This window comes from Diadema antillarum, unplaced genomic scaffold (genome assembly GCF_040938485.1).
Source record: "Diadema antillarum isolate AM-2024a unplaced genomic scaffold, OU_Dant_1.0 scf00000177, whole genome shotgun sequence".
Lineage (NCBI taxonomy): Eukaryota > Metazoa > Echinodermata > Echinoidea > Diadematoida > Diadematidae > Diadema > Diadema antillarum.
The window spans coordinates 218237-290325 of NW_027271066.1; the positions used below are offsets into that span (position 1 = coordinate 218237).

At 39.0% G+C, this 72089-nt stretch overlaps 1 protein-coding gene across 1 annotated transcript; it reads right to left on the bottom strand.

Moving 5' to 3' along the window:
• Positions 1-6737: 6737 nt before the first annotated feature.
• On the bottom strand, positions 6738-45020 carry LOC139722914 (serine protease inhibitor dipetalogastin-like). Its single transcript, XM_071634195.1, has 9 exons — positions 44745-45020; positions 27155-27394; positions 17243-17461; positions 16538-16792; positions 16277-16399; positions 10663-10842; positions 9588-9755; positions 8215-8370; positions 6738-6892 (listed from the first exon to the last, which is right to left on the bottom strand). Exons 1-9 carry the CDS (start codon positions 44818-44820, stop codon positions 6738-6740), a joined length of 1572 nt encoding a protein of 523 aa, XP_071490296.1. The 5' UTR covers positions 44821-45020.
• Positions 45021-72089: the final 27069 nt, after the last annotated feature.

Here is a 72089-nt window from a genome sequence, read left to right on the forward strand (position 1 = left end):
TAGAGGAATTCATACTCAATACCTACAGCTATTCAGTTTTTTGCCAAAGTACATCATTGATTTTTAATTATTTTTTTTCTTCATTTATTTTGGTATCTTTGGTACGAATTTGTGAAGGGGTCTGGGACAGTCCATTTTATTTACAGGTGTGAGCCCAATAACTTCTGACGTGAACAGCAGACGTGGGATGTAGGCTATCATACTTATGATACATGTAATTATTGCACCATTATTATATATTATATTCTATAGAATATCAAGCATGCTACAATGTCATGACAGAAAAAATGACATTAACTCTGCTTTCTGAAAGTAAGAACATTTAGTGTTATGTATAACCACCCTGTCTGTATAAGTCCTGGTACTTTGTGTTGTTACATCTACTACTAAATATAATTATTTGTGCATATTATCAATGTTAATATATACTTTTTTCTTTCTTTACATGAATCGTGTATCATTTGTTTAATAACTTAGCACCTGTAAACCCCTTGCAGTTCGAATGTCAGTGTTAGCTTATAATACACCAGGACAATCATATAACGTCATAGATACAATTTGCCTCATGGATTTCATTCGAAGAAATGAAAATAATCTCGTTTGACTCGGTGTGCCGATGACAAAATCATGATACAATCATTCATACTGCTTTTTTTTTTCTCTCTTATTCCATTTCCACTTTGTTACTCCCAAATTTACGATAAAGTTCAATGCAGTCTATGCATCCAAACTTTTTTCGTTGTCCTCCTATATATACTATTCATATTCCTCGTCTGTCTTTTTTGGTTTTTTGCCTTTCATTTTTTTAAAGATTTTTCTTCCATTTTTTTCTTATTTTTGTCCTTCCTGCCTTTTCTTCTTTGTCTAGTAAGTTTCTGTAGTTGATTTTTTTTTTTTTTTGGTGTTGCACATACCTTACTACCTCATACTGTACTCATAATACGTATGCAATATTCCCTCTTATTTCACACACACACAAACACACACACACATCCCCATTCACGCTCTCTCACACTCACAAACACACAGGCACACATACACATACACATACACATACACATACACATACACATACACATACACATACACATACACAGATATGCTGATACGTGATGTTTGCCATTATGAACAATGCTTTTATTAAAACGTCATATCAATATGTACACAAAAGACGACAAATTCAATATCTTCAAAAGGAATCAAAGAAACACGACAATCACGATACAAACAGAATTTAGAATTATTTCACCATCATATAAAAAGATTATGTACATCCAGCAGCTATACAAAACACAGCTATTAAACTTGGCGTTTTAAGTAGTTAATCATAAATACGTTTGGTATGTAAATATTCTACAGTAACCGTTATGAACGTTGAGAAATTGAGATACCCTTTCATTACATAAAAACTAAAGATATGGAATCTATCTACTCATCAAGCGTCCCATAAATAACTGCCTTCCATGCAACTGCTCCTCTAATCTACATTCTTATTGCGATACGGCGAGTTTGTGTTTAATTTCGAACGTTTGTAACGTGTATTGTGATCAATTACACGAAACATACGCTCTTTTGAAACTGCATTGAACGAATAGGCAGAAAGTCACATGAATACACACACTTCAAAGGTTTTCGTACAGCTCAATAAATATCATTAAAAGCTCCAATGTACATCGACGTCGTCGAACAACTTGTACATCCTGATTTCAGGGTTGTTAGTTGTGAATCACCACCACTACACGCACATACTATTAACTTTATAAATGAAACAAAACAAAAACAAAACAGAGTACCGGTACGCCGATTCACCCGCTCTTAAGTTCTCAATCGGTTACCCTGGGCTGTCAGCTAACCTGGACAATCACTGTTAAACGCAAAATAATTGTAACCATGACAACATGCCACACTACAGACAGTCTCTGGCAGTGATATTTAACACAGTTCCAGATTCGCCTGAATGTCTCCGAGCTAATCTTGAGCAAGTTGACACTGAAATATTGGATGATGCATCTCATGCAACTGTTCAACAAATTTAAGTTGATGATTCCAATTTGCAAGAATGCCCTTAATTATAGTGTGAAAACAAAGACATTAAAAATAACTTTGATTGGCAACATAACTCCTTTGCTTCAAACCAGGGAAGAATTGAAGAACTGCTATTGCTTCACCACAAAAACAAAAGAAGCAATTCTTAATATTCTCTTCGTGTTTAGTTGAAAGATGCTCATTTAATAATGAAATTGCGGTCAAAATTGTACACATTACACAATTAACATTTCACAAATGCGGCAGAAAGCATCATCATTTCGCACATGACGTATACCTTTTTTTTCATTCACGTAGTTCTCCCTGGATCAGCATTGATATGTTTCTCCTCGAAATGGACGCTTTACACAATGGAGCTACTCATATAACATTTATATAAAATATGTACCTGTATGTACGTTTACATACACATATATTATATCAGGACTCGACATCAGTCAACATTAGTCGACGTTAGTCGGATAGCCTGGGACCATCAAAATTTGATGTCGGACCACCATATTTCCAAAACCGTTATCGTTTGGCGGCCCGATCGGTCAACTAAGATTCAAAGCCTATCATTATGTTTCTCTTTATTTCGGGCCACCACAATTTGAAATTCAAAGATATTCGTCTCTCAAACTGATCACCACGGAAAAAAATAACATGTATATATAATATATAATATATATATATATATATATATATATATATATATATATATAAATTATTCTTTCGTGCTTCTCTTCTCCTTCTCTCTTTTCCATGCCAAAATCCAGATAAAACAAATTGGTCCCATACTGGCGTCATAATTATGCCACCAATAACGAGAGGAAGGGAGAATATAAACATGAAAATCTTCAATGAATTGACATCGTAAGAGAAATAAATATGATATAGGTAAGTTTTGTTAACTCGTTTTCACCATGATGTTGGTTTGATTTAAACAGTATGTAACTATGGAATGTTGTTGACAGAAAAGTAGAGTATCATAGGTGTTTTGTTTTTCTCGAGAAATTGATACTTGAATTTTAATATCAGTTACTCTTAGAATCAAATTTTCAATGGAGATGAACATAAGAAAGATACATTTTAAGAAAATAGTTCTAAGGTGACATCTATTGGGCATCGCCCAATTTCTAATTTCCTTAGAACATGGCTTTTATGTTACGTTTATCGATTACTCGAGGTTGCCCTATATAGTCTCGCAAAATACAATGTAAGGTCACAAGTGTACGGTGTCTCGTAAAGTCTGCCGCGATGGTCGTAAACAGAATTTCAACGTGGCCTTTTCACATATTCCTTATTTTGAAGAGTTACTGTTTGGGTAAAATCTTTTGCAAATATTTGTCCCCATACAGTTAAGATATTCCCCTTTCCAGACTACTGATAGCCGCACAATAAAATGATCCCGAAACGGATGCAGATTCCATCGTTTCCATGACAACAAGACTCGTGATGGTGATGTCTGGCCAGCGCGACGTAAGGTCTACGAACGTTGCTGTGCTCATGCGCGTATATAGGGCACTCACGAGGATGCGTATGATATGAATATTTTTAGCTTGGTTGGTCAACCACGCCGAACAGTGAGACGTAAACGTCAATGAAACTTACACAGGCCCACAGGGATCCTGATGTAGAACATGATGTGAATAACCATCAGGGTACGCCATGCCAAACATCAAGAGGTCTGTGCTTGTATGTGATCACATTATTATGAAAGATGGGGTATACTGCTGGCAGGAGAATGAAGGCTATTGCTGTTAATAGGTATTGTCTGCAGATATCTGGTGTAATCAAAGAAACGGAATACGTCTTTTTGCGTGTATAGATATATCAAATTAATGAATTCCAGTTATGATAGTTTATGTACATTATTTGATTAATGTACATTATCATGTCAGTTGCTCTTGTTTTTTTTTTGGGGGGGGGGGTGGTGGTAACTGATTTTCAGCTTTTTGCCGTGATAAAATGTGTTTTTTTAGGTCATTTTTTATCCAAGATTAACCTTAAATCATGGTTTTAGACAAGAGTTTACCGTTTTGTTATCTAAAACAGATGTAACATACTTAGCTTCTCGTCCCTCGGATGTGCTTCCATATAATTATGGCACAAAAGAAACTCAATTACCCTTTTTCGTATGTGTGTGGGTTTTTTTGTGTGGTTGTTTTTCCGTTTTCCATTTGATTTTTTTTGTTTTGTATGTCCTGATTGCTTATTTATGATAATTTAGTATTATCGATATTCTTATTGATTGTCGATTATAGACATTTTGTTTTGGACTATTAGCTTATTATCTGTTCATATTTTCAGCACATTTTATATATAATATATGTAATGTATTACATATATATATATATATATATATATATATGTATATGTAATGTTTTGTTTCAAAGTGACAATAATAATCATTTCATATCTTATCAAAAATGCAGCTGTATGTTACTCCGCAATTCAGCCTTTTGGCTGCCATGGTAGTTTTGTGCATGAATAAAGCAGATTGAACTGAATTGGATGAACTAGATCAAACAACATGCTCATCTCTGAGACGGAAAGTTCAGCTGGCAGTGCGAATACAAATTCGTCCCGAGTTTCAGAATGATTTCGATGACGTCATCATATCCACCTCGACACGGACTGGACTCATCTTCATCGGCAGATTTGGTTTACGTAGTACAAGAACTGCTGGATGAAAGAATTCTGTGTAGATCTGAAAGACAATATGGAAACAAGAGGAAAGTGTAAGAGCAGGGGGCTTAGTCATTTATTTAGAAGTATCGCTGCTGTATAAACGTATTGACTCTCATCGGGTAATCACTGCCGTGTCTTGCATACCTTGACAATTTTGATTTTAAAATTTAAATTGACAATATTACAATTTGTGCGTTTGTTGAATCACAGCATGCTATACGCGGCTTTAAATTCTCACACGGTTTAAAAATTACCTTGATCTTAAATTGGATTGACTTTTATTTGACAAAACTAGTGAGAAAATCGTATATTTATGTCATTCTCTTTTTTTCCTCGCTGTCTCATCGAGTGTACGCTGATAAAAAAAAAAATGAGACGGATAACGAGGGTTCACATTTCGTTCATCACATGCCAATGCGAGGTTAATAGGGTTAATAATTTTGAACAACGATGATTATGAAACTGTGTGCACCAACAATATGGGCGTGCTCTCAAATAGCCATGTGATCTACATAAAAAGTAAAACAAGCACAAGCGATGGCTGTTTCAAGTGCAGCTTAAAGACAAAACAAAATACCTCCTGCCTAAAACAAAAAACAAAAAAATAACAATAATAACAATAATAAAATGATAAAAAAATAAACACGCGCCACTGCTGGTAAACCTCTTTTGAAACGTAACCCACAAGGCATCTTTGAATTGACTACTTCCGCGCGCAAGTACACTCCTGACGTTCGCGTCTGGGCGACTCAGGCAGGGAACTTTGGGCAGTCAGTAGCCAATGGTAGCCTTTGTAATCAGAGGAGGTCAGAGAGTATGATGAGACTCAATCCCAGAAGGTCAGATATGTTGATTGGCTTCCTGTTGTTCTTTATTGTTGTGTGCAAGTGAGTATGCGATTATGTCTGTGTGCGTGTGTTTGTGTAAATGTAGATACGTGTTTATGGGTGTGTGCATACTTTGGCGATAAGGATGTAACTTTTTTTTTCTTCTTTTGCCTCATAAATTTGATAATTAATTCCTAGTGATATGCGGGGCCATCAAAATCGACAGGATCCGAGCCCGCGCACACACACACGCTCGCTCCATCGTGCCTGGGACAGGAAGTGGGATGTTAACAACGACCACGAGTGACGCACTTCCGCCTCCCAGTTAATGAAGTCGCGGATGGGGGGGGGGGGGGGATAAACGCATCAACGCAGAGAAATGTGCCCCACAGATATGACTTTATCATGAATTTAGAGCTGCTAGTATTTGTTTTATGTTGCTCCGTTAAGTGTTCACTCTTTCTTGGAGTAAACACGGCGTTATCATTCCGATTCTACCTGTTACGTAGACTCAGCGTACACTCGTGCCTCACCAGTCGAAACCACTCGATTCAATATCTCAGAACAATGTAAAATGATAATAAAATTTCACCTACGGATAATGGTTTCTGGTTGGTCAGCAAATCCGATATTGTTGCTGATCAACACGTTTATCTGCATAAATGAAATTGATGCTTGCTCGAAGCCATTTTTTTTCACTTTTTACTTGAAGATTTGCCTTCTTGTTGCTATATCCAAATAATGTGTTTGTTTAATTAACTCTACTGTGCAGAGAGTAGACTTTTTGTTATCGTAATTGGTGTAATTCGTTACTTCGAGATTGGTCTTTCTGGATTTACGACTTTGCTTAACCAAGATTGCATTTATTGCGTGTTTGTGCATGTGTGACGTGATGCGTTCAGGGGGATTTGGATGGAAGCAAAATATAGATGAAATAAATGAATAAATAAATAAATAAATAAATAAATAAACAAATAAATAAATGAATGAATGAATGAATGAATAAATGAATAAATGAATAAATAAATATGATAAACAAACAAATGAATAAAATGATAAGTACAGAGATAAATATATATATAAACATATAAAATTTAATAAACGTAAATATGCAGACATTTATAAAAACATATAACGGACACTTACCTTTGGGACGAGTGCTAGTCTTGTTCAAGGTAGAGCTTCAGGTTCTCATTGTATTCTGAGTCCACACGTGCCGGTGTCGCCTCGAAGCTCCGGGTTCTTGCACTGCGCCACCTCGAAGAAGCATGTATTGAAATACGTCGTACCATCCGAGCCGCATACAGGCGAATACACGAAGATTGGACAATCTCTCTTGCACGGATCTACGATTAAATCAGAACAATGCAGAAATGATAAACTCTACAGATATGGGTCTGCAGCGATTGATGGAAAAGGAAGCTAAACTTTTTTTTTTGTTTTGGTGACAATTGCAGATTACGTAGTAAATGACAATCGCAACACAATGAGACACATTGGAACATGACCATAAAATTGATGATTAGTGCATGCCGATATTCTGTTTGGAGAAAATAGAAGGCTTTGTTTTGACTATCTTTTCGTTTGGATTTATTCCTGTTAAGAAAACTGAATTTTCATTTTTAAATTCAAAGTAAACTCAGCATCAGGAAGAGGGGGAACGCGTGTCAGTGAAATTCATTTGTTTGCGTCATAAAAGGAATGGGGAAAGTAGGGAGGGAGGTAGGTGGAGGAAAGGGTCACGTGATCATCAGTAAAGAATGAGGCAGTTCATAAACTCCTTCGCACACCCAGACTTCCCGTTCTGATTTCAACGTCGTCAAACGTTACCATGGCTTTTATCCGCTCGTCGGAAATCGTCCATATGGGAATTATTCTCCAAGTTGGGTACATTTAACTCGAGTTTTCTTCTTTTTATGGAGACGTTTGACGCATGGCAGTGAATGGTTGTGATAACGCGTTTACCCGATTCCAGGTGTGAACTCAAATGTTGAGAGCTTTCTGCCCAATTAGATGATGTCCCGTATTCCAATGGTTTCAATTTGAGCTGCAGGATGACTCTTCCTCTTCAATAATCACATTATGAGGTTTAAGACTCAATTACTCGATAAAACAATATCATAGTGACTTCATATTCATAATTCATTTCTGTTCATTTGTTGGCAAGGCTTAACAAAATGTCACATGACCTGAACAATTGGGAGGGGGATATTCAGATCGAAGAGACGTCATACTTTCTGCCATTTAGCCTGTCTTGCATGCAAAAGGAAGGAACTATTAGTAATTCTGCTCAGGAAAATCTCGCAAACATACGCCCCTCAGGTTGACGTGACCTGTAATCGATCCTATTGAAGTTTAGTATCACGTGACAGCGCGTTGCAAGAAAGTAACACTGCAACGCAAGGCCTCATGGGTATAATGTTTCTTTCCCCCTCAGTTGTAGCGCGTCTCCAAAACAAGTGACTTGTGCTGTTAAAGAGTGCATCCCTACCGTTTGGTAAACTTTTCAACATTCCTTCGGACTACAACCTTTTTACCCCTTTTCATTTCTTTCTTTTCGTTTTCTCGTGTAATCTTATCTCTCTCCTTCTCTAGACCAACGAGCAACCATTGAAATTAATCCTATTTGCTAATCCATGAACAATCTATGCGCTCTGTATGATCATACCTATAGTCACAACCCTACAGGGACCCGGATGATCAATAGTTAGATTACTGCCGTCTGCACAGCGCTGCTGGTTGAGGTGGCACAGGGATGGGTAAGTGTTACCGTCTGAGCCGCACACTTCGTGATCGTCAGGAGCCGGGCACGCGGACGGGCAACCTGAGGGAGAGAAGAATGACTCGGTGTGATTGGCGGGAAATTCAAGTCAGACGACATTAATTAGATTACAACTCTTAAAGAGTGTTCTAAGGGGGCCGCTCGGCCTTTTCTGTCACGTAGGTACCTGACAAGGTCACGTGGGTTCTACCTCAGCAGATACTCATAACTTAACCCCATCGCGAGCGTCCCTTTGCGTATTTTCTCTTCTTCACAACGTCATAGAACACCAGTACCAGGGGGGATCCAGGAATTCTGTAAAGGGGGCGTAACTATTATTTTTGGTGCCACTTCCGGGTTTCATTTCATTTTTTCTTTTTATTTCTTTTGTTTTTAACGATAAATAAAGGGGGGCGTGCGCCTCTTGCGCCCCCCTCTGGATCCGCCACTGAGTACCTTTTCATTATTTTCATACTTCACTTTGGAATGTACGAAGGTGTATGAATATATACTATAGGGAACATTTTCTTCAATTTCCATTGAAATTAACGTTTCATTGTAATTTCCTGAAGAAAAAAATGCCTACGGGCAATTTGAGTGCCTCGTTCTTTGATATTTACAAAACACAGCAATACGAATACGGAAAAAAGAGAGCGAGACAAACACGTGATCACAGATCAAGAATATTGGGATATGATGGGGAATATATCATGAAACAACAAGAAAATGGCGGATTGTTCCCATTACCTGTTGAGACGTGTTATCGGGACCAAGATCTCTTGACATTTGATTACTACGACCAAAGGACGAACATCATGCCAACCCCTCAACCTAGCGCATGATACGTATTCATTTTGTATTCTGTTTCGATTCACTATCACGAGGAAAGAGTGCGATCAGAGCTTAAATCTTATCACAAACACTGATGGCGCCAGCTCACCACAATGTCATTTTGTTGTTGGTTGTGACGAGGAATGATTCAAAGGAAATTCTACAGAAGTTGAATCACTTTAGAAGCTGTTTTATCTCAACTTTGATTCAAGGAGAAAGCTGATGTCATTGATGTCGATGATTCTACCGAATGGTGATACGACATAATAGTATCTTGACAGTAGCCCTGCTAGACCGAAAGAACAATGGCATGAGGTTTGACAGAGTCAACGAAATGAAACCAGAAAACGAAATCTGTTTTGGTTTGTTTGATTGTGTGTGTGTGTGTGTGTGTGTTGTGTTTTTTTTTTTATATTTTGATTTGTTGCAAATTCATGGCGAAGGTCTACCTGGTGAGGGCGCGATGCAGGCTCCTTGATGCACAACGTAAAGCTTCCCCTTGGGCACGTTGGTGAAGCAGGCATATCGCTCCAGTTCGCACTTGTTGTAGTACGTGATGCCGTCGGATCCGCAGCAGGGACTGTAGGTGAAGTCCTGACAGGATATTGTAGAGCAGTCTGCTGAAAAGGAGAGGACGGAACAGGACAAAATACAGAGTTATGTCAGTATGATACGATACACATGTGACAGACTTTCAGGCATTACATACTTACATGCATGTCACAAACAATCACTCGCTAAAAAACGTCATTGAAATGAGATCAAGTTATTGGACATGAAGGTATTACAAGGATTGTACTTTAGTCTTCTCAAAACACCTGCATTAACAATCTTCCATGACAAATCCGTCGTGTTAAGGATGACAAGAAACGCATTTGCTGTTGTTCCCGTGCGATGCAAGTGGCCCTGAACACTTCCCTTCCGCGAAAGCCAATTTACTGCTACCCTCCGCTGCCAAGAAAATAGAATAAACTCAGAAATGTTTACAAAAGTTTGACCACCGCGGATCAGATGTTGCCACACCGATGACCCTTCAGTAGCAGATCATTGTCCGAAAAATTTTCCCTCGATAGCCAAGGTGTACTGTATATTGCGTCTGTCACAATTGACGTCACAGACACATTAAGTCATAAGTGGTTTACATAATGAACAGTGTCTGGGAACCTCGGCTGGGAACCAATACAACTGGTTAAACATTGAACGTCTTTATGCCTTATTATTTCTCATTGCAAAATTGGGAGGCAACGCAAACACTGGATGTAGAAGTGTCTGCCATTCCTCATACACTCCGGTGTAACCAACGAGTTTGCTCCGTCCTTCTGAATATTCATTCCATTTCATGACAATAGGATTTTCTAATGGTCACTGAAGCCCTTGCTTCTCATTTGCAAAGTTACCCATGCTACCCCTGTAATACCGGAAGCCAAGACTATTGCGTGCGACAACAGTGGAATTTGGAGACAGTAGTCTTGTGAAGGTGAATGGAAAGTAGACGAAGGTTGAATGCAGTCAGCGTCGTCTTACCATCTCCACTGCACGCTCCGATGTGGGCAAGCGAGACGTCAGGTGTCCCCGGCATACAGGCCTCATAGCGCAGGTGGCACAGGGTCTCGTAGGTTTTCCCGTCAGTCCCGCACACCGGCTTCCACTTGTTGTTGGCACAGGTACTCGGGCACGGGCCGCCATCTGAGTAAGGATCATCGGCTTGGATTAGAAAACCGGGAAAATAAAACATTCGAGATTTTCAGATTTCAGAGCGGTCACAGTCTGTGTGTCCATGTATGTGATTCGAAAGGCAGAATACACAGTTACTACAGTGTACCAATATCCCACATGACTGGGGCATCGAGGTTTTCCCAAACTTTCGTGAAGGGTCATCTGGGTAGATGTGTCAATGTGTATGGGGTGAACACTGGAAGAAAATCATTTTATGGACTCGGAAGAAAAGTTACTACATGGACTCATTCCACGTCCCATTTCATAGCTGTATGCCTAACATCTAATAATCATTCTGAGTTGAAATGTAAACACGGACCCAGACTTCTATCAATCATTTGCAAATACAACGATACAAAAAATACCACGATATTTGAAATAGTATCGTCATTTGTTGTATCCCTTGAGAAGGTATAAACATAATTCAGAATCAGTTCAGATTCCCGGGTGCGGCAAAACTTGTGCCTCATCCCATCAAAGGGCCGCGTCGGTCCGTAACCACAGATGACCTCTAGATTAATTTCAATTAAAAGCAAGCACCCACAAGGGAGCAGAAACGGGAAACGAGTTCATCGTCATAATTGACAGCTAAAATAAAGATTGGACAAAGGGAAGATTCGACGCAACTGCACTCAAACAAACTTTTAACGTGAAACTTAATTCTACTCAACTCTTCTACACACGTTCAGAGAGTCAAAGTGACGGATCACACGCATCCGCGCGTGCTGCCCTATTAAAATCAGTAACGCGGTGACATTCTTGGCAAAACGGCAACAGAGGCGAGCGGAAGATATTGACCGCGAAGTTGTCATTGATTCATCAATCTGACATGCCTATAATCAAACTTTTCCTGGCTGCTCCGTGCTAAGGAGAGCTTTGTGCCCAGGTTCTGGGTGAGATGTTTTGAGTGTAAAATTCTGAGAGGAGTAAAAAAAAAAAAGTTCTTCGACCAGTTAGCGTTGCATGTACAAGTTTCCCAAACTGTCAATGGCATTTAAGCTAGATGTTGAGAACGCGCCTGGATTATAAAATCCACCATCTTTCTTCTTCTTTTGTTTCACCTCTCTATATCCATATCTCTTTCATCTAAATAACCTCGTCACTAATTGTTGTCATTTTCATTTAAGAGCTGCCGTTTCTGCGACAAGCTTTCAGTCCACGTAAAGTGGCTCTGACAGCTGTGAGTCAGTACTTACGCAAGTTTGTTCTGGTGTAACGAGATTAAGCATCTGCCACAGTGTGCAGCACATGCACATTTAATCTTTAATGTGAGGCTACCAGAGAACAGGAGACCGTCTGACAATAATATCACCGCAGCATTCTATTACCCTCCGCTCCAGCTAGTGTTCTAACGAGTAGTAATGACTGCGACAACGTAATCAAAACATTTAACCATCGGTCATCACGTATTGGATATTGTGAATGATAAAGGGTATCGACAAAATCGTCTTTCGATTTGCAGTACGGTGGTGATATAGGCAGATCTTGTTATTATTTAGATTTTTTCTTACATAAGTTAACTTGAGAAGTCCCGAAAGATGATAAAATGAAACGAAATGCCAGATTAAAGTTACTTTGGAATGTCCAAGGATGCTAACTAGAACCTCCTTGAAATGACTTGGTCCAGCAAGCAATGACCCAGGCACATAAAGTTTTATCCTATATTTACCCATCTGATGCTTCATAAGCTTCGAGTCAAAAGGTTTGTTTGTAAACATTGTCCAGAAGACATTAGCAATTCGCATGCCAATTAAGCCCAGAAGTGGAATCTTAAAGACAATAAACAAACGGACAAACGAACAAACAGATACATAAATAGATACTAGTAGCCTCCATAAGACGGTTCTTCCAGCAGGGCAGACAAATTAATGCTCAACACACACCAAATACTGGAGACGATGTTCTGCTGTATCGTACGTGTTGACCTAAATTATTCATATTTTATGATCGCCGTCGTTTTTTGAAAAAGAGACCTTGAAACACCCTCCCAGCGTCAACATCAATCTATCGAGAGATAACAATCAGGAAGGAAACGAGAGCAATTGCTAGCTTGTGTGTTGTAACCGCAGCAGCATTGAGTTGGTGCGGTCCTACTGACGAGAGACTGACGAAAGCGTATTTTAGAATTGCCGGCGACTTTCAAGTCAAGAATTTGCTGTTGGAGACATACATCCAAAACTAAAGATTCTGAGTTTGCGTCTCCCAATACTACCATGGGGATTTGTGCATGTATCTACTGGTGGCTGATAAAGGTGAACATAGTGCGCAGGTTGTTCATTTTCAAGAATCAATCAATAAAATTTATGTTAATCCTGCCTGAAGACGGTCACATGGTCCAACATGGTCGCACTCTTAAACTAGTAAGTGGTCTAACATCGCCAGTTTCTTTCACGTGGGACTTTAATGCTTTGAAACAAAAGGGCAATCTATGCCATTTTCACCCTTACGATCATTTCATATACCATAGCATATTACTGGTACGGCTGACATTCTCTAAAATCTCGCACAATTTGTAATACTAATCATGTTCTAACTGCGGAACGGTATTATTACCAACTACCATTGAAAATTAATTGTAATCTAATTTTCGACATAAGAAATGTTGTAACTTTCCAACTGTCCCTTCGTCTTTTCTCAGATTCCGTTACATTTTCCGTCTTTTTTCTCTCTTTCCTTTTTCTCAGTGTACATGTATAATGACAACACTTTTACACTGAGATCTAAAGAGTTTCTGGCTTTTCTAGGACCAATGATGGCAGCTTTCTCTTTAATATTGAAGTGTATAAATGCCACATTAAGTGCAGGTGCTCGGTGAGGGTATAATACAATGAAAGCAATTGTGAAATCATCTTATACAGAAAATCATTGGACACAGCTATACAGATCACTTCTATTGCCTCTTCTAAAAGAAAAGCATTTGTGATATCAGCCTGGAAGAATTTTGTGATGCTAGCACAGCAACCCTTCGAGCTAATGTCGATGACTCAGATTTTATTGCAGGAGCACTTCGAAGCCTTCGGAGCTTACATTGCACCGGGTTAAACGTTTCCCTTTTCTGTTACTATAGGACAAACGACATCATTGTGACGTCAAGGATTCGAGAGATGACACGGAGAACACATTGTTGGATGCATCGCCGCTGTCATCCACCCCTCATCTTTTGGTGGAGACGGGGTGGGACTTATTACTTAATGCCTCGCGTGTCGCCTTTGCCTGACCCGCACTTGAACTTCTTGCTACAAGGTTTAAAATGAATTACCGTCTGGCAGAGAGTCAATAACAAATCGATGATGCATCTTCTTCCAAAGTTTGGATGACAGATTCGTAAGATCACAGGCCAAGGGGAGGGAGATAGAGAAAGAGGGAGAGAGACAGGCAGAGAGAGAGAGAGAGAGAGAAAGAAAGAGAGAGAGAGTCAAAAGGGGAGGGAGGCATCATCGAGTCATCACCCATACAGAATGCTGCATGCATCAGGGTGCAGAGTGAATCAACCGAAAGCAATGATCGGCTCTACAACAATACCAAATGACATCACTACTGGAGTCAATGAAATTATCTTGTTCAAAAAGGGCACACCAGGGACCACACATCATATTTCTGTATCATATCTGCCCTGAAGCTGCACTCCATCAACACACTTTTTTTTTTCATTGGATGAGGTGTCATTGACACATAGCATGACATAGTGATTTCGACTTCTGCAGTCACCGTGATTACTGGAAACTTTGAAGTTATTTTTCCTTTAACATTCAAATGACGATTTAAGCAAAGACGACATTGCGTATAAATAGTCGTTATTGATAATAATAAGTGCAGATAGACAAGTAATTTCTAATCAAATACAATAAGATGGCACTTTGGGATGTGAGGCCCCCCCCCCCCCCCCCCGAAGTCTCGCTAAAGGAGGCTCCGAGTTTGATGTGAAACCAGTCTCGAGGTTAGCTCTTTGACTGAATCAGCAACTTCAGCCATTCATTCATTCATTCATTCATTCATTCATTCATTCATTCATTCATTCATTCATTCATTCATTGATTCATTCATTCATTCAATGAATTGTAACACATGAACGAGGTAGTAGTTACCAAGGACCTCTGATCAAGTGAATAGCAAAAAACAAATGTTAATGGTGGAACCTCCTGTTGAGTGAAAGCCTCGAAGGAAAAAAAGAACACAAAAAGGAGAACTACAACTGAGGATCCCTTATTATCCATGAGGTTATAGGAGAAGACATGGGTGATGATAGCGGTGCCTACATGTCCGCTGCACCCATTTTGCCAGAATTACATCTCTAGCCCTAGAATTGGGGCACGAATAAAAATCGAATCATTGGTAAAGAAGCCAGATATTGAACATGGCATGAAGATACAATGCCCCCCACCATCATCTCCAGCAACCCAAGCTATAGGATTAGGATGTGCCTTCTGAACTTAGCTCTGTAGTGATGACGGTAAAATCGTTCTACTGGGTTTTCCAGCTCCCTCACATCGTGGTATTTTCCATGTACGTGAGAAGGGGCTTTTAGGATTCAGTTGCGACGGAAGTCCGAGATAAACTCTCTAAATGCATCTCACACCTCGGAAACCGAACGGCAAACAGTTCAATTGAAGGAGGTGGAAATTTCGATTCGAGGTTTACGCCATTCCTCTCTTGCGTATTACTTGTTCTCAGAAAACCGACCGACGAAGCCACACAGGTAAGAGCTCGGCAGTACCCCGTATGTTACCAGGTGGTTACAAGTTTTTATCTTTGCACCCTCGTATCCTCGGGAACGCCTATTCCAGCATTAACTCTACACACGATTTCCAAGTAGTGTTTTCTCACCGTTGCCACCTTTCTAAGAGAAGCATTTACGCATAATCGGGAAATATAAGTGCCAACAACCGTTACATTGCATCTTTGCTGTTCAATTGCTCATTTCCGGCTAATTCGGGCCTCTTTCGAGGGGTCATCATGTAAACGACCTCAGAGATGACTGTGATGTCACTCCTACCTTATCACGACATTGAATTATCATTCCACATTATACTTACGGATCATACAGACACGCACGTTTAGAAAAAAAAAAACCTCCAATATTAACTATTACGAAAAAGTGTACAGCGTACTGTAATAACATCTTTGTGACGATGACCATTGTCAAATCAGTTTGACAACGATACATGCAACTGTGAATTAAAACCTCTCTCTAAAATGTGTATGCGTATTAAGTATGATTAACCTCTACACTCACGTGCATCGGAAGATCGTAATAAACGGTAATACATGAACAATAATGTACAAGAGATTTATTGACCGATCTACAGGTGGTGGGTTCAAGGAAAATTGCAGATGGTTGAATTAAACAGTCTGGAGTGAAATACAGTAAAACACGCAAACAAACAAAGAACAAACAAACAAACAAATAAAAAACTTCAATTACCTGGATTTAACTCAGGAAATAAAGTAGTAGGGATGGGTGGCTCAGTTGGGATGGATATTGTAGTGGTTGGCTTCTCCAGTGTTACACTTGTCGTTGAACCCCTGATGGTAGTCGACGACGATGCTGTAGCAGGTGTGGTAGATTTGCCCCCACCACCACCACCACTACTTCCACCATCAGTGCTGCCACCCCCTCCTCCTCCACCTCTTCCTCCTTCTCCCGATCCATCACCGCCTCCTCCTCCTTCTGTTCCTCCACCACTATCTCCACCCCCTCCTCCGCCTCCGCCTCCTCCTCCTCCCGTCCCACCACCTCCTCCTCCACCAGACCCGCTTCCTCCGCCGGTGCCTCCTCCGTGTCTACGGCGACAGGGCCCTTCGTAGAGCACGTAGACCTCTTCGCCTGAGATGCATCTTAGTACTTCTAGATGACATTTGGACAGGTAGGTGACCCCGTTAGTGCCGCAGACTGTCTGAGCAATATGCGGGCAGTCCTGGTGGCACGTCTTTGGTGTTGACGGACCTATGTTTATGAAGTCATAATGACAACAATTAGATTCCGGTATCAGAATACTTGATAAAACGGATGAAAGCGTAAGTGAATACAGTGTGCAATTCCCTCTTGACTTCTATCGTTTCCTCCAAGTTCTTGTACATAGTGAAGTCCTTGTAAAATACTGGAAAATCGAGATATTTGTAAGTTTTGTGTTGGGTCTTGATTTTCATATTCGTAAACTTAGTACTATGACCGACATAGTTGTCCAAATCAGCTGTATGTAATATGTTTAAAATTCATATCGAAACGGAGCTTCGAAACCCACTGATTTTTTTGTTAGCCCTAGAAGTTGACGGGCAGAATAGTGTATAAGGCCACATGAACTGGCAGGTCATTCTCGATGGAAGAGATTCCTGCTGAGCTGGAATCAGCTCCAAATCAAAACCAATCAGGGAGCCATGTTCTCACTCTGTGTGGTGGTCGCTACGGTTGTAGGTCTTACGCACGGCCCTTTGGTGGCGCGTTCCACCGCTCTTCCTGCGCACTTCGCCCTCTCCAGCTCGCAGTCGCTCCGGTACGTTCTGCCGTCGGTGCCGCAGATGGGACCACGAAGCAGCCATCGGGGACACTGGTGCTGAATGGTGGTGCAGAACTCTGGCGGGGTTTGCTCAGAACTCTCTGAACTGTCGCCTGAGGATTATGAAAGGAATAACATTTATATCATGAAATACTCGAATAAGTCTGTATTCCTTGACAGTTACCATCTTTTTTTTCAATACAAAAACAAAACAAAAACAAAAACATTATTCAGAAACGTCACATTTTAACCCTGTCACAAACATCCCCTCAATATATCTGTGAGACTTCAGTAAACAAGGTGCCGATGGTAACAACAGATTTAACCGACCCATAATCATAGTCAGTTTATGGGATTGTCGGTAGAAAATATTAATTATATTAATTAATATTAAACGCATCAAAACCAATCGTGCTATCTTCACATTAGGATGCAAGGCACAAAATACGTTAGGTATTAGAACTTTGTTTGTATCATTCTTTGACATCTGCGTCTTTGCAGCTCACCACTAGACTAGCACATGCATCATTCATCTTTTAACTGTCCACCCTATAATCCCGTAATGGTTACTAGGGTCGATCATTCAGATCAACCAGGGCATAGCTTCTCGTTCATACTATCAAGGGGGTAATAAAACATAATTGAATCAACGTTAGGCAGGTACCCGGCGACAGTTTCATACACTGTCCAGGGCAGCTGCAGGCCTACCAATGCTATGACATAGTGGTTGCCATGGAGATCAAAGACGTGCTGTGAGTTGCAAGTCGCAATTGATTGTGACGTCCTGTCTGGGACGTATTACTGGAACCCAGTGATCTTCTTCTCCCAGGCCAGTTGATAAGCTCGCTTTAACCTTTTCTGTATCAGGGACTTTGGACAGTGCGCATAACGCTATGGGGTTTTCTGTGCCAATCAGCACTCAAAACATGCAAAGGGTTAAACTCAAACTCTTGAGGGGGTTTTCCTGCACTCCTTATGGAATCCACCCTCATCAAAAAAAAAAAACGCAAGGAAGTCAGAACCTTAAGACGCATACTTTCGTCCGTCCTGTCTTTATCAGCTTTAGACTTATCGAAGAATTCTATTCGCGTGTATCATAAATACCCCCGTGACTCATCGGCTATTCAAGAAACATGAACCTTTTTAGGATAATGATTACACGGGATACTCCATCAAGCTAGGTTACCAAAATAGATTGTGGTCAAAATGACGTATGAATCAATGGTGTAAACTTAAATGACCTTGTACAGGTGCATTCTGACTGCGTCGGGGAGTTTTAATATAAATTGATGATAGTGCGTGTCATGTTCATGCTGAGATCCTTTAGAATTTGAAAGGTTAGTATGACAGCATTTTGGCAAGTTTTTCCATGCCGGTTATTTATGAAAAATTACGTAACTCGTCTATTTGACACGATGTCAATAGTATCGATGGAACATAGAAATTCCCATATCAGTTTGACAAAATAATCGCATCATTCTCTCATATAAAGTGCAATATAAAGGTGAATGTCATACATAGGTCCTACATACACAGACAAACAAGCACATTCATGACTATATACACATGTGTGTACTAGCACACAAACAAACAAACAAACAAACTTACACAACATACACAGACACACATGCACAGAAACAGATGTCATATCACAAGAGACAGTGGACCCCTTTTCCCAATGTCTTCTATCTAATGGTTAATAAATATCCTTTTTCTGTGGAATGCATTTTCAGAGGACAGAGTAACTTCATCTGTAGATGAAGATACGTCAGCAGAGAAAAGGAAAATGACAATGAGTTTCCAATACTGTCTCCTCTTTGTCATTCCTTCCTTCTTTCATTCATTGGAATATCAGTCATTAACTTGTAAATCTATTCATAATTGTTCATTTACTATCTCACTTTCTCATTTCGGCTGCCTTAAAGACTTTAAGATTACTGAGTCTGAGTCGATTCAGGACTACAACGGATTTAACTTGATGATAAACTAACCACAGGAGCTGTCAAATCATCTATGGGGTCCCACACCCTTCTCTATCCGTTCCAGTAATTTGCTTATGCGAGGGGTTCTACGTTTACAATGTGCGTGTATTCAAAGTAGGTCCCCTCTACTCGGCGACGACAAACTCGCGAAACTATAGCTCCAATCTACTACAGTGTTAGTTCCAATCTCCTTTTCCGTTTGCAAGATCTGCTGGGTAATCAAGTCAAGGTATGAATGGAGTAACTCTGGAACTTCACAATTCTGTCTTCAAATTGAGCGTGGTCACGGCCCACTTTGCAAAACAGGGAGCGGTGATTTGCACGCTCCGCCTTTTCTCTGCGGGTTCGTATACTAAAAACTAAGTACTTCCCGCTGACAAAGGCGGTCGCGTCATAGATGTCTAATTATACGTTCAATTAACCTCTAACTCTGTGACCACAATGTAATACTCATTAGCATGGCGTTCTTTGTTTCCCCTTTGTTCTGAATTATGGCGCTTCAAAGTGCCCGCGAGCAAGATAACTGGCTGAAGTCAAGAATGGAGAATGGAAAATGTTCATGTAATTGAGGACGAGTGTTCTGTTGAGGTTTTTGTCTTGTGGCAGAATTCTAACAAGTAGGCCTATGTACTGGCGATGGACGGCGCGTTCTAATTTCACATCTGGTCGCCATCTTGACTGAGCTTTTCAAACGATCTTGATGGACTTTTGAATGCCACAAGACGCGGCACAAGGGATTATTTCAAACTGTATTCTACATTCCGAACGATGGTCATTATGTTTGAAATATCTATTAATAGTTTTCCATACATTGCCATCCACAAAACTCCCTTTATTTTCTCTAACACTGACAAAGAGACAACGGCTATGAAAAATACTGATTTTAATGCACGTTCGATGAAATGTCAGTGTGCACTGAATAGTTGTAGAAATATTATCTTTTTTTTTTTCTATATCAAAATTAAGATTAATGCCCAGTCATTGTCAATGGTTTCTCATTTGCCATCATTATACTGATACTTTTTCGGCTTTTGTCATACTAATGGCACAATAAATCGTCTGCAATGATAATTAATTCCAAAAGGGCGAATCCGGAATAGGCGCTACTGAGCGACCGCATGTAACGATCACGTGACAATTCCAGTATAGGATACACCCAAAACCGCTAAGACCAAGTTTATGCGATGTCCAATGTAAATGTCGCACCTCTCTGTATCATTTTTTTTTTCCCGATTGGATCCTGCCATAAGAAGCAGAAAATACAGAATCTGTAAATATAGTGAACAGGAATACGCTACTGTCTAAGAACGGTGCTAAAACACACTTCATAAAGGTTCCCTGTTTATACTATTCGCAATAAACCCTTTTTCACACACTCCATAATTGTACACCCTGTATAGCGTTTTCCTTTTATTCTTGTTGGGCTGATATGTATCAAAGCTGCTGTAGCGCCGTAGGTTAAGAAGTGGCTTAAAGCAATCGCTGAATGTATAGGAAAACACTTCTTAATTGCTGTGATTTTTAGATATCACTATCACAATTCATGGCTAGCAAAATATCATTCTTTCTCTTCAAATTCGCGCCCTTTCCTCTGTGAGAATACCATTCCTTGCCTCAAATTTGGCATGGACCGTGCCAGCTGATATTCTTGCTACTGTTGTGCCGGAGGTAAGGAAGTGGCTTAAAGCAAGCGTTGAATGTATAGAAAAACACTTGTGAATTGCTGTGGTTTTTAGATATTATAATATCACAATACACGACGAGCATAAAGTCTTTCTTTCTCTTTAAATTCGCGCGCCTTTTCCTCTCTGAGAATTCCTTGCCTCAAACTTAACAAGGAGCGTGCCAACGGAATTCCCTCCTTAGTGAATGACCTTGGATTTTTACCAGGCATGCGGTTTGTCTCCAGCCTTGCTTTTGACTTTTCAATTCCTCCCCCTTTCTTCTGTTCCTGACGTGAGCTGGCGACACTGTTACTGACGGTTTATTTTTAGCGAGACGGCAAATTGGTCCGTTGAGCTTCAGCCAAACGTTTGTTATTGGATCCCATCTGCAATGTGAGTAGCGGTGCCGTTGACGGGTAAGAAAGTCTGCCCCTTTGACGAGAGAGAGAGAAAAAATGCCTCACTATCTTCATCTGACGTACCTGATAGGTCTTCCTACCTTACTTCTATCCCAAACCCCTGATTAGTCTGGGTCCTGCGTGTGGAAGAACACACCGAGGCGTACATTTTTTTCTTTGTTGTTATAACTAATTTGCGACGGGTGTCATTCAAATTATATCTAATGACTCTAATTCTTAACTTTCAGGAAGCTCGTCAAGCACTCATCAGAAACAGTAATAAGATGAAGATGAACTCTAAACTCGGATCGAGGTTCCGATCCCCTTCCCCTTCCCCTTCACCGAACAATCTCCTCCTCCTCCTTCTTCTTCTTCTTCTTCTTCTTCTTCGGGTTTTCCCCCTTCTTTTTTTTTCAGATATTTCCGGCATTGGAAGTTGGCATGAAAGAGTTGAGTTATCCATTTTTTCTCTGTCGCCGGCGTCGTCACCATCATCACCATCAATGTCATCAATATTATTAACGTCATAATCATTGACAAATTGTTATTCTAATAAAATGTATGACACATTGGCAAGAATTCTCAGAATTTTATTGTACTCTTCGATTGCCGTTGTAATTTTTGAACTTGTCGTCGGTATGCCAAAATAGATTGCCGTCCGCCAACCCACACGTTCTACGCAGACATCCCACGCCGTTCCGACGCGGCTCTTTCCCTTGCTAGACACAAACGAAGTTCTTCCTTCTTTCTTACACGTCCGTCGCACAAACTTGACTTCTGACATAATTTTCTCAAAATGTTCAGCCCATAATACAGGTGCTTGGATTTAGTCAAAACCGTCAATGGCTTCACACGCCCACGGTACTCTATCACCACATAGTGAGTATTACTAATTTCTGAAGTTTACATCAAATTCTAAAATAAGTACACTGTGTTGACTAGGGATACGTGAACAATCTGCGCTGCCGCACGCTTCTGGCGTAATGTTCTATTCCCGTATATAGGCCCTAATAGGGAATGCTGACTAGCACGTTCATGACCACTTTGTCTTCTTATATTCACGAGTGACCTATTTTGTCGCATGTAAACGTCTTCTATTAAAGGCATAATTTATCATTTGCAGATGAAATACAAACCCAGCATAAGTGCTTCAAAACAGTTCTAAAATGTGAGTTAGTGATAGGAACAACCAATGTAAAAATTTAAATTAGTATAATCAATGTTAAGCATTGTTGAATATCCAAATGTGAACAATAGTTATAATAAGATGTTTCCAGACTAAACCGTCTACGGTTACGGTTTATTGAGAAAAATAGTGATCTTATATTTTGGGTTTTATTGAAAAATTCTTATATATGATAGGATTTTTTGTGACACAATGACCTATACACATACAAATTGTATGCATAAAATGTGATATCTTGAACATTTTTCAAATCACTGGTCCCAATAATAAACGGGACCTTTAACGTTAAATACATTTAGATGCTTCCTAAAATGGAATGATATTGTTGAGCTTCACTCTTCCCGATGTGGGATGTCAAAGCCCCGAAATGAACGAATTTCAAAGAGTTCTAATTGTACGCGCCATATTAGGCATCATATAATGTGATAGTGTTCTGGTGATTTATTCAACAATAGGTAGACTGGGGGGGGGGGGGGCTGTTTGATCAAGGTACAGTAAATTAGACTGGTGTGTTTAACGTTTGGTAGTATAAAATTATGATAAGCTTTGTCACTATACAAAGATATTGAGAGAGGCAATTAAGGAAACTACACCTCACACTATCAATTGTTATAGAGAAAGCAGAGAAAGAGACGAATATATGCATATTATATAAATGTATAGGCATATATATGTATATATGTATATATATATATATATATATATATATATATACAAAGACAAGAAGGAAGAGAGAGAGAGAGAAGAGAAAAGAGAGATTGGCTCATCTCTGCAAGGTACCAAAGGGATTATGTTTGCCGGAAATGATTCTTTGTCGTTGCCAGGTAAATCAAAACATTAGTTCTAATGTGCATTAAATCGGCATCATCGAAATTGTGGTGTCATTGCGGAGTCTGGCCCCCGCGGGCAGGAGCGGCACTCTCTGACGGAAGTGGGGTTACAATCGTACTTCTATCCACAAAACATGCCCCTGGTTCCGGTGCTCAGTCCTCGTCAGTCAGCACACGCTTATGAAAGTGCAATTCAATAAATCCCAGTGATGCCACAGACAGATCACTTGACCGCGCTATTTATTCCCAACATAAGAGGAGAATCGAGCCCCCGGGTCACCGTATAAATTTCGATCGTTGCCATATTTCTATATTTTGTTGCACTCCTCGTTTGCAGAAGCAAGCCTTCCACTCTCCGCCAAAGTTTACTGGAGAATGACACGACGGAATTTGCATGCATCAGACTTACCATCAAACTCTTTCTTATGTGAATCAGCTAGAAGTGACGGCATTTTATTTATCAACTTCCATTCTGTTCTAGGAGTGCCTTGAAAATTGTCTTGAGGTGCAGTCTGATTATACTGAAGCATGTTTTGCTGTTGCTGTTCCGATCTTAACCCTATACAAACTTATACTCCTCATATGGAAACCACACAAATGGGCTGTAAATCTATATCTATGAATCTGTAAATCGTTTGAATCTAAAGAGAGAGAGTTAGGAAATTTACGGAACAGCTTGGAAAGCAAATGCATTTTATCTTTAACTGTCAGGTCAAAAATGGCGGGGGAATAAGGAGTACGATGAGGGCAGAAATATTTTGTTCGGGTGCAAACTGAGATAGCTGAGTTAATTCGTCATCATTCTGATATCGGCAGCACAGGTTTATCGCAGATGATTCATATTCCCATGTATGACTTGGTAAATTCTGATGCTAAAGGTGAGAATCAGAATGCAGGAGTTCATAATCTACACTACATAAAGGTTGGAAAACCTTGAAAATAAAGTCACTTTTTCTAAAAAGCGCGTTTTATTACTCATTATCATACATTAAACTCATCCGAGATTCCCTGATACCGAACACTAGCTGCCGACTCTTGCTGCATTCCATGCCAAGACATGGATCATTCGCTTTAGAAACTGCAACGGAAGTCCCAGGATTTAGCGGGCGGATTGCTCACACACACACACACACACACACACACACACACTCTCTCTCTCTCTCTCTCTCTCTCTCTCTCTTTCCCTTTCAAACAACAACCCCACAAGAGACTGACAACGATTTCGTGACGTCAATTGGAAAGTGACGTAAGCGTACCATGTGATCGACAAAAGTGAGAGTACTCCTGACCTTTATTAAAACATGTTGATATCAGGAGCTATCGGTTCCGATCGAAAGGCGCGCTTTTGATAGGAATGTTGAAGCTTTGATTAATATGTCCTAATCAATAAATTACACCATGAATATTGGTCGGTTTCCTTTAGATAAATCTTTAAAAGATACGCAAAAACACAAGTTAAGTATTCTTTTGTCTGAGTTGAGATAAATGGTGTCCGGTAATTTGTGTAATACTTGTCATGGCGTTTGATATATGAAATTTAAAGTCAGCTGTGGTATGTTCGGCAACCGACATGACCGAAAAGATAACCACATTGTATCTTTAAGAAAACAGAGAGGTAACTGAAATTTATTAATCCTCTTTCTCCGATAAATCAAAACTGTATAGAAAAAGAATACAGGAAATATGTCACAAATTAGGCCTATACGTGCAGCTCTTGTTTTATATATAAATCGAACAGGTTAATGCGGTGCTACTAAGGGAAAAATAGTCGAAGCATTGTTATCGCAAAGTACGTCGTTCTTCCAAAAATTGTTGTGTGTGTCTGTATTACGTGTTTTTGTTCGTTTAATCGCAGACTAAATAGGTAAAGCAGTACTACATCGTTAAAGTGGGGTCATCCAATAAGTTAAATCGATCAGGAGTAAGCTCCAAATCATGTTCACTTAAAAGGAAAGTAATCGTATACAAACACACACACACAAACACACACACACACACACACACACACACACACAAATCAATGCACATCAACTTGTCAAAAGCCGTCAGAGCGGTTTAGAATATAAAACACGTGTCCCGTCTAGCAATGTCTAGAAGGTACGATTTTTGTTGAAAGCAAAAATTGGAGTCACCTCGATAATGATTTCCTCTTGTATTGAGTTGTACACCTGCGTTTTATTAAACGACTCTCCTCATGCCAAAGAAACCGGGCCCACGATCATCAATCTAGTTATTTCCGCCCGCAACCGATCTCAAGGCGGCGCGCAGAATCCGCGAAACAGATGACAAAATAAAGTGATCAACGCGAAGAATCACACATCACACCTGATAGCAGTCTAAAGTGAGTCGATTTAAACCAGGAGGCTTCTCACCTCCCTGATTTAAAGGACAAGTTCACCTTTATAAACATAAGGATTAAGAGAATGTAGCAACATTAGTAGAACACATCATTGAAAGTTTGAGGAAAATCAGACCATCGGTTCAAAAGTTATGAATTTTTGAAGTTTTTGTGCAGTACCCGCTGGATGAGAAGACTACTGCAGTGCATGAATAACTTAGATGTCACATGCGTACAACAATATAAGGAAAATATAAAGAGAATTTCACAAAATTCCATCTTTCGAAAAAAGTACACATTCATCTGACTCCGTACCGACAAATGTTATGGGTAATATTATTCCCCCTACCTTTAGAAAGAGGCAAGTCAAGTGCTCTTTTATTATGCGAAAAAAGTGAAAATGTGTTGAATTTTCTTTTACATTTTCTTTATACTGTTGTACGCATATGACTCACAAGCTGTAGTAGTCTCCTCATCCAGCGGTTCCAACACAAAAATTTAAAAAATTCATAACTTTTGCATCGATTGTCCGATTTTCCTCAAACTTTCACTGATGTGTTCTACTAATATTGTTACATTTTCTCAATCCTTATGTTTATGAAGGTGAACTTGTCCTTTAAACTAATCGCATTGCATCCTATCTCTGCGGTGCCCCGTAGTACCGGGCAAATGTCTTAACGTCCCGTGGAAATTGGGGTCGTCACTTGAGCATGATAAAGTCTTCAATGAGATTTGAGTTAAAGCTGACATTTAGGGTAATCCTCGATATCCATTGGCATCTTTTAATCTAGTACATTTTTTTGCCACGAGAGTCTATCTTTAAGAAGTCTCGTGACACCACTGGGGAAAATTAGGACTGCCTATAGTGATTAAATCAATCATACCTTCAACGAGATAATTGTAAATCTTATTGCACCTCTAACCAATTATCAGACTATTGCTAACTGAAACGCAAATCTACAAAATACGACAGAAGAAGGAATGAATGTATGTTTGGGATATATTCGCGATAAAAGTATGTGAAGTGCATCACTCGTTTGATCTTTTAGTATTTCAGAGTATTCATGAGTAGTTCATTCATAAATCTTGTATTTCTCTGCTGAAACAGCATCGAATTAATGTATGCTCCCATGTTAAAACGGATCTAAGAATATGGCACTCAAGATCCAGAACATTTCAAAAACAGTGAATACGAATGCAGATCAACTAACACACACACATATATATTGTATAAATATCTATGTTTGCTAATGTACATAATACGTAATTATATGAATACCAGCATACACAAACTTATGTGCATTTTGTGCATATGTAAGAATATGATTATGCAATATAGATAAAACATATGTAGGCCTATACATGTAGATATGGCGCCAATTCATTCTAATGATCACATAGTGCTTACCGGCATCTGTCTTCCTCGATGACGATCTGTTTTTCCTCTTGCACGATTCGTCGAAAATGACCACTATTGTCTTTTGTGTCAGGCACGACACTTTCCTTAATCTGCAAATGTCTTTATAAGTTCTATTGTCCGAGCCGCACACTCTGTGCAGACCCTTCCCCCTCATCTCGCGGTAACACTCCCGGCACACTGAACGGCACTGTCTGGCGAGCTGTCTCCTCCACGATCGGCCTTCGTCATCTGCGGAAACCAAAATACAATACACATGAGATCTGTCACTTGATCTGACTTGGTTTGACTTGATTCTAATTTTGCATTTACCCCCCCCCCCCCGTACAATGACAAATATATATAAATCATAGGCCTACATAAATACAACGGAAAAGCAAATTCATCTTAAGTCAATAATCAGTAAACGCAAAATAACACTTAAAGCTAACGAATATGCAATTTCGACGTTTTTAAAGTGCCATTTCTAATCATCTACATCGTCTTCAATGAAAGTATGGTTGCGGTTGTGTTTTTTTTAATCAGTTGAGTAAATTTTGATCTGAGAAATACAATAATGACACAATCGACTGCTTTGGAAAGCAGAGATGAAGATCGCAATGAGATACGATTTATTCTTTAATACATGCGATTTCCGTGTTCGCACGGCATGTGTTCTGCACGCGGTAAGCATTCTCACTCCGTGATGTATAACAATGTCAGGTCCTAGCATTCCCCTACAGCCTGCCAAAGGCTCGGGGTAATTGTTTGCAGATCGAACTGTAAAGTTGCGATAGTCCCTTGAGAGAACACAACGCATGTTAGAAAGGAACAGAGGGGAGAGAGAATGCCGGTTAGCTTCCTGGCAGCCGACACTCCTCCTGCGCTTTCTGCCCACGAATTGTTGTGACGAGACGGTCGACTCCGAAGTTTGCCTCAATCCTAACCCTGAGACTTTGTGATAACCGTGTTAGGTCCGTTCTCAGATGCCAAGCCAGATGCCAAAGCCATATCCTCAACCATCTGGAATCACTCATCATACACATGATATCACAGCACAAAAAAAGAGAAGAAAATACAGGAACAGACGTTGAATGAGCGAGCACACATTGAGACCATGACTCTACTCCATGTTGGGACCCCAGACCATGGACTCTTTGCATGGTTGAAACGGCCGGGTGTACGTCTGCAGTCGAAGAGACCAGAGAGGTTACTATGATCCCTCTCAATCCTCCTTGGAAATTCCACGGACCCCCATATGATAAAAGTTTAAGCTCCTTTTGGATCGATACAAGTTTGATGCATCCGGTCGATGTGCACAGGAGCAGGGAGGTGAAACCTCCCTGACAGGAGTGAGCAACCTGCAAATTCTGAAGCACAGGGGATGATTGTTTAGCTTCTCCGCAGGAGGGTTCCTATGTAGTTGGACTGCGCGGGGGTGGATAAATGGTTTTTCGGTGGGTGCACTGAAAGGTCAATCGAGTGAACCAGATTTTGATAAAGTGATACCATTTGAGCCAGAATGGTCTAGTAGGATTTTCACAAAGACCTATGCGGCTTTCAACTGATCAGCTGTTGGTGTTCTTCCATTTGAGCTTTCACAACTTCCCATTTACATCAGCAAAACTTTGATCATTTTGATGTGGAGGTTCCATTACATTTGCTCCTGCTACTATTGCTCCCATGAAATATCTGCACTCTAAGCCTGACATAAATTCTATCCACAAACATAACCCGGTCCCTAATCCTAATCCTCACATCAAACTAAACCTAAAACCCTATCACAACCCTAACGCTAACCCTAAGACCAGAGCTATTGTCGCAGGAGAAAATGCCGTGTCACCCCCATGACAGCTATCTCATTCGGAGTTGTGAAACTTCCTTGTAGAATACCTTCATGGTAAGTAAGTACACTTTACTAAATTGCACTTAAGGATAGCTATAACAAGGTCCATTCTTTAGAAGACAGCCTGAGTGATTAATGATGTATTGTGTCATTTCTCTGACAGAAGAAAACAGAAAGACGCAGACCCGGAAAGAGATGGAGATAAAAAAGAAGAAGAAATAGATCCAGTCAGAGCCTAACAGTCAGACGAACAGACAGACAGCAGTGGCGGATCCAGAGGGGGCGCACCGGGCGAGCGCCTCCTCTTCATTTATTGTTAAAAGAAAAGAAATAGAAAGAAAAATGGGGGCGGCGCATGCGTCCTCCCTTTAATGTTGCAAAGGCACCTCCTCTTTACGGAATTCCTTGATCCGCCCCTGGACAGTCAGACATAGGCCTGCATGATGCTGAAATCATGAAGGTGAGACCTCCCTACTGAAAGTTAGTGCACTAATTTGCTAAACGCTTTCAGATGCATAATAATAAGATCTGTCAGTGACGGGATTCGGCCTTTTTCCTCGTCTCATACCTTGATCCTCGGCTGTCTTGAAATCCAATGCAAGGGTGAGATGGCCCCGTCGTGAAACTTGAGATTTCTTAGAGAACATGACAAGATCGAGAATAAACCCACGTAAAATGATATCTCTCCAACCAGACTCCACATTTCAATGGCATCATAAGGAACAGCTAGCAGAGGGGCCGCCACGAAACGTAATTTTGTGAGAGATCTGTAAAGGTGTTGTGAAAAAGTAAATCACAACCCTGGGACGACAAGTAGGCCTACGATTGGAAAAATATGCGAAATGCAGACCCCAATTTGAGGATTACGTCTGGAAAAATGCACACCCCCTCCCCCCCCCCCTCCCCAAAAAAAGAAGATAAAAATAGTTTGATCAAAGGGAGGATCTTGGTTGCTTTCAACACATTACAACTTACCCCCCCCCCCCCGCACCCAAGCCACATAAAGCTGAAGGGAACACAAGGATGGAGGGGGAAAGGCATATCGGAACAAAGAAACGCCTTGCATCGAAATTTACGTTACGCAAATGAAGATTATCGTGTTATCAGAAACATGCCGTGAGTTCTCATCTGTATATTAAGAAAGACTTGAACCTAGTATTATCATGACCACAAAGGCCAAGAAAATTGGAAACCGTATTATCATATGAAAATGTGCTTTTACGTGTGTTTTGTATGTGTAAAGAAATATCAAAACAAACCAATTTTTTATATTGTCGTAGAGAATGGAATGTGGTGAAGCAGGCTGAATTTCGTTTGATATAGGGCCTAGATAGCAGCCTGGTGATCCTCTAGGGTTTTTCTTACACTGGAGGGCTCATACGACATCAATCAATAACCATTCATTCATAACTCATCCCTGCTCCTGGCCTCTACGATTTGCTTCTCTTTCTCCTCCATTTGCATCCCACACGTCCTGAAGGGGCTCTCCCTTTCCCCAAGGGTAGCCCCCGATGGACTCATTACACGACGGATCTCAGAATATTTTCCTGACAGCATAAGGTGACTTGCTAAATCACAGAGAGGGGCAAAACATCGAGTAAGACGCTTTGCGACGACATTAAAGAGAAATTGCAAAGACATTTTGTCATGAAATGAAATCATTTTCCTTCGATGTGTATTTTCCTCTATATGATTTGAAACTATTTACTCAAATAAATAAATCTCAAATATTGGACATAAATGATGTTGGATAGCGGAGTACATTAGCCAGAGGCTATAGTAGAGCCACGTTGTCTGTTGTCTCTTTATTATGAGCTGTTTTCAAGCTGCAAAGTGTACAAACCATGATGTTCAAAATCTTTTATAAGGAAGGCAGATCCAGTGATGGAACACTGCCTTTTCAAAAGGCCATGCCGTTCGTATCACCCCATCTATATACACTGAGGTCAAGACGGACTCAGTGGGTAAAATGTCTTGACCATGACAACATATGCACCGGGCAGGATTCGAACCCCAAATATCCGTTTTTATAAGTCCAGAGTCCTATCTACATCATAGTGCTCTCTCTGCGTTAGAGTTTTGTTTTGCTTTTAATAACCCACCCAAATTAACCCAATAGAATCCATAACCTCAGAAAGTCAGTGGCATTGATGAATGTTGTAATGACAGACTGAAACGTCATCGAGTTTAAACAGTGACATCTGTAAAACCATGCATTGGAAATTTATCGTTATTCCATTGTCATTTGGCCGACTAATAGGGTTTAGATCATCCACTGGTGATTTTTGGAGAGTGCTTGGTGTGCAGTCACACAGCTAGGACTCTATGAATGTATACTCATGTACACTACGAAAAAAAAAGCACTACCCGGAGTCCTGAATGATATTTCATGGGCGTGACGAAGAATCTAAAAATAATTCGATGTGGCATGCTCATCAGTGCTTGAACACTGACATTCCTGATCCATGTTGACAGCCGTTGGTTCACAGTCATCGGTCAAGAATGGGCGAAGCAATCTGGCATCTTCTCGGAGTGTTTGGATTCCTGAAGGGGACTGAGAGTAGACCCGATGGAGGTATGGGGAACATTGTCCTCCGTGGTATTGAACTTCCCTTTGCTTGCCCTGTTGCTAGGGGGCTCGTTGCTAGGACTTCACTCCGAGACAGCGCTTCATACATCAACCGAATGGGTCATGAAAACACCCGACTTCCCGTCGGTGAATTAGCGAAGACAAACGAGGAAACGAGTAAAAATCGACGGAACACACATTTCGCTTTTACCCTTCTGGTGAGGATTGAAGTGGAGCTCGTAATGTTATTAAAATATTTGCCCCGAGCCCCGTAGATGCTGCACCCTCCTAAGAGGCGCGCACCCACGCATTAGTCCCATTCATTAAAAACGAGGTCAGGGGACGGAGGGTCAAAAACATAAAGATGGAAGATAAGACGCAACCTTCGGATGTCTCCTTTCATCCGCAGGCTAAGCTCTGAAAATTGTACACAATGACGCCGAAGAGTACACATTTTCTTGTGTCGAATGAATGAATACCCTACATATAAACTTTGCAACATGATAGAGGAGAAAAAAATTCCCGGCCTTGTTTTTGAGAAGAATTAGGCCAACGCTGTCATGTGAGTTCACGTGACACCGTAGGCTGCTGCACAGCATTGACTGTTCGAACCTCTTTCAAATTGAGTGCTAATGGCATGCGAGCCTTATCTCAGGTTGGGTAACCAGATCCTTGTTAGTGGATCTGATGCGATATGAAAATTTTGCCACACAGTCACGTGGCGCACCACGACGTCCCCAGCCACCCACGATCGATCTACAGTGCGTATCAAAAAAAAAAAAGTAACCCAACTTTGCAAGGCTACTATCATTGTCAGCTACATATGAACAGCGCAATATTAGTTGTGACGAAAGGGAAATCTTCCTCTATCCGTTGATACCTAATTATGTCGACAACTGTCATGCATGACTTAACACACGAGCTTTAAAGACAATAAGACAAATTGCACTTTCCCCAAGTTTGAGCGTCACATGAAGGAACAATGAATGTCTCACTGAATGGATGAGATCTGTCAATGAAAGTGGTCGAACTAGCAGGCCAGCCTACACGACTGCTAGTTTGTGTTCTTAGGGTTTCGTCTAACCTTTTATGGTCCATAACCTTTAACATGGCCACCTGTTCGATAACTTGGTCTTTCACACAAAGGCCAACCCACACTGTCCATTTTTCTCTGTTCGTATTCAACACATGGCGACAAACCATGACTTGAATATGAAGGGAGAAAAATGGATAGTGGGTTATCCTATGTGGTAGCGACCAGGTTATCGGCAACATGGCCATGTTGAGGGTTATGGACCATAAAAAGTAAGAAGAAACCCTAAAAACACAAACCTGAAGTCTTGCAGGCTGGCCACTTTCGTTGACAGATCGCATCCATTCAGTGAGACATTCATTGTTCCTTCACTTAACACTGTAAAAGTGCAATTTGTCTTTGTTATCATTACAGTTCATGTGCTCAGTCATGCATGACATTTATCAACATAATTCGGTATAAATGGAAAGAGGAAGACTTCCCCTTTCCTCGCAACCATCATTGCTCTCCATTGCTGACAATTACGAAATAACAGCATTCTAAAGTTGAGTTACTTTTTTGATGCGCACTGTATATCGGTCATTTACGCGTTATGGAATCTACTACCAACTCCCTTCCGCGTCTCACGTGTCACATTCAGGGCCACAAAATGTTCTTCTAAATGTTCTTCAAAATGTTATTCAGACACGTCTCAAGATGGCTTTAAGCTTTAAGCACGTTAAATTTCGATTAGCAATCTGTCATGTCTGTTGTAAGGGGACAAGGTGCAAGTGTTGAAGTCTACTATAAGGGCCTGTTGGTGAAGAAACTCAAATTTTGCTAAGATGTAACGAACGTTGATAAAATGTTGTTATACATTGGACATGCCATTAGAATACTTCGGACATTAGGATACTTCACAACATAACATCACAAACAGTGTCGGTAACATTTTTTCATGTGCTTTATTTTTGTTTTTCCTATATCAAGAGTAAGGTATCACCTGTGTATCACTTGCAGTGAGGAGTGTCAGATTGAAGTGCCCCACCTCTTTAAATAGCTCTGGGATGTGCTGTTCATTTAACCTACTTCCTACATAATTTACACTCCCAAATATTAACTCTCTAACTCGCATCTAAGGTTGGTAGGTCAGGAAAACCCTGTGCGATATTCGGGCAAGCTTCGGGGTGGCCATGGGTATCATGTTCACGGAGGAAGTGCGCTCTGAATCTGACTAAGCTGCGAAACCGAGCCAATTGGTAAACATTGTGGTCATTAACAACTTTAGCGGAAAGTATTTTCTCCACAGTGCTGACGCATCAGTAGGATTAGGATTACTCTCTAGCGCAGTATTATCCAATGAAGTTGAGTTAATTCATGTTTTCCTATAGAATGACAATTATGCAAATGAAATGAATGGAAAAGACTAAGTTCACAGAGACAAAAGTGACCAATATGTACGTGGCCAGATGATTTCTTGCGTAACCCATTTGACGTCTGCATCAGGTGGAGAGAAAATGAATTGATTTCAAGGTGTGCTGAATATTCTGGTCCTAGTCATTTACACATTACGCCTGTGGACATCATGAGGGTCACGTATTGCCGACTTCATAGGGAAAATGGACGAAAAGCTGACCTCATACTTACAAAACGAAAATACATGTTTAGGTTCAACTTTCTCAATAAAGACTGCTCTTTGGTTCTAGGATTGTGTGTGCTTTTTTCCCATGACGTCAGAAAACTGTATAGCAGAAAATATTACTTCTCATGCCCTTCAGCTATAAGCCTATAACTCTCTTAAACCATCATTTATCTCCAGGTTTTGCTGACCTTAAGAGCTCGCAGTGGTCATTCATCTCCCATATCAGGTCAACAAGTTCCTCGATCAGTGATGGTCATCTTTCGAAATGATGTGATGATACTCGTGAAAGTGCAATTGTGTTCAATAAATAAATGCGATATATATAATCCTTTGAATTTTATAGGATGAGCAAACACCAAAAATAAGATCAGATTCACTTTCGAGATTATTGAGGTGACGGAAGGGTCAAGGAGACCTTGCTGACGCCATCACAAAGGTCTTAAAATTTAAGGGCATCTCTGGTGATTATTATCCAGCAATTGGCCATGTCAGACCTACTTTCGTTTCCTACCCAGAGACTTATCAGAAACTACATCAAATTTGAAATATGACTCTGACAGCATTTAATACAGCTAAAAAGAAAGCTCCCATTCTTCCGATCTGTCTATAAATAACTGAAAAGCGAACTCAATTCTGCGTCATTTACTATCCCGGATAAGTATTACTCGAGCATCGGTAATAACGCTTGAGAACATGCAGAAAATGCACGGCACATTGTGTAACCGTCTTTGATTAGGTTAGATGAGTCATTGATTAGAAACATGCAGCCTGCACCGCAAGCATACATATAACCAATCGTTGTAGGCTGCCTGAAAGTTTGTAAATACGGTTTTGTTTATGTCAGTTCAGTTCAAGGTGGACTTCAAAGCAACTGGAGCTAGGGGCCCACAATGCAATGACTGAACTTTACTGAAAATGTTTGACACAAACCAATTTTCCTCGCTGCTGCACCTGACTGGAGAGTATTGTGTAGATCCCGCGAGTCCTGTCACAACCCACGAACGCTGTTTACTGTTTCAGCTGTCCAACTGTCATCAGTTAAATTATTGCTTTTTATATCATCTATTCCTCTCTTCCACCAACAACTTTCACTCCGCGAACTTTGCAATTATCCTGTTCTGTTGCATTATATTTCGGAGTTTTTTATCCTCCTCATTGTAGCAAAAGAAAATACATCAATAAACTCTGAAGCTTCACTTTGCACCTCTTACACAAACCATTAACCTATAGAAAGATTGAATCTGAAAATAAACGGGGATTATAAAAAAGGCGAGGAACTACTAGTATCTCGTCCTACTAATGGCACTAAGTGTCCTTATGACCACCCCTCCCCCCTTTCTGGCAGAAACTTTTCGTCATGCACCTACAGTATAGTACCAACAACGAGGGGTTTAAGGCGAGTTGTGTTTCAGAATTTTGCCGATTCATTAGGTATGATCCTTCGTCTGACTCGATATGCATGTTGAGATTGCAAAATCGAGTTTGCAATTGATATGAGTTTTTTTTTTCCTCGTGAATAAGAAATAGATGACTCACCAAAATTAAATTCCCGGCACGTTCTGGTGCACCGTGACCCTTCAAGTGTTTGTTGTGCACAAACTTTGTTCTCGGTGAGATTTTAGCTAAAAGGGCAAACTTTACACAGGGTAATTATAAATTCACTATCAAGGGAACCAACTTGGCATAAGGAAGGAAAATTCATCACGATGTGCCTCATTTGCCCCTCACTGGCCATTCTTTTGTGCCAAAAATAATCATAAGTCTGATTTCTGGAACGTCCTAGGAAATCGCCATATCTTACTGAAAGTCTGTAGATAGCTGACAAGTGCATATATCTCCATGAAGGAAAAGTATTAACATGTTTACATAACTGACTTGCAAGCTTTGTTTTTGGCTTCTGCTTCTTCTTTTTTTCTTTTTCTTTTTTGGTTTTGTTTAGGAAAGACATTAATTTTTATACTATGTCAATCTCAATGTACGTTCGTCCTTATTATGTGCAACTTGGAAGTTGCAAATGGCGAAATCGGATTCGCCAGCGGCAAAGTGTCAATTTCTAATGTGCTTTTCTTCTTTGCAATACATGGTGTATGGAATGAAATAAACTGTGTCTGACTGGGGAAGATCCCTGTGAATAGCAGCAAATACATAAGATTTAGAATCTAGGCCTTCTACACCGTCTAGGAAAACTGAAATAAAGAAATATTAAATGCAAGCACACTTCGTGCACTGATTGCACATTACACAATGGCGTGGTGAAACAAAGCATGAATGGTCTTCCGGCTGACGGTAAGCATACTGAGAAGATTTGAAGAAAATGTTGCGGTTTGACCTCCTGTGATATTAATTCCTGATGCCTTTTCGAATAATTTTTTTATTGTGGTCCACTTAGAATGACCTTACGATTACGGAGTAGACCAGAAAAATCGGACGGGATCACGGAAACGCGTTGTAATTCTTGCGCTCGTAACCAAAGGCGGATGCAGGGATGTTGGCAAACACTGTACTAGACCGAATCCTCCTCAGCTTCGATATAAGATATTAGAATTTCGTTATATGTATGTAAATACTAATAAGTATATTTCAAGGCCAGTGGAATTGCATGGATGTGGCAGTCCTGCGAAAAGGTTGCTTCACGAAACGACACTTCTCTGGAAATACTTAAAACTTTACCTCATCATATCTTCGTTGTTTGTTTTTGTTTGTTTGTTTGTGTGTTTTTTGCCCGATAGTTTCGAGTCATGAACACGTGCTGATTTTGCATTTGGAATATCTGTGCCTTCTGAACGGTGGACGAGTTTGGCCTTCACTGGCTTTGCAATGGAGCCAGGTAATTTTGACGTGATTCAGCGTTACTGGCATTATGACAGATCGAAAACATTTAACGCAATTTTTTGCCGAGAGAAAAAAAAACTAGCTGTTACAGAAATGACTGCACCTGCTGTGATATCAATGCCGATTCACCTGCGGTCCAGGTTCGATTTCTTCCCCTCTTACCCCCTCTGATGAACCCGATAAGGATGAATTCACAGGTGACATGACCGTGGAATGTGTGTTGAGAGAGAGCAATGGGAGTGCAAACGGGCAAAGCACTCTTTCATCACCTGCATCCTCACACTTGACTCCCGTAACCAAGGTAAGAAATCTGTTGCATTCTGCCGACCATGTCTTCAGGGACCTTGATAAGTGTGCATCAAGTATAATAATATGAGCCGTGGAGAGGTGACAGAGAAGGTAACTGTTTTATACATGTACAAGTGAGTTCTCGAACGAAGTTCTTTTTTGTCACATTCTGTATACTTGCTTTTCTTGAGAGTGGACAATATCTCTGAACATTTTTTTTTTCGGTTGCATCAAGTCTCAAGAACGATACGTGTATAATCTTTTCGTATATTGTACATCCTACACTTGCCTTTCTTGAGAATGGACAATATCTTTGAACCATGTGAAGTTTGTCGGTTGGATCAAGAAGAATGCATGAGTTATCTTTCTCTCACATCCTATACCATCTTTAAACCGTGCGAAGTTATTCTGTTGGATCAAGACATGCATAACGACATAATTATACCTTCTTCTTTTGCTCTAGGCAGTCTTAGGTACACTTCTGAAATGTACCAGTCTGTACGGGTTTGGTAGAAATGCAACAGTCATCTAAATCCAGCTGTCTGATCAATTATTATACATAAAGGCCTACATATCAATTCGTTGCCTCCAGAACATCGCAATACTCCATAATTTGGACTCATGGAATATCCGGTTCCTGAGATAGTCGGTAAAGGTGTGTGTGTGTGGGGGGGGGGGGGGTTGTACGGTAGAAAATGGCACAGCGAACATTCTGTCAAGGACAAATTAAGGGTATGACATTGACATGATTATACCTGTGATGGCATTGAATAAATTATACCCGTCTACCAACAGGAAACTCTGTAGAGTATTAATTCTGAAACAAGGTTCGCACCTTAAAGCGTGTGAAAATGTAATTTCGGATGAACATCACATATTTCATGTTTTGAGTCACAAAGAAACCACATTATAGTGTGGAATGCGGAAAGTAAAGAGGGGAATAATGTGTCATATTCCCTCTACTGTCAATGCAATAATATTCACACACTTTTATAGCATCTTCTGCTAATGAAGAGCAATACTGTATACATACATCGAGTATAGCATACGGACGTTTCATTCAGCTATTCGGGCCCCTGTCCTAGATGGATGTTGTTCTGGCTTGCTCTTTAAACCGACCAGGGAGGTGTCACCTCCCTGAACCGACCCTGTCTGCCCAGGGAGGTGAAAAGCTTTCCCCTCCCTGGTCTTCTAAACCGATGTGTAGCTGATTTTTAGTTTGATTTTTACACCGACTGCCCTATGTTGGCAGCAATGGTAGGCCTCCCCTTGTGTCGCACAGATTCTTAACCAATATACAGAGATGAGTAAAATGCCCTAATTTTCGAATGACGCAAATACTAGTAGCAGGTGTTATGGTTAATTACCATGGTTAGACTGAGGAACAGCAGCCTTCGTACAGAGACAAATCCCTATCCAACTGTCGGCACACTGACCCTGTTTTTTTCCCTCCTCCTCCTTTGTTTCTTTATTTCTTTTTACCTACATTGACAGCTTCAACCACTGGGCATCCAATGACTCACAGACAACTGGACACAATCAATCGCTCCATCAATCAATCAGTCTAAGTCAACTAATCAATCGTAATAAGCATATTATCTGATTTATAGTCTAACTATGTGTTTATTTTCTATCTGTATACTCATTCATCCACTCGTCTGGCATAATATGCACGTGCTCACTGATGTAACAGTGTCTAGATGTTGGTAATATCACCTCCCTGGTAATATAAAGGTCTTGCGACCATTGGACAACCCTAAAGGAACAGAAAATGGAGTGTTCCTTTTACCGGGGAGGTGAGACGACTCACCTCCCTGCTATAACAGACAGAAGAGACTCAAGGAGCGCAGACTCAAGGAGCGCCCCAATTTTTGAAGACTCACCAGACTCCCTTGAGGCCAAATGAGCCCCCTCGGGTTGTTCCTGTAGTGTTTTGTTTAGTTTTTTTTTCATTGCTTCGGACGATTCTTGTCCCTGAAAATTTTGAACGAATGATGTGGAAATTCTTGAAAGTAGTCTGGCTTTTATTCTGCATGAACATTCCTATTTACAGTCGTCCTAACATCATGGTCACTATAATAAACTCGATAATAATATCGTAATATTATTGTTCCTAAACACAATCATCGTGGAAATTAATGGTGATGATCAAAACAATCATGCATAAACTTCCCGACGTGTACCAACACTTATAGCTCAAACTTTTCATTTCCCAGGCCATGGCCACTTATTGCGGCTGCACCAAGGTCCATACGAGCGACTTTCGCACACTTAACTGTAGTGTGGGTGCTGCGAAACCGCGATTGTTGGTCAATTTCGCACCAATTTCACTGGTAGCAACGCATCCATACCCATTGGGGGTGTGTGAGACATCGTGTCTTACGTCAAAAGAGTTAATTATATCAAGAAGAAGAGTGAATCATCATCAAACGAGGTGAGTAATTTCGTGCTTTTATTTTACTCCAACAATTGAATCTGATGCCTGCCCTGTGATGCTACGTCCAGGGACCAGAGGCCCTCTAAAGTGGTAATAATTCGAGATAATTATATAGAGATAGTGGGGCGGCGGTGCAGGGAAAAGAGAAATGTAGAGATTGACGACGATATACATGGGAATTTTTGAGGGAATAGTGAAGGGGAGAGGTGCAGGCTTTTAAAACACCATTCCCATTATTGAGCGAGCTTCATCCATCATTCCAAAACAAAAAAGTAGGATTCAGAGATTGAGTTACCACATAGCAGCCGCTCATCATGCTCGTCAGTGAGCGATGGGAGATGACGAAAATTGAAATGTTTGGGTTTGGATTCATTCTCTGCGGTACAGGGAACGTGAGGGAAGACGTGAAGCAGACAAAGAAGGAGAAACAAAAGGGGTAAAGGTGAGGTTCGACCAGAGTACGATCTTCGTACTATTTTATAGTGTAGCTTTTGCAGGCTATCCCCTCACCACACCATGTAATCTTTGTTGCCGTCCATGAAATTCTAGGTTTGAAATAATTATCATCGGATGGTGAGCTATCTGGACTAATGACATCACAACAGCTGATGTCGATAGCCAAACTGTGTCCCGTGTTGCCAGTAATCGACAAAATAACTTTCCTTACGAAGTAGCTATCCACACGAGCAAGTTGTATAACAGCTGAGAGTCAAACAAGCAAATCGTATCAGTGTGGTTATACAGGAAGGGTTGTGCATTGTGAATGGTTGGAACTCGTAATCTCATACAACTGTGATTGTGTAGTTAGCCAATGAGTCGAAACATACTTTATCTCAAACATAAAACCCGTCATGATAAAAAAGTAAAAGTATCACGTCCTTAGTAACTCGCGTCTTTAACAAACTTTATGTAACATTCAATCAATAGAGCCACCAAATGGTATTCATGCTCTATACATGGACCACATTGATAAATAAATAAGTCTACGTCGATGTGGAGGATTTGTCTATCATTTGCAACTGATTAATACCATTGATCAAAGAATAGGCAGACAGGCAAATAGAAGAAGCTCATTTCAAAGAACGCAAACCATGCGAATTAATTTTGATTCAACACTATACCATTTCTCATCGCAAATGACGAAGGTAAAATATCTTTTTCTGGCGAATCAGCAAAGTGCTACTGTTGACATAATCTACAAGTAATGTTGCGAAGGTTTTGTGACTTCTTGAGAAGAGAGTAGAGAGAGGGAGAGAGAGTTACTACCTGCGAGGAGGGAAATGCTGAGAGTAAGTACTGTAGGCGTAGAACGAAGAACGGAGGCAATTCATTAGTTTAATAAGCGTTTCCATTGGCGGTCATTGGCGAAATGCGTAGACCCTCTGTAACGGGGCGTGAATGGATACACGCTCCTCGTCATCAAGAGTCTAGAGGTGGGAGTATTTGGTCTGTGCACTTTTCAACAAAACGTACTGAAAAAAAGAAACTACAAGAAATGCATGCCATGAGTGACATCCTCAGACCAACCAGCGCAATCTCTTCTTCATATCTCCTGAACCCCCTTTTTTTCTCCTCCTCTTCTTTTTCTCTGTTCTTCTGTTGTTTCTTCTCCTTTTATCAATTTCTGTTTAATACATTGCACTCTTGTTATAAAGAACACGGTTATACGAAATTCTCGTAACAACAAGATAAAAATTCCAGTTCCAAAATTTATATCTCTTTAGTACTGTTCAGCTACAACGAAATTTCGATACAACAAAAAACAAAAACAAAAGCAAAAACGCCTGTTCTGAGGACTTCGTTATAAAGAGATTGCACTTCTTTCCCTGTACCTTCTTCGTCTACTTTTGTATACTTTTCTCTCCTTTTTCACCTCCTTCATCATCTCATTACATTTGCAACAACTTTGTGCACCCTCGAAAAAGGATGAACATTCTCACACCGTATCACTACATTGACATTGATGGCTGGCACCATCTCACGTTGCAGCTCAAAATCCACCAAAAAAAAAAAAAAAACTAGGCCAAAATGAATTTTCACTTTTCTATATGGTTTGAGTAAGTACCCTCTAAGTTTCGAAATGATATGTAACTTGTTGAAATTGGACCATTCCAATACATTCAAAAAGTGGTTGATATAAAAGAGAGTTCGTATGTGCAGTTTCATAGAAAAGGGAGAAAAGAGAATCTAAAGACTCAGACGTGCTGTGCAGAAGTATCTTGGAAGCTTATTCTATTTCCCAATGAAAGCAGCGCTTGTCCGAAAAAAAAACCCAATAAGTATGGTCCAAGAAACTGCTATCATCTTATTTCACTTTTGCTTCATGCGAAATTTTGACAGTACAGGTATAAGACAAACTTAAAACGATCGAGTCGGTCAACCCAATTGACAGTGATATTATTTTAGTCCATTTATACAGAGAATCATTGTTGTACCCGTGCTCCCTTTCTCAATCTTAAACTCGTTTTTAACCGGGACCTACGCTCAACAAGCTCGCTTTTAAGTAGGTTCCTTCATATTTCTTTAGCATTCATTCACAGATTCCAAACTTAACAGATCGACCACTATTATGTTTTACATATTTGCAATATCCTATGTATGTCATGTATTTCATTTAATTTTCTTATATTTGATGTAATTTTTCATCGAGATATATGAAAATAAATTGAAATTGAATTGAAATTGAAATTGAAATTGAGAATCCTAATCTGCGTCTTTTTTTTTTGTTTTTGAGCTCATTGCTTTTGAGATTCTGTCAGTGAGTTACAACAAATGTGTACAAAGTAATAATTTTATTTGAACAAAAAAGCAAACAATCATACAAACATGATTGCAACTTGACAAAGTCTAAAATGTTCTCTTTTTTCGTGTTCTTCAACAAACAGCAACGAGCAAACAAGTTTGAAGAGACGTTTGCGATGAATGTATACAGGAGGACATGGAGGGGGAGGAGGAGGAAAACACCAAGGGATAAAGAAAAAGATAGTTACCCCAGTTGTAAATAGTTACCGCCTTTCTTCGACAGCCCTGACTTTGGCAATGAGGCACAGACGTGAGGTCATGACTTGCGATCGGGAAGACTGACTGAGAGGCGGACATGCTGACATATTTGCACGCGCCTTCCGAGCTTCCCATTTATTGTGACGTAGGGGGCCTATTTTACAGCACACCACCTTTGAAGCAAATTATGTGATACGCGATGACATGGTACACTGGATCTTTTTATCGGTAAAACATCGGATATTTGACGCGGGATGTCTTACAAGCTCGTCACTCGTTCAACAGATTCAGTGTCTCGAGAGTCCGTCTTGTATTCCTCCTCACACATATCCTCACTTTCACTATGATGTAAGGTATGTATACGATATTGATGTCATTCGGGATGTTAGGCGGGTTGAATAGACGGTCACATTACACACAGGGTTTGAACAGGGAGGTGAGATGCATCCTTGGTTTGAATAAGGCATTTGCAGCTATCGTTTAACTGCGATTCATAGTTCTGGATATTACAGGCAAATTAGGTCCTGCTGCAAAACTCAAGGAAATTCTGCGAACAAAATTTTGGCAGACAGGGAAAAAAACAAGAAATGCCTATGGTGTGCTAGATTACGTTTACTATATTATGTGATTTTAATTAACATCCTGCATTATGAAACGTTATCAGCAATTAAGCAAAGCTTCTCTATTACCAGATCGCTTTCTAAGTGAATATCATGACCATCGCAATTACTTTAGAGTGCAATCATACTACTGAGCGGAATTGCGGAAAATCACTTCAATACATAGTCTGTTCACACTACATCGCTTACAATATCTATCAATAAACTATTTGTCAACAAACACTTTTGTCAGTTTCTTTTCTTTTTTATCCATTTTAATTCCCTGGGTAACATGTTTATGTAGGCTACAATGTCAATTCAATGGGATCTTAGAATGGTGGACCTGAAAGTGTAGAAGGGTCGAGTTTTGAAACATTAGTTAGTGGTGTCTAGAATTGTGTTGACAAGTGGTGATATAATACAACAGTTTTGTCAAGGGATACCAATGGCTACGTCACAGAATGAAACATTGGAGACAGGAAAAAGAATGTGATGGCCAGATTATCGAAAAGAGTGGGGGAAAAGTGATTGTTGCTTCAAAAGAAGAGACAATCTCCGAAGAAGACGAATGGGAATTAGAGGAAGAAGAGAAGGAACATACAACATTTTGCTTGTTATTGATGAGATACCCAGGGCCTGGTTGACACAAGACGTCATCAATGTCTCTTTTTCGTCCCAGCGCAGAATTCATACTGGTTGTGCTCAATGCCAGGGATATTTATCACATGGTATGCCTGTTGTGTCAGTGCAATCATGCCGGCCTACTTCTGTTGATCGATCATGGATAAACAGCACTGAGGCTTTCCTGGGAGTTAAGTAGGGCACGTCCTACAAACTAGGGAGAGACTGAGATCCTGGTACACTATCCTTGGATTTCAGGTTCATATCTGTATGATCGGAATACAGCCGGCGGTATCTTTTCTCAAATCCGGCGGATTGCAAAGAATGACCGCGTGCACTTGGGAAACTCGCTCTCTTGAACCAAGGAGGTACTAGCTAGTAGGCCTACCCCCTTGCTTGAACTAGGTATCAAGCAAAGAGAGAGGGAGAGGGGGGGGGGGGGGGGGGGGGGAGGGAGAGATCTTAACACAATAAAGCAAACTAAGGAGGCGGGTACGTGATATGTAGTGTGTGATAATGCTATCCCAAGCAGGTCATGGGACCGAATGCTATAGTAAAGACAAAAACAGTATAATCGATGAATATACACTGTAGTTTGAAAATTTAGAATTAAGAAAAAAAAAGCTGCTTCATTCATTTTTCATTCTCTTAATCATATACTTTACTCAAAGATAACTCTCTTAGCCTCACAATGCAACTTAAATTTGGCGTTCATTTGACCAAAAAAAAAAAGGAAAGAAAAGAAAATGTACTTACCGTCATCTCGTTTATTCCAAGCCGAGGCGATGGCGATTGTAAATAGTACACACATACACGTCTCATTTATCTGCATCTCGAGAGATGGTCTGCTGCGGCTAGGAGGTCCTTTGCAAATTACAAGTAGTCCAGAGGCTCAAAGTTTTGGAAAGCTGCACCAAAGATACGAGCTCACACGTCCTATAGTACTGTTTAGTTTCCACATGGCAATTCAAAAGGAACGAAAAGGAGCGTATGTCGGTCGACCAAATCACAGTCGCCCTGTTTCTATCGACTTTTCTTCTACATCTATCACACCCGTTTTGAAGTGCCTTATAGTGCGATGGTGTTGTTGGACGGGACTCATGCGGACCATTCTGACTTCGGCTAATGTCGGTAAATACACTGAGCTGCGCTTCGGCGGATTTGAAGTTTTATATCTCTCTCTCTCGATCGTCTGGGCTCTACTCGTCGTGTGTAGGCGTATCGCACAGCGCCTGCGCGAAGGGCCTTTTTTCTCCCTTTGTTGTGACGTCAGAGAGAAGCCTTGCCACGGCTAGGTGTTGTGTATCGACACCCAGGTTCTCTTTTGCTTTTTATTTCTCTCATCCCATGCACTTACTACATTGGCCAATGTTCAAGTACTCTACAAATGAGTAAAGCTGGAGGACAATGCCTCTTCTGTTCTCGACAGTGACTGAAGGATGCAAAGTTCGCTGAGCGTGCGCTGATACGAGACGCGTGAACAAGTCTTGTTAGCTTTCATGACATTAAACAGCTCAACTAAACTTGAGGGAAATGGTGGAACGATGAAGACTGACTTATTTTCTTTGTCATGTATCTGGAGACAAGAATACCATTATAATGATCATGTTCAGGTATAGCTTCATTGTTTAATCAGGGAGGTGGAAGAGTCTCTCTTCCACCTCCCTGGTTTAATCCTATTCCAAATAGCTTACAACTGATTTAAGGCTTAAATTTCCGTTCGATGGCCTTTGATGCAAGGGCGAAAGCTGGCGAAGGTTAAAAACTCCAAACCGGTGATGCTGTTTTTTGTAGAAATTATAGGCTTCCGCAAATCTACCGCTATCTTCCTAACATGATACGTTTTATGGACTACGGAATTAGTATGACAACCTCCAATGATACGATACATAGTTTACACATTTGCTGTTGTGGCAAAATGTCTTATCAAGTAACAGAGTAGAAACTTACGTTAACAATATACATTACCCTACCACCCCCCCCCCCCACACCTTTGTATTCATTAAAAAGCTGAGTTTTTGGTCTATCAAAGTAAAAATCCAAAATGACTCTTCCCTTTAAAATTCTATGTCGATCTCATCGACAATTGTCTGACAGTTGCGCGATACTATAGTTCTGTGCGGTCAGTGGGGTACTGGCCATGTGACGGTTCGGTTCTACGACTTTCCCCCATTTCCGTCCCCCGGTCATAACGGTCAGAGAGCGGGCATTGCTCATGGTGACTTGTCAGGAACCGCGCTGGGGGTGGTTTTCATCAGTCTGAATCTTTTTTTATACTCAGTTTGAAACGTTTTTTTTTTCTCCTTTCTTTTCTTTTTCTTTTTCGACAGGCATATTATTGGAGTCAACAGTTCCACTATGATATGTCACCAAAACAGTTGCTTCTGTTGTTGTTTTATAGTTGCTCTCCTGTCGAAAGATGATTAGATGAATGTTTGTTTTATGCTGCTGAATGAAGAACTGTCTGGAGAGGACTTTCACTTTTTGCACAGAACTGCAGATAAAGTATGCTGAACAGAGTCTCAACCCAAAAGAATGCATGATGGAAACTTTACAGATACCTGACTGTTTTCATCCTTTGTCATCTATCGGCGTGCCAATAATCCTTGAAGAAGAAAATATTGCAGAATATCAACGACAACAATACCCTCTCAAAACTTGTATTCCTTTAAGGCAGTATTTATCATTAAATCAATTTTGCAGATAAAACAAAAACGCAGCTTTAGTGCTTCAAAATAGTTTTGAAATGTGTGTTAGGGATATAAACAACCAATGTAAAAATCTTAATTAGTATAATCAATGTTAATTATTGTTAAATACATACATATGTGAGCAATAGTTACAATAACCCTGTTTCAAAGCAAACCATCTACACTGGTTTATTGAAAAAAATAGTGATCCTTATATTTTAGGCTTTGTCGGGAAATAGGATGTTTTGTGGTACAGCTGACCTACACATACGCATCAAAATCACAATGTGATAACTCTATCAACATTTTTTAAATCACTGTTCCCAGTGGTAAACAGCTCCTTTAAACAACAAAGTGTCATTTTATTTCGAGTCTGCTAGACGATCATATAACCACATGTACAATAATACACATGCAGAAGTTCATCTAATTTTAAATGATTGGAAAAAATAACATACAGTTGAATTCACTGTCATTGTTTGAAAAATCCTGGATCAAATTTAGAGGCATAGTCATTTCCGCTATATATGTTCATGTTATCATAAGAGTAAATTTGCAAAAAAAAAAAAACAAAAACAAAAACAAAAAATAAAAAACGAAGTGTTGGTGAACATCAATTGTCGAAGTTAACGAAAAGAACTTTCGTAATTTAAAGTGATGGCTTTCTCTTATACACTTTATTCTGCTCATCCAGTACCTTATTACTTTTATTTTCATATAGGAGGGGGGGGGGGTGTATCAATGGCAAAGAAATATTATCTAATGTGAAAAAACGGGGCAGAAGATCCCTCGAGATTAAAAAAAAAAAGAAATCAAAATGACGTGCACGCTATGGTTATTCACTTCATTCATTGTGTGGAGATCGAGGCCAAGGGATTAAAGGGACACTACAGATGAGAGTAGGGGAAAGAAGACAGATTCACATTTGGAGATAGAAAGAAACGATATGAGAGTAACCGCAAACAAGAAAAGCATACGAAACGTGAGACATGGGGTGATCCACGTCTTACTGTTGCCCGGCATTGCAGTAGATCGCTCTTTTCCATCACTATACTTTTTACCTCTTTGTTGCTTTGAAACTCTTATGTGTTTCGTTAGTACATAAAATTATTTTGTATCATACCTTATGAATTGTACTTCCTACAAATCAATTGTCAAAGATTGCTCCGTATACATACATTGTATTGAATATGTATTACCTTTTGATGGATGGAAATAAAGTAATTGAATTGAATTAAATTAGATTTCATATTTTTCCAAAAAATTTATGATATTTTATGCTAGTGCTATTATAACTCGCACATGACGAGCAGGGGCTTGATGCAGGTAGAAGTTTCGTACCAGACGTTTGCTGGCTCTTTTGTAGCATGTTTTGTATTTGACATCGATTTTCAGGGAAATTGTCGCTTTGCTGGTCCAGAAGGATTGCTTAAAGGCATTATATACCATTTGCAGATGAAACAAAAATCCAGCTTTGGTGCTTCAGAATAGTTCTAAAACGTGAGTTAGGGACAGAAACAATCAATGTGAAAATTGTTTCTATGAAAATAAAAAACGTCTACAGTTATGGCTTATTGAGAAAAATAGTGTTATCTCTTTACACTTTAAGCTCTTTTGCGAAATTGTTATGATAGGATGTTTTGTGGTACAACTGACCTACACATATGCATCAAATGTGATACCTCGAACTTTTTTTAATCACTGCTCCTAATTATCAGCTAATGGTAAACAATAACTTTAACCTGTTGTTTTAGACTGTTTTGGCTTCCGAGGGTTTTCCCCTTATACGCGAAATGACTGAAAACTTATGTCAGATATCTGAAAACAGTTGTTGCCGTTCCGGCAGAGTAAATGTATAGAAGCGAATGCAGAATTTACTCCGTTCACCAAAGCTATGCCAAACAGTAAGTTTACCATATTAAATCATGTACGGGGCTATCGTTAACGGGCCGTTCGTTAACGATCACCCCGTCACTGTACAGGCATGCTAACCTGGAAACATTAAACTGCACATTGCTTGAATATGAGACCATTCTGAAGCAAATAATTTTCACACAACAGTAGATATATAGTGTACTCTTAAATGAATCCCACAAGGATTGGAACAATCATCCTTCAGCATTCCCACTGAATCCCACTGATCAGTTACTAGCCATCCCCTTTAAGTGGGAGATGAAGCTTCCTTTTTCACGAAGTGCGCAAATACTGTTACGAAGAACGAGAGATAGAAAGATTGTTATCTCGCTAAAAGTTAGTAAATTCATAACGCATTAAACCCCCGTGTTTTTTTTTATGAAGCCATCTCTAGAATACTGTAAGCCCCCCCCCCTCCCCCATTTGACGATCGTCTGAAAGAAAACACACCAAATAAGTGAATGCAAAGTTCAGAAAGAATCTTTATATAATCTATATAGTGTTCAAGACATTTTTTCTCTTTTTTCTTTATGACATTCTCCTACAAATTATAAAAAGCTTTTTTTTTTTTGCTTTAGTAGATGACGTAAGCAACAACTTCAACAATATCACGGAAACTCTTCTCACTGTGTAATCGATGACTACGATTCCCTCAAAGTACAATCCCATTACCATAGTTTGTATAGTTATCATGAGTTGTGTTGAAAAACCTGATTATGACATCAATCTTATATCTGGGACCTTTAAGCAGACATGTCTTGTTAATTGGGCTATTCCTCATTCATCTTGATATCATTCACTCTAAAAACCTCACCCGAGTTCTCATGGGAATCAATGAACTTTTCACTTCTTTCTCCACAAGGAATCACCACATCATTAAGTGCAATCCATCAGAACACGTGACTCTGATCGGCCAAACGCATTGGCTGATCGCAAATGAACCACGTGATTTATACCCAGAGCGGAAGCTCCCGTGTAATAACTGCTGGCATTTTAAAGTACTTAACGCTTTATCGCAGCATTGGCAAAATATGTTACTAATAACGCATCAATGTATTTTCTTTCTATAAGAAATTGCGCACTACCTTTGCGGCAAAAGTTATCTACCATAGACAATCTCAAAGTGAACCTGTGTTCTGCATATTTAACCTCTCACTAACTTGTTTGTTAGCTTTTACACATGGATTTCTATGAAATTCAACGGAAAAGATACCCGGTAGTCATCCTATTCACCAATGCAGTAATGCCAGTTCTGCCTTCGTCCTCAAGAAGCTTTTAGAAGAAGCGATTTTGAAAGATAAAGCCGCATCATGACCTTACCATGCTTTCTATTAACACTCTGAGTGCCACATTGATTATACCTGTCCATAAATAAGTGTGTGAAATGTGTGCACATTTGACTTATTGGCACAGAAAGGGTTAAAGGGGCATTAGCGGAGGGAGAGTAGTGGCATCCGTTGAAGCTTCATCTCTTGCATTCAAAACACTGCGAAATTTCGCATCATCATCATCAAAACACACAACTCCCTTGCATCTATACTGTACTGCAATAATGTTCTTGGAACTGTTTGTCCCTCTGGTTTTGAATTGTCGGATGCGACCAATAGTGCCGTTTGGAGCGATACTACATCTCTGAACAGCAAAACGTCTTCAGTAGATTAAACTCGATCCTCTATACGCGTGGCTTCATTCCCTTCATTATGACCATTAACCACAGCCAACTGGTGTGAAATGATTAGAGAATCGTTTGGGAGGGGAGACCCTTTTAATACCACTCTTACAAAATGTAAAGCACGGTTCATCGCTTTGACACCTTTCGCCATTCGGGCTTGTTTGTTTGTAAATTATGCCTAAAAGTTTACATACAATTCAGGGTCCGCCACGCGCAAGACGTCTCGATCAACCTTCCCGCTATTGAGATGCATTTTCTAAAGGAGTTCATTGTGGATAAGTCGAGACCTTCTTGTGACATTTGAGGTTAACTCGTGAAGTGCGTGAACGCACGTCGTCAGTACATTTCGGATCGGAGAAGCCGCTAAACGCTCTCGGGGATGGGGAATTATGGGTCATTATGGCGTGCGGCATAAACATTGTGTGAGCTGTGATTATAGAAAGTTGCGGCTGTGTAAAGGTTCAAAAAAAGCACCCTGAGGCAGGGGGTTTGTCCCCTGGCCCTACCAGACAGAGGGGCGTTTGTTGACAACTCTCTTCAATTTCACAAAATAAGATTGGGGGGCTAACACAAAACATCAGTATTCACCAATATCATCATCACCCCGAGAGTTAGCAATCCTCAAAGTATTTTGTGGTGGTAGTTGTGGCTGCATACCCGCTATATCCGTCCATATTACACCCCTTCTGTGGGCTGCTGTAGGTTTGTCTTCATGTATGCAAATAAAATATGATGGTGACACGTATCTGGCGAGGTATTTGAGTTGTGACAGCAAAGGATGTTAGAATCAATTAAACTATTATTGTAAAATATTCTACTGAGTGATGAAATCATAACAAAAGGAGAAAATAATGATTCTATCTGATTTAAAGCACACGGTAATCTTGATCGCCACGTCATTTATAAACTTATCAATACTGACAGTAATACGAATGATAATAATTAAAATAGTATTAACAAAAAAAAATCATTATTTAACAACGAGGTATAATGGTATTAAGTGTTCCGGACAAGTCTCAAACTCCACAACTTTGAAAGAGTAATAGCAAAATGTTTCTTAGAGTCATTTTTGTTTGCTCCATTTTGAGCTTTTCTTCCTCTCTCTCTCTCTCTCTCTCTCTCTTTTTTTGTTTGTTTTTTTTTTTGGGGGGGGGGGGAGGGTGGATGGAAGAGGAAACTGGGTTCATGTTGTATATCCATCAGCAACATATGATCTAATAATGTATCTTCAGATGATATTCGAAGCAATGTACGCTCCCACGCCCGACACCGGATAGACCCTAGCATATATGATAGGTGTGTGTTTTCCATCGGGATAGATTAGAGCGCAAGCTGATACAGCACAGGTCACCAGTCTGACTGTCTGTCTGGGCCGACGTCAGGGGTTCGACGTGGCTTGCGTATTGCTTCTGTATTGCTTCTGTAGGACTACAGGAGAAGGATTATCATCTTTTCACCTGTACTCCCCAGGGATTGGCTAAATTGAAGACACATGGGCGACACCGGGTGCTTGTAATGGTTACTAATTGAAAACGGCGTGTTTTCACTTACTCCGTATCCTTCCTTTTTTGCACCGCGGTGCAAGGATTACTCTAGGCTTTTTCCCCCTACCTCATTATCATTTTAATATGTTCTGGAATGACGTCAATAATTAAGTACTTTAATGAATTTGCGACAAGTTCGCCCCCAAAACAAACAAAGTAAACTTATAAACCTATGGGACACATGGAAAGTAAATTCTGCTCCACTAAATTCCACTAGAAGGGAGTTTTCGCGCTGTCAAACATTAATATCATCTTTTAAAGGTCCTGTTTACCTTGGGAGGAAAATGTTCAAGATATCACTTTTAATGCATACTGATAGGTCAGGTGTATCACAAAACATCCTACATAGAAAACTTTTGCAACAAAGCCTAAACTATGAGATACCACTATTTTTCTCATAAACCATAACTGTAGACGGTTTAGTCTGGACTTTTTTTAAATTATAACTATTGTTCACATTTTGTATATTTAACAATACTTAACATCGATTATACTGGTTCAAATTTTCACATTGGTTGTTTCTATCCCTAACTCACGATTTAGAACTATTTTGAAGCACTAATGCTGGGTTTGTGTTTCATCTGCAAATAGTAAATTATGCCTTTAATTGCATTTCAAATTGTTAAATGGTATTTCCAATTGTCAAATACCATCTAAGGAAATCAAATGTGCTTTCAAATTGAGGCTGAGGAAATCAGATTGTTAAACAAATACTGCTTACCGATAGATTAAAAATAAATATTACGATATACGGAATATAAACAATTCAACTACCTGAGGTATATACGCGATTATATGAATACCAATGGTTTGTTGTGACCTCAGTATAAATTTTGAAGAGCCACAGTGTAACTAGTGAAAGCGTCAAATTAGTTGTTATTATTATTATGTGACTGGCAGGCTATTTATGATGTATCCGTTCATTTTTATGATTGGTCAAAATAACATGCATAACGGTGATTAAATGTGACGCAAATTGTGGTTTCTAAATAAACAAAAAATAAGAGTAAATTGATACTAAGAGATCCAAAGAATTTTACGATGGCGTGTTCATACCGGCCCCTGTCGTGACAAAAGTGTGCGAAAAATGTCGAATGGCTATTTCAATAGTCACGCGAAAAACAAGCACAAGCAAGGGAAGTAAATGTCATCTGGCTATGAATATCCCATGGATTTTGGACTTCCAGTCAAAATCGATCCTACTTCTGACCCATCTCTCCAATGTCCCTCATCACTACACATCTGTATGAAATGCTCAGACGTTGCCAAATTCTCGTCCATGTACAGCTGCTTCAGAAAAACTCGCACTAATTACCTTTTATATATCAATTCACTTCTACCTTACCGGTCTGGCCCATACCAATGTGAAGAAAGAAGAATATGTGTGTAATAGAATGGGTCGAATCCAAAATGCTAATGTTATATTTGTTCACACATTTCTCGTTTTACTATGATAAGTATAGATATTCATCAATAGATAACCTGACCTTGAAAAGATGCTCTGTTTTATTTTTTGCTCCCCATTGATGTTGAACACGACACAAATTTGTATATGACCTATCAATAGAAAAAAAAAATGTTTTCTTTGTGACTATCGAGTACGTGGTGCATTAGTTTGACGATTTGGTCCAAGACGTTTGTGCTCCAAATGAGACAGCAATAAAAATGGATATCCGGAAGTAACTGAACAGGCATAGTCTTTGCCGTTGGCCTGCTTGGAAGAGGTTCAAACATTGGGAGTAACTCCTGATGTAAACATCTGTGTGCATGTCGTTTGGCCTTCTCGGAATCAACAGTGCAAATGACTTCACATAATAAGCCTAAATATAGCTACTTTTAATATCTTATTTGGCATAGAATCAAGGCCTCATGTCCGATATGTGATATTGCCCTTCATTCCACAGCCTGCGAAGGGTCAAATATTATTGTCCCTCGTTTACCATAAAAGTGTCATGTTTTCACCACCCCTGCAAAGAGGAGGCAAAAACCAATATATCTCACACACGAAGAAAATATAGAACTAAAAATTTCAAAATTACGACTTGTTTTTGAAATTCCTTTTGAATCCATCTGTCATAACTATTATTCATAATTTTGTAAAGAAAGCACTGTGGACCCTTGGTTGCCATTGCTTGATGGTTTATTTCTGCCCGCAGGCAATGCTTGAATGTAACTCACATAGTATACACAAATTGTCATGTTTGACAATAAACGCTAACAATATGTTTGAACACATAAGTTGGACTAAACAATATGCTCACTAAACAATGTTTGAGCACTAAACCATATGCTCATTGCTCACTCAATAATATGCTGTAATGATCAACATTTTATCTTTGGCTCACTGCTGATGACACGGCCAGTTAGATTTAAAACATCATCTATGGACGGGCATTTCAAGCTCAGCACTAATGTAACCATTTTGCACTTCTCATCAATGTTATCAAAACGGGCAAAGTGCATCGAACAATGGCGGTACGCAGGCTAACGTGGCCCGGTTGCTATAGTAACTTTGCCGGGGGCCGAGCATATCATTAAAAATTGCCAATTTGGCGTATAAACGCCTTACAAATTGAATGAAACTGGAGGGATCCCCCTTGCCTCTCCCAAAATTTACTGATCAGCCTATTATGATCAGGTAATTTCATGAGAATATATTGGTTGACACAGCATCTAGTCGTATATCACAGAAGCTTGAGCTCAGAGAGGGAGACAGAGGGAAAGGAAGAGAGAGAAAAAAACACACAACAAAAACAACAACAAAATTCATAGTTAAAACAAGCAGATATATATCAAATTAATGGGGAATAAGAATACACACCTAATAGTATAAAAACGCAATAGACCGAATGTTTAGGGAGGGCAGTTTTAATTAGAGCCACTGTTTACCGTTAGGAGCAATGATTTGAAACAAAAAAAAATGTTTGAGCTGTCACATTTGTTGCATGGCATATGTATTGTTCAGATGTATCTCAAATCATCCTACCATATTAAAAAAAAAAATCCTAACAAAGTCACAAATCTGAGGAAATGTCACTAATTTTCACAATAATCCAGAACTGTAGAACGTTTATTCTACAATAGAAACGAGTTTAGTAAAACTTCTGTGTACATTTTGAATGTTGAAAAATTATAGGCCTACTGATTAACAGTTTTACATCGGTTGTTTCTGTCCGTAACTCACATTATAAGAATTTAATTAAACACTACGACTGTTTCTTTTTTCATCTGCAAATGGTAAATATGTGGCTTTAAGATCAGAGATGTGAATAGCCAAAATAAGTCATGACAAGTGTAACTATTTTCTTTATTCTTATTTTTATGTTTGCTTCATCCTTAGGTAATATTATCAAAACGATTTAGGGATAAGTATGTGAATGTTGCCTGACATGTTTTCAGTTTTTAATATAATGATATACTTTGTTTTTTTCGCCCTTGCCATTAACATGTGATGAAAGCACCATACGACGCTAAGTACAGTTGTATTATTAATTTTCCTCGTTTGTAATGTGACTAGTAATGTAATAAAGTGGAAATAACAACGATGATAATGAAAGTAGCTGTCATAATAGCAGTAATGATGATAAAAGGGTAATAGTGATACTAGGGATGATGATAATAACATGTCGATGTTATTTTATTTATAATCATTATCAACACTCCTTAATGATTAAATTTATTGATTTTTACCTTTGGTGATTTGGATTTATTAAATTGGTTGATTATTTCTTTTGGCTTGTGTTTTACGCTAACTCTGTCCCATTAACAGTGTGTGTGTATGTGTGTGTGTGTGTGGGTGTGTATGTGTGGGTGTGTGTGTGTGCGTGTGTGTGTGTGTGTGTGTGTGTGTGTGTGTGTGTGTGTGTATGTGTGTGTTTTGTGTAAAGAAAGTCAGGAAACAGACATTATCATACCCTTACCTCCCAGCTCCCCCCCCCCCTTTCGTGACTGTTGGTAATGCCTGCACAGACACCTCAGATCGCAGTTGGAGCGTCGGGGTATGAGGTGAGCCAAACTGTTCATCAACATTAATTGCTGATTTTATCTGATAGCCATGGGATTATAAAAACAACAACTAAAGATAACTCTCTTAATCAGTCCGATAGAGAAAGAAAAAATAAGGGCGGATGTTAAATTTTAAACTCTAAAAATCTGATGCTTCCTCTTCCTGTTTGATATTTTTCAAGACACATTTTGTAACTCTTAAAATTGGATTGGAGTCCTCAACTTGCCGTCATAAAAATTTGCAGAACTGTGTGATGTCCCCATTACAGATGGTAGATTATTTCCTTTATCCTGAAAAAAAAAGTTCATATTCTTGATCGGTAGCTTTTCGAATATGGGCAAGATGCACGGTTCTGAATATGATTATGTGATCGCCCAGCTCAAAACCCAACAAAAAAGTAGGCCAAAATGAATTTCCACTTTTCGTTTACAAGAGTAGTTAGAATAATTTATAACTTGTCAAAATTTCACCATCCTAACCCATTCAAATAGCGATCGAAATAAGACAATTATTAGGAACAGTTTCGTAGAAAAGGGAGAAAAGAGGATCTATTAGGGTCACGCTCAGGCGTGCTGTGCAGAATTATCAATGAAAACATACTCTATTTCACAGTGAAAGCAGTGCCTGTCCGAAAAAAAAAAAATATATATATATGGTATAGATATGGTCTGTTTAAAACTGCTAATATCTCAATTTTGGTTAAACCTCCAGATTTTGACAGTAGGTAGAGAAATGATTACTCTTTTTTTTCTTTTTTTTTACATAGAATTAAGCTCTGTTTATGACACGAATCATTCAAGAATTCAAGTGGATAAATATACAAATTGACTGTGGAATGTGAGAACAAATTTATTAAGAGAACAAATTTAAGAGAACAAATTTATTACTCTTCCAGATGAAACAAACTTAAAACGAAATTGAGTCACTTAATCCAAATGACATATTTTGGTCCATTGCAGAGAATCCTAACCTGCGAATTTTTGTGCGTTTTGAGCTGGGCAGTCACATAATGATTAAAAATTGTATGTAAATTGATTCGCAGTTTACCGTTATCATTAGTTCCATAACGGAGATTGCGAACTTCTAGAGTAACAATTGAACTGTGATCTCTAAATGGTCAAGTTTACATGTATTCTTTTATTCATTTACTTTTTTTTGGGGGGGGGCTACGGCTTCAAGAGATGTTCTCTTCATTTTGTAATGAACGCTTATACATTCTAAGTATACAGCGCACAGTGTTCTTGAACTAGCAATGCTCATAAAACATAATCAAGCCTATATTTGCATAATCATTTTCTATACACAGGGTTTTTTTTTTTTCAAAATTGCACCCATTATAGATAGATATGTACCATGCAGATCCATGTCTTCTTGTCACGAGCTTGCTCACATCTTAAAGAGTCAGACTTCAGTGGCATTGTACATTAGGATATTCGCAGCGACATTTTCGCTGTGGAGGTCTGGCACTCGAGCTGCCTCGTATATACGACTTTTTTTCCCATTAGCTTAGTTCAGTTTAGTTTATTTTTGCATTCCGTTTTCAGTACATTACATAATTTAACAAAATGTCATGAAATGTATAAATTGTTCCTATGCATCAATACACATCACGGATTACAATCGTGCAAAGGAATAATATACGAGGGAACACTTCGAGTTAAGTTGAGAGAGCGAGAGGGAGAGAGAGAGAGAAAAACACAGACACACACACACACATACAATTGCATATATATATATATATATATATATATATATATATATATATATATATAGTAAACGAATCAGTAGAAAAAGAACGCCGTAAAAAATAATAATAAATCCTAGATCTTGAAGATCTTAAAAACGGAGCATAGCTCTCAAATACTGAAAGGCAAGGTCACACTCTTCATCAGTGCCCATGGTGTGACAAAAGATCTTAATCAAACCCGTTCCTGAAACAGACATGAAAACACGTCTGATCATGGGCAGACGGATTTTGAAACTCACCTTTCAAAGAAACATATATATATATATATATATATATATATATATATATATATGTGTGTGTGTGTGTGTGTGTGTGTGTGTGTGACCGTGCATCACAAAACGAACAAAAAGTTGCAACCATTGATTTTACATGAGGACTCTAATAAGGTGAAACAGGTCAACGAAGTCAATCTTGAGTTTTCCATGTTTCCTGAAAGAGTTTTTCTTCTTCTACATTATCCCTAAGTTTGGGATCATAAAATGAATCGAAATTGTGTTTTCAGCGTTTTTATAACCCCTTTTTTGGTAAAGTAGTGTGATCAGGTATGTCTGGAGGCCCCTTTTCATATCCTTTGTACACTCTTCACTTTCAACTCTGATTGCTTTTGAAAGCAAAATGCTAATGCTTGAAAGTTGGCGTTAATCATGGACAGAATGTGCTAATAGAGCATGCCCAATTTCAGCTTAATTTGATAATCCGATCATATTGTTGTTGCTCCGAAGGTTTACATCCTCTTTTTGTCCAATTCATCACACAGCTTGCACGGCTTGGTAAAGATAAGCGCTTGAATATACCCTCTACTTCAGAGCCTCTTTTCTCAGTTCACACTTTTCCAGAGTGTGTGCATTCTTTCTAATATTTACATAGGTTAGGAGAATCCATTCAAATTGAGTTACATACCATTTTAAAGCTTAGAGTCTGCTCTTTTAGAATCTGCTCTTAACTCAGAATCCATGTCTGGCGATTTTTGTTGGTGTTGTGATGCAGGGTCACATATAATTAATACACAGAAATGCGAGGGACCATATTTTTCATAACCAAAAAGTTTATATTATCATTTTGTGCTCTCACTTAAAAAAGAGTGTGACTTTGTGTTGTGATATGTGCATGATGGGCATAGAAAATGGGAATGATAGAGAAAGGCTGGGAATTACAGATAAAGGAGAACAAGCTGTGTGACGAAGTGATGGTACACGGGGGGGGGGGGGGAGGCAGAGCAACTTGGAAATTGTCCATGAAATGAAATGAAATTGAATATGAAATTATAGTGTATGTGCTTTAGGGGCGGTAGCGCTAAGAATAGGCGCTTGACTGATCCTCTCTAAAATATTCCGGGATTGATTTCTCGCAAATTCATCTTGTTTTCCGTCTTCTGCAATATATACTCTTTCTCTCTCCGTCTTCCCCCCCCCCCCCCCCCTCCCTTTCTCTGACTTCCTCTCTAGCGCGTAAAAAGCTAATTCCTAGCTACATTTGAGCTAGGAATAGTAAAAAGAATATATCACAGTTACGGGCACTCATCATACAGTGTAGCAGATTAAAGTAATCAACAACAATCGAAACGAAACTGAGACGAAACTAATATAAGACTTGTGTAAGAATTGTGGTAAACGCTTTCGAATGATAATCAATCAGTATGACTCCTGAGAGGAGAAATACAAAAACAATGGATAATCTTAGATTTGAATTTCATTTTGGCACCCTGGACACCATGAGGTTACCCCCCCCCCCCCCCCCCCGCGTTTGCATGCCACGCATAAGTTACTGATAGACGCGTCACCAGTGATAGGACAGTGGGTTTAGAGATAGAACAAGAGTTCAGGAGTTACAAAGGAATACACTTCACGTTAGATTGAACGTGAGGGGAAGTGGAAAGGGAGGAGCAGGGGGGGGGGGTGGAGGGGGTGACAGGGAGTAAGACCTGAACTTGGCCAACTTTATAGTTGGTTGGGTTTTTCATTTCTCCTCGTTGACCATTTCCTTACCTTCACCTCTGTGACGTTCGTTCCACTCTTTCTGAGTTCTGACACGAGGTCATATGGTTGGGGGGAAGATTACCACGGGATAATTAAACGTCCTATATCAGTAGAAGCTGGTTTTCCTTTCGGTAAAACTATGAGGTAGAATCCCTTTGTTCAACAGTTTAAGGTCCCCAGTGATTACATTTATTCTACATGTATAATTTACAAACGAACTGACAAACATTTCTCTGAATTTCGTCAGATAATGAAATTTCATCTGCATAATTTTTTTTCTTCTTTTCTTTCTGCTTTAAGGCATACACTGTTAACCTACAACAGGAACACGTTTGGCGGAAACTTCTCTTAACATACCACGACAGAAGGGATTGCTTTTGTTTTGGTTTGTTCTGTATTAAGTACTAGTACTAAAGATGTACGGACGCAAGAGCAGTTGTGGCTAGAAACTTATTATCAAGAGATACGATCGCCTAAATTCAAGGCAGTCTCTCCCTAAATAGATGCGACTGCTGGGGTTTTTCTTCACAGCTGACATAGTTGAGGCACGGCTGCAGAGTATGGGCATCAGACGTCCTGAACAGAGCGGCAGTAATATGAGTAATAATATCACTGTACATACGTAACATAACATGCTGGTCATCAAATGTAAGACTGTAAGATGTAATGAATTCCAGGGGGTAAATGCTCTGTAGGTTTGTTACAGCAATGATTATTGTCGTTGGTATTTTTGTTGTTTCGTTACCAGCCGCCGATATCGGCTGCAGGATCGATGATATCGTTTGTAAAGCACTGAAAGACAGACAAACAGCACATAGCCTAAGAAATATATATGTATAGTTTATGATTATGATGTTGACTATATCCTGCCTTAAACATGCCATATTAAGTGTTTATCTATTCATTTAATTGAGGTTTTTTTTCCTGTGGATAGGGAGTTAAAATCGGTTTTATATCTCTAAATTCGTGAGTACCGAGAGCCTTAACAAGAATTCCACAATCTGATGAACTGGAACCTCATCTGTACTTTGAATACAACGTTCGAAAATGATCATTATCTTTATGTCTAGGTGATCCTTCCGCCATGTCTAGGTGATGTTTCCGCCATTTGACGATATTGTTCCAGAATAGAAATATCTTTACTTTCAAAAGATTCAGTCGTAATAATTTACCCGCTAGAATGGTAACCTCAATAACTTTTATAGCGGATATCATAAGCCGTGTTGTGTGTAGTTGATATTGTTTGTTTTCAGCCGCCGATATCAACTATACATGGAACATAGTTCTAAACAAATGTATCGAAGAGGAGTTACTCTCTAATATGGAACCAGTAACATGCCGACGTCCATAGCCAGTAGTTAGTCGCACTTAAAATGTGTGTCTCTTAACGTCTAGTAGTCACTTTTAAAGTATTCTGGAACAATTCAGTCTTGTCCTTTAAGCAATCATCAAACACATATTATTGATTATGAATATTTGCCCGTTGCAAATGCTCCTGATGAAATGTATCGAATCCTATACATATTGTCTTTTTCATTCTTGAGTAATGTTACGTCCAGACAGATATACAAGCAAACAAACAATTCCTGAAGGAAAACATACAGCTTTTATCTTTTTTTTTTAGCAAAGGTGAAAATTATACAGGACAAGGGTCCCATTTTAGACTGTCCTTTTGTTTAAGTTTGCAAAAAAAAAAAGAAAAAGCAGGATACTCTTGTCAATGCTCGATCAAACAGCAAGGTATGTACAGTTATCATAGTTTCGTACGAACGCATTAATCTGATCGTTGCTTTGAATTATTGCAGGTCGGACATAAACTGCTGCGGATGGCACCGACATACAATAGATACTTGAATGCCCAAGGGAGTGTTTTCTTTGGTTTTGTGATGTTATGACCATTTTCGTCCTATTCTGTTTTGTTTGTTTGTTTGTTTGTTTGTTTGTTTGTTTGTTTGTTTGTTTATAGTTTCTGTGACCAGGATGGCCGGGAATTTCACCAATGAGACCCTGACAATTGTTGCAAGAAAGGAAACATGAAGAAAAAAACCAACAACAACATGCAGAGTCTATGAGAAGAGATAAACCTCCAGCAAAACAGAAAGTGGTCAACGTGAACAAACACCCACTCACGAAAACATTCAACTCGGAAAAAAGAAACACAACAAAAAGTCATTTTTGTCTTTTCAAGGTGGATTGCTATAAGGAAACTGAAAGGTTACCAAGGTATCCAACGTAAACAGTAAAACACACACACATAACACACACACACACACACACACGCACACAAACAAGAAAAGCGGAAGTAAGCGTGGGAGAAAAGGAAAAGGTATGTGCTTGCCAGCTTCTACATTGTACGTGAGGAAGAGAGAGGGAGCGGAGTGAAGCGAGAGAAGGGGGGGGGGGAGGGGAAGAAGGTAAGGAGGGGAGGGGGGGGGGAAGGGTTGAAGGAAGTGGAATTTGTTTACCACAACAGTAGCAGTGACATTGAATGGAAACCAACACTGAAAGACAGACGACCTTCGCACCAGACCGTTACCTCCCTTCTCAAAGGCGGCAGGGATTAACTCAGGGGATAGTATTAAGGGTATAAACATGACACATTCATCCGGTTATCGACCTACAGCGCGAAGGTGTCTCCGATCTTCCTGGACCCGAACCTTTCACACCGTCAGTGTGACACAACGTATTGACGATGATAAACTAGTCAACTCTATATCCATGTTCAATCACTGAATGTAGGTTCGCGGCCCCAAATGCGTATAAGCTAATTACCGCTTTAATTCACTGTTCTTTCCAGTGTAAACGCTGAGGAGGCCAGTCTAATGTACCATGGATTTCAAGCCAATAATCAATGGCGCATTCAATGATTTCTTTCCGGTTGTCTTCGCTTAGTGGAAAACATGGATCATAGCAGCACTAGACGAAAAAAAAACAAACCTCAACATCAACAACCAAACACGTTCGTACATTGCACTGAAGTATTACAAAATCACCGCTCCGTACCTCTCTGCGCAATAAGAAAAACAAACTTTAAAAAGAGCCAGAATACAAATAATATATTCAGCTGTTTGAAAGTTTTAAAGTCAAGTTTGGAAAGTCATATTTACGTCAACTCGAAACCCCTGACATTGCCTGAGCTGGGGTCGTGTCCGGCGTAAACAATATCATTCGAAGCCAAATTCACTGCTTTTAAAGTTGTGGTAAACTTACTTATTGTATCACTACAACCAATAGTAACCGCCCTTTGAACGGAAAACACACACACATGCACACACAGAACCGGAAATGACAAACTGTACAAGAAACACGCACACACACACACACACACACACACACACACACACACACAAATCATAAAGCATACAAACAGTTTACAGCATTCGATATCTCTCAACGTTTTTTATATTGCATGTTTTGAAATGACATGCACGCACACTGAGGTGGGTTAAACAAAGAGTTTAAAGTTTGTATTCTACAGAATTTTTATCCCCCTTTTTAAAGTTTATCCTTGGTGCTGGCTATGATAAAAACAAAGCAATGTGATGGCGTCATCACGCATTGGACATTGTTGGAGTCACGATTTACACTGCCGATTGGTCTCAACTCTTTAACACTGTATTTTCCACCTTCAGCTGATATTCTATCTTTCACTGGAAGTGATAGAAAAAATAGACAAGATATATAGAGCTACGATTAAGTCTTTTGATATGTATTAAGTCTTTTGATATCTTTCTATCCTCTCGTCAATTTTTTCCTTATAATATAAGAGAGCCGCCATGTGTTTGTTGATGTGCGTCCGTATGTGTGCATGTATGTGTGTATTACTCTGTCTGTCTTTTTTTTTTTGCTACCGCTTAAGGAAATGTGTTGTTGTTGTTTTTTGCAATTATATTTTTTTTTCTCTATGAGGGGACTGCATTCTACAAGCTCTGCTTTTTAGCAGTCCCCTCCATTTCCAGCAATATTGTTTATGCATTTACCACAGTGACGTAACTGTTATTTGTATCTCTGTTGATAATTTACCTCTATCTCTTTTACAATGTTATTCTGTTCATCGCATTGTGGTACTGATTTCATGACGTCTGTGTATATGAGCGTTTCTTTGTATTTCTTATTATTTGTTTGTTGGAAGTGAAATAAATCAACTTGAACTTGAACATATGTTGAAATATTACAAAAGCAAGAACATAAACAGCAGTATAACAGCACCAGGAGTATAAATCAAATCAACGAGGATCGGCGGAAATCACGTCTCTGCGTAAAAGGAGTGGTTGTCTCGATTGCAGGTTAAAAAAAATGAAATTCTGTCGATCTTTCCAAGCAAGTTGCGCACCCTTTAAAATGCATATATCCTGGTCATAAGTACCAGTGCGTGGTTTATCGAAAGATTAGCTCCTAAGAGGTTTTTCTCAGAAAAAAAAATCCCATGTTTCCAACATACTGTTCAGGTGACGACGGATTCAGAATGTTTGCACCCCTACGGGAGAAAGAAGATGTTTCCCAGTGAGATGAGAAAAGAAAAAAAAATAAAGCTTCGCTTTGACGTCATTTAATGCAGGCATCATCACGTCATCATGTTAAGAATTCTTTCCTAAATCCGTGAGAATTTAATTGCCATCCTCTTAATATTAAAGAGAGTTTTCAGGATCGCCTCGGCCATGACTGAAGGGGGGCTCAGGCTGGGAGGCTGTGAGGTCTCTTCCTCTTGTTCTGACAGGAGTACGGATTCACTGACGCGATACATTTATTTCTAAAACAAATCATATCAGACAACATATTTACATTTTGTGATACCTCGTTCACAATGACCATGATACACTGGTGAAAATACTTTAACAGAAGTTATTTAACTGTTTCAAGGAAAATCAAAGTACGAAGGATAAAAAACGCATCCTTTATTTAAATTTCAGTCTCGGTTGGTTTGATTTGACTAGTTTTGGATTCAGTTTGTTTTATTTGTCGATGAACTCAGATACAGATATTTTACTTGTTTAATATTATTGAGTAATATTTGAATCTAACAGTGGAAATACTTGGTAACAGGTTAAGGAATTACTTTAATGTACAACATTATTTCATGATAATACAAAATGAAGCATTCGTATTATGCATATTCAAACTTAGGAATTCAGGAATACCTGCACTTCAATAGACAATATATAGGTACTGTTTACCATTTGGAGCAGTGAATCAGAAACGTTCGAGTGATCACATTTTGATGCACATGTGTAGGTTAGTTGTATCTCAAAACATCCTAACATATGTTTTGCAATAAAACCCAAAATATATGAAGAGATATCACTATTTTTCACAATACACCATAACTGTGGACAGAAACAAATTTATGACAACTATTGTTCACATTTCTTTTTATATCTAACAATACTTACCATCTATTACACTGATTATCTTTTTTACACTGGTTGTTTCTATCCCTACCTCACATTCTAGAAGTATTTTGAAGCACTATAAAAGCTGAGTTTTCGTTTCAAATATGTTAAACAATGCCTTTAAGCAGAAATTGTAAGTGTGATATACTTTACGCAGCTGACTTGATGTCGATGCCCCGACCTTTTCCTTTTTTTCAGACTTCATGAACTAATATCAAGTCCAGTTCAAGGTGAATCTTTGATGACATTTTTGTCGCAGTTGATAGAAAGAGGAACCCGTCCATCACTTTTCATTTTCTCTCATTCACTATCCTCCTTTTCTTCTTTCAAGGGTGCTCTACGTGACTTGATTACGAAAAGACAGAAGTGCTGTCTAACGCAATTTCTTCAATTCACATTCCAGAGTCACGACAGCAGCTGATCTTATCTCTTTTTTTTCACACAAAAATCTTCACACTAAAATGAAAAAAAAAAAATCATATATCGCTAAAGCCTCCTGACACTGCCGACTTTTCCATCATTTCTATCGAAAAAGAGTTTTGCTTACATTTGAAAGCGTAAATTTTAGGGCTGATGGTGTTTTAATTCCGAATTCAGGAGGTATATACCGATCGTAAATTATTCTCCTTTTAAGACATGCGAACTCTATCTACATGACAAGGGCTACCTTTGAATTAAAAAAAAAAAAGCCAAAAAAAAAAAAGCCTGAAAATGGTTTCACTTTAACTTACTTTCTGTAGAGGATCAAGATCAGGCGCAAGGCTTGTATAATTATGCTGTTGTATGTATTAATAGATTCTTACGAATCGTAAATTGTAGATATTACCTGCAACTCCAAACTCTGCAGTATATACCTGATATAGGAAAACAAACTTTGATGCAAACCTATAAACGTCATCCTCGCTTTTATGCCGGTATGGTATGAAAATTGCCCGAACTAAGCAACTTATACAGAAATTATTTGTCGAGTTTGGATTGTAGTTAGAAAGTGTGTTATATATACGAGGGCTGAAACGGGTAATTTTCACAGAACAAATGCAATCCATGTTCACATCAATTTTTATAATGCGAAATCATTTAGAGTATATAAAACCAACCAAACAAAACGGTATAACGTTATCAAAATCCTAATGTCTGTACGTAATACAACTGTTCTGAACAGGTCATTTTCGCCTTTGAAGTTCAGATAAATCTTAGTAGAGTATAGTACAGCCATTTCATTTTGAGTTTATTAAGTATAGTAATATCATTAAGCATACAGAGCAGTACAAGTTATAGCTTCATTGCAATCGGACATAAACAATGGAAAGTTATTGAAGAATGAAATTCTTCATGATTTCACGAAACAGTAACACCAGCGATATGTCCAGTGTAACATTGTAAACATGAGATAAAATGCAATTCCTTTACAATGCAACATGCTTAACAAGTTCACCTGTGTAGAATTTATACACGCTTTCTTCTTTTGTTCTGCTTCCTTGAGCTCCTATACTCATGCATTCTTATAGTGAGGCTGCCATGTCATCATCCTTGTTCATTGTGATCTGTTATAAATTTTGAAAACACTCCTAATACTCATCCCAATCACTATACAAATTCTGAGACTCACTACCCAGTATAACCAATTTAGTTATCCATAATTATGTAAAAGTCTGAAAATCATCCGGAGGTCTCCTTTAAATGTCATGTAATCCCCTCTCAGAGTGAATGCGTGCCGAGGTGACATGTTAAACGGCGAAAGGTACAGTCGAATCCCGCTTCGGATGTGCGCCCGTCAATTGAACATGATTTTGTGGTTTTCTTGGCCTAGACAGTTTTAATTTGTGTGTCAGAATTTCTTAACAATCCAAGTATATTCACGTCAAATGGGATAGAATCTCTGTTGCCCTGTCAAGCCTGTAGGATGTTTTCGTCGACTTATTTTTGACGGTCATTTTATGAGCTGTTCCGGCATGCACACACATTTTATTATAGGTTTTCCCATTCATTTTCAAACTTTTTTCATTCAATGTCACAAATTTTTACTTCAATTTCGTCGCGGAATGTCGGTAGTAGGCCAATCTTACTTTCAAATTCGTCTTTCGTCGTTCATTTTCAAATAAAGTCTATTCAATCTAGTCATTTGGCATACATTTTCGTCATTTACAGTTCAATTTCGTCAGTCTCACTCGCAGCACTCAAAACATCAGGATCGATTTCGTCTTTTGTCAATCATATTCGTTAAATTTTCATTCATATTCGTCTCATATCTCTACCCGGTGTGATTTTCCAGTCATTGATGTATTGTTGTTTTTTTTCTGTAACCGTTCACATTTTATATTCAGGAGTTAACATACACACAAGTGCCTCCCCCCACCCCCCCCCCCCCCCACACACACACACAGAACCACAGATACAGACACACACACACAAGCAATCCGAGTACACACTGATACAAACAGACGTGTACCGTCTCGCAAACAAAAACACTGACAAACGATTTCTAGGCAAACATAATTAAAGACAAAATCTAAGTGTAGAATTGTCGCCTGTTTAATGTCAAAGAATGGATAACATAATTATGTTTGCTGCTTTCCAGGGTACAAAATTTAAACTTTGCTTCATGCATTATAATGCGAAAACTTGAACATTACGAGTTAAAGTTCAAAATGTGACACTGACATACTGTCTTGGGTTATGACTTTTGACTGTCGTTTCTCCTTCAATTATTTTCGTTGGCAGTCTTGTTTTTCGTGTGTATTGTTAAAGCAAATGGTTAGGGAACAATATGTAATGATACAGTTTACGAGAGAAAGTAAAAATATGTCGGCTTGAATTTGGTTCACCATCAAAATAAAGAATCGACAACGTCTGACTAATTTGAATGAAAAATTTATTGTGAACAATGACGAATTTGATCTTCACATTCTGCGATCCGTCAGCGGGAGGGACGAATTTGAATGACAATTGACGATTCTGAATGCTATGTCTTCGAAAATGTTTGACGAAAAACGAATTACAATGACAATTGACGAAATTGAAGTTAGGATTTGCGTTCCACCTGCTTCTTGGGACGAAATTGAATAATAAATCTTTGAAATTGAATGACAAAAGTGCGAAAATGGATGGGAAAATCTACATTATTTTTTTTTAATGATGACATATATCGAATTTCATTTAACATCAGTCTCATTTTCGAACGGAAATTAACATGAACAAAAATAAGTATCTGTATTCTTCATGCGTGTGTGTGTGAATAAATTCACAAACACATGCACACACACAAACCAACACGCACATATACACACAGAAAAAAAAAAGTTAAGCGTGGAACATTACTGTTGCTGTAGTTAAAATATCTATGAATTTGAAGTTGATAATTGGCAGCATCATTAATTCTGTGAAGGTCCTCAACTGAACACACACTGTAAGGGATTTTATTTTCCGAGGCTAAGTCCTTCAATATCGTCACGTTTATTCAATATAATATTCCGAAAATTCAAAAATGAAGGAATGTTGTTATTCCGAAGGTTCAATAATCTGAAAACAAGAATTAAGGTTCGTAATTCTGAAGGTGCATAAAGACGCATCTTTTTTTATCATCAATTTTCAGATAACAAATCTTATTTCATTTGCGGATCAACGAACCTTCGGAATAACGGACATTTCACCAGTTTTGATATTATGGATCCATAATGTTGCTATAGACATGGCTAGTTACTAGACGGCCATACTTTATGTGTGTAACTAATCAAAGTCTATACCTAAGAATATTGAAGTTTGAAACCTTCCAGTTGTGCTGAAGCCTGTTACAAACATCAATTCCACTTTACGCCAAAAAACGTTTGTCTCGTATAGATTAATTGTTACCGTCTATGCGATAGGTATCAGGAAGTATAGCAGGACAAAATAATTATACACCAAAAGAAGATCATACTTCAAATATAATACAACTAAATATTTAAGATATTAAGGCTTTATGCTAATAATGATAGTGAACTCTTATAAAGCTGCTCATTTTACCAACAGAATATACCGTAGCGCTATGGAGACCAGTAACATTATTGTTCTAAAATACAGATAGGTACTACTGGATGAATTAAAGTAGTATATCTTGTAATTATAAGGTTCAATTTGAAAACCTCTAAAGAAGCTATACTGGTAGTTGCCGTATAAATACGGGAAGGTTATTCCAAAGTTTTATTCGTCCCAAGTATGAAAAAGCACCATTCCAGTATCCTTGATCCGAATAGGCTTTTTGAGTGAAATGAACGGATACCTAATTTAAGCAGCATCAAATCTGTGATGTAGGGTAGACCAAGAAAGTGGATCTAAAAGTGATGCATTTATCTATATAGAGAGCCAGTGGAGGAACTGAAGTACTGAGGCAATAATATGGATATCTTTACTGGGTAAGTGATCTATAGCAGCACAATTCTTAAAGACGTTGCAATTTACCAATATCCTTGTTGAAAAAAATTATCTTTCGATACTATGATATCATAGTAAAAATTATCTTTATCTACATAAATGAGTTGACGGAGAGCTTTAATATTGAAAAAAAAAGGGGGGGGGTTTGATCCAAAGTTTGTCCAGAGTAAACTTGTGATTCATTCATCATTCACGGTTATTCGTCACTCTGGAAACTGCACGAGAATTTCATGCATTGCAGTCTAAATGCAAAATATACTTCCTTTGGCCTCATCAAAATACAACCTATGTTTACACTCCCTTATTCAAACATACTCACCTATGCACATCCAATTTTGATGTTTTGGGTATATTAAACGTCTTCTAGTTTGATTTGGTTTAAGGAGTGGTGGGGCGATTCCGTAAAAATCTGCCTTTCCAACTAGACCGCGTCTGCTAGTTTTGCTCCAGAAGACAAGTCCCTGGTGAGCTTAATAGAGCGTCCTGTATGCTTTGCCATATTTGCAGAGCAAAATCTATTCAGACTACATTGTATACAGTCTCCTTGGGCAAGTACTTATGATTTCATCCTTGGCGCTTACGTATCTCGTGCAACGGGCTATTTTATTGTAATTGATTTGGATTGAGAATAGATTATCAAACATTTTGCATCCAGTTACCATTCATTCATTCTTTTATTTTTCCATCACCAAAAGAACTTGTAAATACAATTTATTCACATAAGATAAGATATAAGTCAACATCACAAAATATGATAAATGAAATTTATGGATACTAGTATACAAATGATAGAGTGAAAAAGGAAAAGCACAAAGAATATTCTGAAGTTTAGAAAATGCAGAAGATGGGGAGGAATGCTGGAGCAATGATTGTAAGGTGCATTCCCCCAAACAAAGTAAAACAATTATATGTATTATATCATTGATCTTCTATTTTGCACATGGAACTAAATATACAATGTCGTGTCTTTCAGCGTGTTCAAAGAGAAAAGAAATAAGAAAGGAAAGGCATGTCTGCTTTTAACCAGTAATGAAATGAGAGTAAGAATGAAATAAAAGTGTGATGTTTTTCCATGTCAAAATGAATTACAGAATTGGGACATGAAGAAAGTATTGTGTTGACATATAAACAGTATGATACCGTGGGCCTTGTTTGCTGAGTGTCGAACTCGTGGGCGGTATGACTCGTGGGCTGTATAACTCGTGGGCTGTATAACTCATGGGCTGTATGATTCATGGGTGTTGACGTGCACCTTCTGTAATCATATTCTGACATTCTTTTTAAATGCATTCATTGTGTGTGTGTGTGTGTGTGTGTGTGTGTTTGCATATGAATTGATGTACATCTACATTTGAAGAGTTTGAATATAGCTTCAGTTCAGTAAAATGGCGTCAATGCAAAAAACAGATAAACGCCATTTTCAAAGTCTTAAAGTGAGGTCATCATCAAACAAAGAAAGATTAAATCTTTTCAATGCCACTGCACTCGTAACATAACAGGAAATATCTTTAAACATTCCATCAATTAAAATCATCACATGTATTTGAATTATTTTCCTTGTTTTTCAGCAGCTTTAATCTCGAACGTCCTAAGCTGATAAAAACTTGATATATTATATCAGTTTTTGGATTTAAACTCTTCGGTTTTTGACTTTAAACTCTTCCCTTTTTAAAATAAAATGGAAGGAAATAACAAAATTAAAAAAGCAACGATTGAATTGTCAATGACGCCGTTATGATGTATCATTTCTATCAGAGCTTATGGACTATCGAAAATAAAAATGAAACTAGTGCAGATGTGATGCATGGAAAATAAAAATGGGACTATAGTGCGGATGTGATACCAGGGAAAATAAAAATGGAACTAAAGTGCGGATGTGATATCATGTGGTACCGTTTTTGCTCTTTTTCAGAGAAGAACTTGCATCAACCAGAGCAGAATTTTTTACCATATAAGTAGATGTGAATTTCAGCAGACGTTAAATGTGTTACACAATAAAGGTCCTGCTATTTAGAACAAGTAGGGCCTATAACATAATAATCATTCTACCTCATTATTGACATTGGCTCCCTTACATTATATAGAGTAAAACAAAACAAAGTGGATGGTAGTGTCATTATAGAATTAGATACAGAAACACACGCAAACATACAAGAAAAAAAAGCTATGTAATTATAGCGTTACACGTGTCTTCACGGATTTAACAACACTAACCGCAAAAGCAATATTGCAGAATAAAAATGTGATATCATTTCATTGGTGCCTATAGTTTTCGACATAAACATAAACATAACTGCAGTGTATGTTAAAGTGATTTGTGAGCAGGATTTGGGATATTTTCGTTCATTTCAAATCAAAGTAAGGAACATAAAGAAAATGTTAAATTTGTACATGTATGCAGATGAATGGAATATAAACGTGATTGGCGATGATGCCATTACATACTTTTATTGCCAAATCATAAGTGATAACGATACATTGAAAATTCAAACCCAGTAGATTTTTTTTTTTTAATGATCGACGTTCATTTTTTTTTGAAGCTTTGTTATTCTGTTCACTTAAATATACTCGAATAATTAAAGCAACAATGATGTGGAGATTGTATTTTGTTGTAAGTGTAAAAATGAAATCTAGCTTGATAAGAGACATAGTGTATCAAACCAACATGGTCCACCTGCTCGACTTTATATTACTTATCGCCGTTAATATCACAAATCTGCCTTTCTCTGCATAACGATATAGGAAATATTTC

Excerpts from the sequence above, each read along its gene's own strand:
- LOC139722914 (XM_071634195.1), bottom strand. The coding sequence starts at position 44,820 with ATGCAGATAAATGAGACGTGTATGTGTGTACTATTTACAATCGCCATC. Across the intron at positions 16,793-17,242 it reads AACCGTAGCGACCACCACAC|CAACACCAAAGACGTGCCAC; the intron begins AGAGTGAGAACA and ends ACATAGGTCCGT. Across the intron at positions 10,843-16,276 it reads ATTTCCTGAGTTAAATCCAG|CCGATGATCCTTACTCAGAT; the intron begins GTAATTGAAGTT and ends TTCTAATCCAAG.